Source organism: Lynx canadensis, chromosome F1 (genome assembly GCF_007474595.2).
Source record: "Lynx canadensis isolate LIC74 chromosome F1, mLynCan4.pri.v2, whole genome shotgun sequence".
Taxonomy (NCBI): domain Eukaryota; kingdom Metazoa; phylum Chordata; class Mammalia; order Carnivora; family Felidae; genus Lynx; species Lynx canadensis.
Genome location: NC_044319.2, coordinates 26,711,342 through 26,783,051, shown reverse-complemented (window position 1 = coordinate 26,783,051; position 71,710 = coordinate 26,711,342). Strand labels below are relative to the sequence as shown.

Below are 71,710 nucleotides of genomic sequence, written 5' to 3'. Positions count from 1 at the left end.
GCTGAGTGGTGGGGCAGCGATAGGAGGTGAGTGTGTGTGGAGGCAGAGGGTGGATGGCGTGGGGCCTCGTGGACTTTAGGCCACTTGCCAAGGGAGCCCTGGGAGGGTTTTGAGAGGAGGAGTGAACTGGTCTGAGTGTTAAAAGGATCTCTCTAGGAGACCTGAGATACCCCCTTTATCTGTTTGGCAGCTGCACCTGCTAAACTGTAGTCCCTCAGCTAAATCAGGGGAAAGACAAAGAAACCAGTCTTTGTGGCTCCGTCCTTGGTCCTCTTACCCCACTTCTCATTAGTGGAACCACCTGTCTGTGCATGGCATATGCATGGTCCTCTCCCCTCTTCTTTTGCAGGGCGGTTCCCTGCCCACCTCCTACCTCATCAGTCATTTACACTTTAGTGAGATCAAGGATGTGTATCCCATTACTGTCTCTAAGGTTATGAGTTGAACTGTGGCACCCAAAAGATATATTGAAGGCCTAATTTTCCAGTACCTCAGAATGTGACCTTATTTGGAAATAAAGTCATTGCAGATGTAATTTAGTTCAGATAAGGTCATACTAGACTAGGGAGCATTCTTGGTGCAATATGATTGGTGTCCTTGTAAGAGAGGGACGCCGAGGATTGCTGGAATCCCCTCACAGCTAGGAAGAGGCAAGGGAAGATCCTCCCCTAGAGAACTCAGAGGGAGTATGACCCTGCCAGCACCCTGATTTCAGACGTCCGGCCTCCGGAACTGTGAGAGAACAAATTTCTTCTGCTTTAAGCCACCCAGGCTGTGGCACTTAGTTATGGCAACCTGAGGAAGCCAATGCCGGGGATATTATCTTTTTTAGAGACATTCTTCTAATTGCGATGCTCTGTTTCGGGGCATCCTGGAGCTGCATGAGAATTCAGAAGGGCCTATTTCTCTCCACGGCCGGGGTATGCTTACTTCCGGGGAGTTGGGCAGCGGGGGAAGAGCCCAGCTGGACCTCCGCCCCACTGCTGGGTGGGGTTTGGCTGCGGACCCCGAGTGTGGGTTTGGGAAGAGGAAGATGCAGGGGTGTCAGTCCCGGGCTGTGGCAGAGAGGGCAGATGAGGGGACCTAAAGCTTGAGGACATCAGATGCCCAAACCTTGCCTTTTATTTATCTGAAGATACAACTGTCCGTAGCTTTTAATTATCGAGCCTTTCTCTGTGCAGGTCTGTTCACAGGTCAGGGACACAGAGTGATCAAAACAGAGTGCCCTTCAAACAAACACTTGCATGCAAATATTCATTGCAACACCACTTAAAATTGTGGAAGTTACAAACGACCCAAATGTCCATCAGCTGACCAATGGCTAAAGAAAACGCGGCATATCCATACGTGGAGTGGTATCCAGCCATAAAGGAAGCAGAATAGTGCTTTGATCTACAACACGCATGGGCCTCGAAAACATTATGGTAAGTGAAAGAAGTCAGACACAAAAAGCCACATGTGGTATGATCCCGTTTATATGAAATGTCCACAGTCCACGGAGACAGAAATCACGTTAGTGATTGCCAGGGGCTGTGTGTGGGAGGAACGGACAGTGACTGGTTAATGGGTCCAGAGTTTCCTCTCGAGGTGATGAGAATGTTCTGAAACTCGGTGGTGGTGATGATTGTACAATCTTGTAAAAGTATGAAATGTCATGGAATTGTACCCCTTAAATGGTAGATTTTATGTTATTTTACCACAGGTATACATGAAACCCAGAGTTCCTGCCCCTGCATTCAAGTGAGAGGAGACAGATGATTAACAAATAAATATATATTTAAGGTAAGTGCTGTGAAGACAAAGCAGACAGGCTAAGGTACAGAGAGTGACAGGGAGGTGCTATTTTAGCCAGCGGTTGGCCTTTCTGAGCGGGGTGCCGGTGGGAAAGCTGAGGAAATGGCCAAGAGGAGACCCTTCAGCCCATGCAAGCAGAAAGGGCAAAGACCCTGAGGCAGAATCAGGCCAAGGGTATTGGGAACCGAGCTGCAGAAAGAGGGGCATGCAAGCGATGAGATAAGGGGAGAAGAGGCCGGAGGCCAGAGTGGGGGTTGGGGGGCTGGAAGGGCCTGTTGTCCGGAGTGCCCCGGGACCCTGAGGAACCCAGGCAGGATAGTGAAGGGAGCAAGCGTAGACGCCAGGAGGCTGTTGCATGGGCATTCATGTCTGCAGAATGAACAGGCCCAGGAGACTGTAAGGCTTGCTTTGGATGTCAAGCAATCTAATGAGAGCTCTACCAGGGGCATCTCCTGTCCTGGGTGAGGAGTTTTTGCTTTCTGAGTGCATTGCCTAGGTGTGTTTATTTTTCATTCAGGTTCATATTGAGCAACGTAGTGTATTTCACATAGTGGGCCTCCTGCCATCCCCCTGCCTGGGGCTCCCTGACCCCATCACCCTGCTTTCTCCTTCCCCGTTGCACTTATCACTGCCCCACACAGGTATATATGTAGCTGTCATGGTTAATTTCCATGTCAGCTTGGCTTGGCTGTTGTACCTGGTTATTCAATCAAACACTAACCTACTGCTGTTGTGAAGGCATTTTATGCATGTGGGAACATGTACAATCCGTTAACTTTAAGGAAGGAGATGCTCGTTCTAGCTTGGGTGGGCCTCATCTAATCAGTTGAAAGGTCTTAACTGCAAAACTGAAATTTCCCAGTGGAAGAAGAAATTCTGCCTCAAGACTGCAGCCTCAGCACCAGCCTGAGTTTCCAGCCTGCCAGCCTACCCTACAGATTTCACTTGCCAGTGCCCACAATCACATGAACCAATTCCTTGAAATAAATCTCTCTATACCCATACGTATACATGCACACATACGTATTTCCTACTGGTTCCATTTGTCTGGAGAACCCTGACCGATGTTATCTCACTATTTACCACCCCCACTCCCTCCAGATGCAAGTGCAAGGACTTGCCTGTTTTCTTCCTAGCTGTGTCCCCCAGAACAGTGCATGGCAATAGGTCAGTTGTTAGTGTCTAATGGATAGTTCTTCATAATTCTTGTTTGTTTGTGTGGTTGATGGATCCGTTTGAAAATCAACAGAGAAAGAAAAAAAAAAGAGGGGGGAAGAAAAGAGGCACGTGAGTCTTATCTGAGCTGGGGATTTCCTTGTGGGGCCCAGGGCTGTGGGTCCTGCTGTTGAGTGGGTGTCCGTTTGCAGCTGAGGAAAAGGTGCGCCTGGGAAGAGAGGTTGCAAATTTAAACTCAAGTTCAGATTCTCCTAGCAACGGTGCACGCCCTCGGCTGCTGGCTGGGGTAACCCAAGCACCAAACACAGTGCAGCTGGGGCAGGTCCTGTTGCTAGGAGAACAATGACTCCTGCTTGGATGGAGGGGCGAACAGAGTGGGTGTTGCCCTTTGTTTCCCAAGTAATTGTTTTAAAGCAAGGTGTGCCAGGAGCCAGCAGTGGGGGAATGAGGAACAAGGCTTGAGCCCTGATTTTTGTTTTTTTGTTTGTTTAGGAACTAGTGGTTAGTGCAAAGCTTCTTGTTTGAGAATATATCCCGAATGGGTTTGCAATTAGGGACAGAATCTGTAGGAGCTGAGGAAGCAACCAATTCCCCATACTGTTTGGTTCTCAGCCTCCACAGGCCATCTGCGTCAGAGCAACAAGTGTGGGATTGGGGGTGGGGTGGAGGAATGAAAAGGATCAAGCTGGCTTTGGTTGGGGCGGGGAGGGATTTGGGTTTCCAGATTTTGTGTTTATTTAAATACATTCACAGACCATCCTGATCTCAATCCTGTATGGTGCCATGAGGTTGGGGCATGGGAGAAGAGGAGGAGGGGGGCCATGTTCCCTTCATGATCTCCTTTTACATGTGTTCCCTCCAACTGGTCACCACCCTGTGTCACCACTTGCACTTTGCAAAAGAGGAAGCTGATGCAGAAGGCGTGAGAAGTCTGAGGAACAGATAGAGCTGAGAGGTGGGTCCAGCTCTGTCCCATTCCCAAACCACCTTCTTTCTCCTCGGCTGCCGAGGCGCAATGGGTCATCATCTGATGTAGGCTTGGAGGGGGACACCTGGGGCCCTGTTTTGGGGCTATTTTCTGAGGGCGTGTCCTTCAGAAAATACATTCAAGTTCCCTTCTAGAGAAGCCTCTGCTTCAGGAGTAGGTCACACAGTAGGCTGTGTTCATCGAACAGATTTTATTTTCCTCTTGGGCATTTGGAAAGACTTCCTGAGCTTCCAGGGCAGTAAGGTGGTGTTATGGGACTGAGCTCCTGGCCAACCCTAGAGGCTAAACAGACACACACCCCTGTCCAGGACGGTCCTAAAGTCTGTATTCCTAAAACTTCCGTGTGCTTTCTTCCCACCTTCTGGGTGGGTGCAGAGGAGCCGGGTGGGACCCCAAGGCCCAGGAAGATGGTGGAGCCACTAGGAAGGAGCCTGGTTTTCTGAATGATTTCATGAAGCAGAATATCCCTCCCCCTGACATATAGGATTACGAATGAAAAACAAGCCTGTGTTGTATTGAGCCCTTGGCTTGGGAGACTGTATGTTACAGCGGTCAGGCTATGGTGATTCCTATATAGCGTATAGGAGGGTGTGGGATGACGCCATTTTTTTTTTTTTTTTTTTTTTATATATGAAATTTATTGACAAATTGGTTTCCATTCAACACCCAGTGCTCATCCCAAAAGGTGCCCTACTCAATACCCATCACCCACCCTCCCCTCCCTCCCACCCCCCATCAACCCTCAGTTTGTTCTCAGTTTTTAACAGTCTCTTATGCTTTGGCTCTCTCCCACTCTAACGTCTTTTTTTTTTTTTTCCCTTCCCCTCCCCCATGGGTTCCTGTTAAGTTTCTCAGGATCCACATAAGAGTGAAACCATATGGTATCTGTCTTTCTCTGTATGGCTTATTTCACTTAGCATCACACTCTCCAGTTCCATCCACGTTGCTACAAAAGGCCATATTTCATTTTTTCTCATTGCCACGTAGTATTCCACTGTGTATATAAACCACAATTTCTTTATCCATTCATCAGTTGATGGACATTTAGGCTCTTTCCATAATTTGGCTATTGTTGAGAGTGCTGCTATGAACATTGGGGTACAAGTGCCCCTATGCATCAGTACTCCTGTATCCCTTGGGTAAATTCCTAGCAGTGCTATTGCTGGGTCATAGGGTAGGTCTATTTTTAATTTTCTGAGGAACCTCCACACTGCTTTCCAGAGCGGCTGCACCAATTTGCATTCCCACCAACAGTGCAAGAGGGTTCCCGTTTCTCCACATCCTCTCCAGCATCTAGAGTCTCCTGATTTGTTCATTTTGGCCACTCTGACTGGCGTGAGGTGATACCTGAGTGTGGTTTTGATTTGTATTTCCCTGATAAGGAGCGACGCTGAACATCTTTTCATGTGCCTGTTGGCCATCTGGATGTCTTCTTTAGAGAAGTGTCTATTCATGTTTTCTGCCCATTTCTTCACTGGGTTATTTGTTTTTCGGGTGTGGAGTTTGGTGAGCTCTTTATAGATTTTAGATACTAGCCCTTTGTCCGATATGTCATTTGCAAATATCTTTTCCCATTCCGTTGGTTGCCTTTTAGTTTTGTTGGTTGTTTCCTTTGCTGTGCAGAAGCTTTTTATCTTCATAAGGTCCCAGTAATTCACTTTTGCTTTTAATTCCCTTGCCTTTGGGGATGTGTTGAGGAAGAGATTGCTACGGCTGAGGTCAGAGAGGTCTTTTCCTGCTTTCTCCTCTAAGGTTTTGATGGTTTCCTGTCTCACATTTAGGTCCTTTATCCATTTTGAGTTTATTTTTGTAAATGGTGTGAGAAAGTGGTCTAGTTTCAACCTTCTGCATGTTGCTGTCCAGTTCTCCCAGCACCATTTGTTAAAGAGGCTGTCTTTTTTCCATTGGATGTTCTTTCCTGCTTTGTCAAAGATGAGTTGGCCATACGTTTGTGGGTCTAGTTCTGGGGTTTCTATTCTATTCCATTGGTCTGTGTGTCTGTTTTTGTGCCAATACCATGCTGTCTTGATGATGACAGCTTTGTAGTAGAGGCTAAAGTCTGGGATTGTGATGCCTCCTGCTTTGGTCTTCTTCTTCAAAATTCCTTTGGCTATTCGGGGCCTTTTGTGGTTCCATATGAATTTTAGGATTGCTTGTTCTAGTTTCGAGAAGAATGCTGGTGCAATTTTGATTGGGATTGCATTGAATGTGTAGATAGCTTTGGGTAGTATTGACATTTTGACAATATTTATTTTTCCAATCCATGAGCAGGGAATGTCTTTCCATTTCTTTAAATCTTCTTCAATTACCTTCATAAGCTTTCTATAGTTTTCAGCATACAGATCCTTTACATCTTTGGTTAGATTTATTCCTAGGTATTTTATGCTTCCTGGTGCAATTGTGAATGGGATCAGTTTCTTTATTTGTCTTTCTGTTGCTTCATTGTTAGTGTATAAGAATGCAACTGATTTCTGTACATTGATTTTGTATCCTGCAACTTTGCTGAATTCATGTATCAGTTCTAGCAGACTTTTGGTGGAGTCTATCGGATTTTCCATGTATAATATCATGATGACGCCATTTTTGTTGAGGTCACCTGGCTGGCTCGGTAGGAAGAGCATGTGATTCTTGATCTCAGAGTTGTGAGTTTGAGCCCCATGTTGGGTATGCAGATTACTTAAAAATAAAATCTTGGGGCGCCTGGGTGGCGCAGTCGGTTAAGCGTCCGACTTCAGCCAGGTCACGATCTCGCGGTCCGTGAGTTGGAGCCCCGCGTCAGGCTCTGGGCTGATGGCTCGGAGCCTGGAGCCTGTTTCCGATTCTGTGTCTCCCTCTCTCTCTGCCCCTCCCCCGTTCATGCTCTGTCTCTCTCTGTCCCAAAAATAAATAAAACGTTGAAAAAAAAAATAAAATAAAATCTTAAAAAAAATCATTTTTGTTGGAGGAGGGGAGAGCGTGATATTTGGCAGAGGTGTTTCCATAAGTAGGTGGGGAGGGGCCTCCTGCTGGCAGAGGGCTCTGGTTTAATTAGCCACCCTAGACTGGGAAGAGGGAGCCAGTGTGTGTGAGCGTGTGTGTGTGTGTGTGTGTGTGTGTGTGTGTATGTATTGAAGTAAGCACCTTCTGATGAGGCCCTTTCTGAACTAAAGAAAATAATTATAATAATAGTTAACAGTAATAATAATAGCACCTAAAGGTAATAATTATAATAAAAGTTAATCTTGTATCACATACTCACTTTTCCAAGTGCTTTACATGGATTATTTTGTTCAATCTTCGTCCCAATGAAGTAGGAACTATTAATGTCATCCCCATTTTATAGGTGAGGAAACTGAGGCCAACAGAGATGCAGAACTTTCCCAGTGTCACCAGAATGTAAGTGGTGGAGCCAGGACTGGAGGACTGGAGGAAAGGTATGCTGGCGATTGAGCCGGCCGTCTGTCTTTCTAGAATGTGCTTTAACCCTTCTGGAGGGTGAGGAATTCTGCTTCCCCACCTCATTGTCTAGAACAAAGGCAGAAGTAATTTGGGAGGCTTAGGTGTCCCAGGTTGGTAAGGAAGCCATGCCATATATCTTGTCTGAGAAGATGCCCTCTGGAATGTTTCCAGGAATGTTTGGCAAGGGGGCTCTGGGGTGAGGGGAGCAGGACATCTCGGGAGGGGAGGGGCCGGCATGTGTTCATTGCAGGTTTAAAGAGGGGGTGTTGGCTAGACCCACGCTCAGGCAGAGGGAGGCCGAGGGAGCCGAAGGCGCTGGACACGGACTCCTCGGAGCCCAATACTTCCCAGGATGCTCAGGTCGCCTGCAGAGCAGGCTCTCGGTAGGAGGACCCCTGGCTGTCCTTTCTGTGCAGTGTCCTAGGAAGGACAGGTCCAGCAGGCAGAAAACCCAACGGGCACATCTTTATAGCTTATACGAGAGGTGCTCAGAGTTTGTTGACTGCACGTCACAAATACTTGTAAAAGGCCTTCCGTGCGCCAGGAGATGTACTAGATGCTGGGGATGCCACAGTGAGCAAAACGACACGGCCCTTGCCTTCACGAGGCCTTCAGTCTGGATTCCAGATGCTGAATGTGGTGCTGGAGGGTAAGCCGGAGGTCATAGGCACCGCAGAGGTGGGCTGTGGTGGGGAGGGGGCTCAGAGGAGGAGAGTCTGCCATCTGACTGGGGAGGCTCTGTTTCCCTGCAAGTGTTTTCAGACAGCTGGAGACTGTGGGTAGCTGTAGTCTGGCTTTAAGCACTGATAATTGCGTTTCAGAGGTGGGTGAGGCAGAGGGAAGGGGGCCTCAGTGGGCTGGCTTCCCCGAGAGGGAGCCACAAGGGGAGCTCTTGACTGGGAATGTGGATAATTCTTTTTTAGGACCAGCAGAAACTATGCCCAAAACAGGCCCTTTCCATATTTGATGTCACTTTGGGGTCTCCATTAGATTTGCTTAGTGCCACAGGCATTCCGATGGACCCGAAGTCTTGCATTAAACTAGGAAAAACATTATCACTGGTTGGTCTGGAGCCCAGAGATAGGATTTGCTGTCTGGGGCACTGCACGGAGGCAGCATCCCTCAGCCACGGACTCTAGCGCTTTCTTGAGCAGGAACATTCCATGGTGTAAGCGTTTTCTCTTTGACTGATGTGTTCAGAGAGGGAGCAGCCCAGCTGGGCTTGCGGCTGTGTCCCCCGTTAATTTAAGCCAGCTCAGGAATGCAGAATCTCCCTCATTTTCATGTTCCCTGTAAGCTCTGGGACTCCCACACACTCTACATGTTAAGTTTAGCACGACCTGTATAACTCACAGGTGAGTGGGCCAACTTCTGAAAATATCCCTTCTGCTCTCCTCTCTCCTGAGCTCCAGCCCTCTGTTCCTGGCTGCTTTCCGGATGTCCCGCCACACTTCAAAATCAGCGTGTCCTTCCTTCACTCAACCATCATTTATAAAGAGTCTTCTCTGGACCAGGGCCTGCTAGGGACGGGAGATAGAGTCAAAGAAGAGATGCCCCCCCCTCCCATGGTGTGGAGAGTCTGTTTAACTGGTCACCTGCTTCCTCCACTAGACCCAGCATGCCATGCGAGCAGGGGCCGCACTCACTCCCCAGTATGTTCTCAGGCACTAGAACATAATAAGTGCCCAATAAACATTGTTGCCTCCATGTTAAATAAACACCTGTCCTCAAAAGGCTTCGGGGTGATGGGGAAACAGCAGTGAACCAGCAATTGTAGTTCACGCAGCACCAGTGTTAGGGAGGAGGTAAGCAAGAGGGGATTTAGCTAAGCCCTTGAGGTGGGGCTCAGGGGTGGCTTCCTGGAGGAGGCAGTGCTTGAGCTGAGACTGGAAGTGGAAGCGAGAGACACTCTGGATATTGATGGAAAGCTGTGCCGGCATGGACTGGAGGCGGGTCCTGGGGCAGCGGTAGGAGGTGAGGTAGAGAGGCCCAGGGGCAGGTGGCCAAGCTTACGTTCGGCAAACCAGCCCCACCTTCCCTGACCTCCTGTTTTTGGTGGAGGGCACCCCTGTTGTCCTGGAGACCTTCTGGCAACCCTCCACAGTCTGTCTTCTCTCTTCTTTTGGGTTCTGTGCTTGCCCTCCCCCCTGGCGCCCCTGCTCTGGTTCCACTGCCCCACCCTTACCTTCTGCTTGTCTAGGTCACCATACCGGCCACCTGACTGGTCCTCCTGCCCTTGTCTGGTTTGGCTCCAATCTATCCCATGCACTTCTGCCAGATTCTTCTTTCTAGAGCTCAGTCCTGACCACAGCCCTCTTTGCTCCGTAGCTTTCAGTGGCTCCAGGTGCCTTACTAAATTAGGGGGAAATGTCTTGTCCCAGCATTTCAGGACTCCAGCCTGTAGCATCTACCTAACTTTCCAGAATCTTTTTCCATTGTTCACATTCATGCAGCCAGCACCAAACTGGACTCTTGACGCTTCTCCAACCACAGCCAAGTTCCTTCTGCCTGGAATGCCTATTCCCATGTCCCCAAATGTCTGTGGGGTCCTATATACCTTTCAAGGCCAATCTTAAACTCTGCTGTCTCTGTGAGGCCTTTCCCAACTCTCTGATATTCTAGCTCTTACCTTGAATTGTAGCACAGTCTAACTCTAACCTACCTGCTGAACTGCTTCTTCCGGAGCATGGGGTATTATTATTAAAGGTATTGGCAGTAGGAGGGGGCTAATAATGTGTTATGGCCAGAGGACCCAGGCAGACCTAAAAACCCAGCAAGCACTGCCCACAAAGTCTCAGATGGTGACCTAGAGTAAGAGGAGTGAAGAAAGAAGAGTCACACCTGATAGCACACCCCACTTGGCAAACTGGGATGAGCCTGGGGGCCTTGTTCTCTCCAAATTTCTGCTCTTTCTGTGCTCTGGCCAGTCATATAGAAGAACAAGGGAGAGAGCCTGGGCCACCGAATTGTACCAACTGAATGGAAGGGAGGGCCAGGCCAGCCACTCCCCAGTCCACATTTTAGGAATAGTGACCACACCCACTGGCAGATATGGGCCAATCACTGCCCTTGTATATGACTGGTCAGATGAGCATTGCCTCTCCGTAGGACAGAATGACAGGGGAGGCATGCAGGGAGGGAGTCCTGAGAGAGCATCTCGTCTTGCCTAGGAAGTCTCCCAATACCCAGCCCAGCACTGAACACCGGGTGCAAGTGATGGGGACTTGTTGAATTAATGAGAAATGAGTACTGCCAGCATGAGCTGGGGGATGGTCTGGGTCTGCCCCTGCTTCAGGGTCCAGACCTGGAACCTCTGGTCAGGGTGGAAACTGACCTCAGAGGGAGCCCTCTCCCTGCCTCCATGCAAGTACACACACACACACACACACACACACACACACACACACACACACAGCAATACTCAACAAATGCTGATGACCCACTGGGCTTGGAGGCTTCAGGGGCAATGTCTATCAAGGTTCACATCCAAAGATTCTGGAAGATTCTCTGTAAGATCATCAAGCAGAAAGAGATGTTGCATGGCAGCATATGAGCTAAGGGGAAGAGAAGCCTGAGAAGCAGACTCAATCAGGACAAAATCCCTGGGAAGTGGAAACACACGGGCTGTGAGGACAATGAGTGTGACCTCTCTGGCTAGGGAGAGAGGACAAGAGGGGAAGGGAGAAGGGGACCAGTAGGACCTGCATAGGGTCCCTGTAGCAAAGGGGACTTTTAAGAGGTGTCTTTACCGGAGGAACTGAAATGCCAAACTCATGTGTGCCCTGACAGGTGCTGGGCCTCTGGCCAGCCTGCCCCAATCCTCTCTCCTAAAGCAGATCTTCTTACCCTGCCCGTAGTATAGAGGCTGTGGATAAATGTGGTTGGCTCACTGCTCCATTTTGGGGTGGAGTCTGGGGCCAGGCTGCTTCTGATTTCTCTCCCTGACTCTGATGTCAACTCTTATCCTGCCTAGAGGTTCCAGGTGCTGGACTCTGAAGTGGGGACAGCTTTGTTTCTGTGACACTGAACCAATGGTCAGGAGGCCTGGACTCCACCTCTGAGATCCGAATGGGACCAGCGGGTAGATTTGTTCTTATACAGGGGATATGCCTCTGCAGGTAGACTAGGGAAGGTGTTCCTGCAATCTGGATGGCCACCGCTGCCAGGGACATCACTGGCCAAGGTCAGGTCCCGTGATTCTGCGATTCTACCTTTGAAGTGGTTCTGAGTAGGATCCTAGACAATGCTTTTGGCTCCTCCTTCGTCTTCCAAATGTTTTAGGGGATCATAAGCCTATTCCACTGGTTTCCTAAAGAGCGAGCTGCCTTCTATATAGTTAAATCATCAAGACATTCTTGATCATTTAAATTTCCCATATGGAACCTTGCAATTTTGGATCTCAACTCTGTGTTCCTTTCTTTCCCCTCCAAAAAGAAATGTCTCATCTGAGGAGTTTTTAATCGTCAGGACTTGAGGAACCTTAAGCAAGTGTATTTGTAAAGGCCTGTCGTCACATGGTTACTTACTAAAGTCCTATGGATCAGACACTTTGAATGATGATGGCTTTGTCCTTCCAAATGCTTTCCTCAGCATTCTGTCCTTTGAGTGTCACATATGCCACGTGGGGGGAGTTAGGAGGTGTTTATTTTGATCATCCTTTTTCTCAGGTGTGGAAAGGCAGGCACAGGCTGGTGGAATGGAGGTGGGAGGAGCTGGGATAGGAATCTGGACTCTCCAAGCACCACTGATCTGGAGGGAAGCTGCTCCTGGCCTCAGCGCCACGACAGCCCTCTGTCTTGGTCTCCTCACCAGCCCAGGGCCCAGGGGAGGCAGGGATGTCAGGGAGCCTCAGTTTCCAGCCAAGTATTCTCTAGTGGGAGGAGAAGCCTGAGGTAGGGTGGGGGGATGTGAAAGCGCCCCTGCAGACAGCCCTGCCAAGGGATCACTGCTTTCCCGCCCGAATTAATTACTCCCTGTGATCTAGAGCCTACCAGTAGGCTTTTTGGTGCTATTCTTTCCACCCGCCCTGTTTCCCTTTCTTTTGCATTCTTTCCCTTTGCCCCTGCAGAGGCCTCCTCTGGACCTCCAGGCTCTGCAGACCTGCTCTGCCGTCGATTCTGCAATTCGCCACTGGGTGGCGCAGCGGGCCGCGGTGTGTGGGCTCGGGTCACAGCTCAAAGCTCCAGGCGCACGTCCCGCCTACTGCCTGCCCAGGCCCCCAGCAGGCAGTGGAGCTCCTGGGGGCGCTGGGGAGGGGAGGTGAAGCGAAGGGAGCATTTTTCGGAACCTTGCCGGGGGGGGGGGGGGGGGGGGGCGGCTCCCGGTCTGTGGGGGCCTGGTGGGGCAGAACAAGGCTCGGGGTCGCTTAAAGAGAGACAAAGAGAAGTGGGTGGCTTGGGATATTGGGAGGTGGGGCAGGGTAGGGTAGGGAGAGGTGAGAAGGAAGAGGCTCAACTCTCAACCCCCCCCCCCCCCCCGGGGTTTCTCCCCTCTCTGGAATAGAATGGGTTGGAAAATTGCATTTGAACAGAGGAGAAAACGTCTTTGCCTACTGGAGGAGCGACCTGGAGGTGGGGTTGGGGGAGGCGGGGAGGGAAGGGAGTAGTGGAGGGGGGTGACTTCCCTATCTGTTTAACAAACACACAGCACTCACTATGTGCCAGACACTTCACATACACTCCAACAACATTTTCTTTTCTCTACCTTACTGTATTGTAAAAACACATATATATCACATATAAGGTATAAAATATGTTAATTGACTGTGTATGTTACTGGTGAAGTTTCCAGTCAACAGTAGGTTATTAGTAGTTAAGTTTGGGGGGAGTCAGAAGTTATATGTGGATTTCAACTGCATGGGGGTTGATGCCTGAACCCTTTGTGTTGTTCAAGGATCAACTGGATTGAAAATGCCTCACTGGCTGGGAAACTTTGTTAGCTAATCACAAATGGTGCTTGACCTTGGGCTGGTTGCTTATCCTTTATAGTTGTTCTGAGAACCAAATGAGACCATTCACGTAAACAGCTTAGAACAGTGAGTGCTCAGCAAACGTTGATGAGATACAAACTCTTTTTAAAAAAATTTTTTTTAACATTTATTTATTTTTGAGAGAGAGAGAGAGAGAGAGAGAGAGTGTGTGTGTGAGTTGGGGAGGGGCAGAGAGAGACAGAGGGAGATGCAGAATCCAAAGCAGGCTCCAGGCTCTGAGCTGTCAGCACAGAGCCTAACGTGGGGCTTGAACCCACAAACTGCGAGATCATGTCCTGAGCTGAAGTCGGACACTGAACCAACTGAACACCCCAGGTGCCCGGGTACAAACTGTTCATAGCAGCCTGGACAAGGGGGAAACATAGCTCATCGTTCATTCCAGGTCCACCATTCCTTGTCTGCCTTTCTGGTGTCCAAAAAGCTCAGTCGGTTAAGCGTCCGACTTCAGCTCAGGTCACGATCTCGTGGTTTGTGAGTTCGAGCCCGTCGTAGGGCTTTATGCTGATAGTGTGGAGCCTGCTTGGGATTCTCTGTCTCCCTCTCTCTGTCTCTCTCCCGCTCTCTCTCTCTCTCTCTCTCTCTCTCTCTAAATAAATAAATAAATATAAGTAGGGGCGCCTGGGTGGCTCAGTCGGTTAAGCGTCCGACTTCAGCTCAGGTCACGATCTCGCGGTCCGTGAGTTTGAGCCCCACGTCGGGCTCTGGGCTGATGGCTCAGAGCCTGGAGCCTGCTTCTGATTCTGTGTCTCCCTCTCTCTCTGCCCCTCCTCTGTTCATGCTCTGTCTCTCTCTGTCTCAAAAATAAATAAAACGTTAAGAAAAATAAATAAATAAATATAAGTAAATAAATACATAAATATTAAAAAATATATATAGGTCCTCACTGCAACTGAGGATTGTTTGGCTAGAATTGACTCGAAATGTTCTTGTAGCACCATGACTGGATAAAGGGTTGCCAACAATCAATATAGAAAGTGGTATTATTGGAGTAATTGCAAAATAAGCATCATCTTCCTCCCTGGGCTTCCGTTTCTTCCTGCGAAATGTGGATAACAACAGCAACACTCATGGAGCACCCTCTAGGTGCTAGACAAAGTTCCAAATACTCTACATACTATTTTACATTACTCATGCCATTCTCACAATAACATAAGTTATAACATCCCCATTTTACAGATGAGGACACTGAGGTGCAGAGAAAAATAATTAGCCCAAGGGTATCCAGCTAGTCAATGGTGGATCTGAGGTTTGAGGTTTGAACCTGGGCAGTCTGGGTCCAGAGCACAGGTTCTAATAACAGTAGTTCCTCCACTTCCTGCTTCCCTTTTTCTCAGCTGTGGAAATGCTAATTACTAATCAGTCGAATTCATTCCTTCAAGTAGCATACTATTAGTATATTGGGAAGTAATGTGGTTTAGTTGCCTTTTCTTCTGTTACTAATCTGCCCTTCCTTCCTTCCTTCCTTCCTTCCTTCCATCCATCCATCCATCCATCCATCCATCCATCCATCTGAGATTAATGCAGTGTAAATAGTTACAAGAATACCTCCTATCCACTGTGAGCCTCTAGCCTCAATGAACATGACTTATCTCATCAGTATAAAATGGCATCATAATATTTACCTTGCAGGCTGCTTATATTAAATGAGCTGTTTTATGTGCGATGTCTAGCCTGGAGTTCATATTACTCTATGTAGTTGAAAGAGACATAATTACATTGAAGAAATCCTACAACTGGTAGAACTACACATTTCACGAGTGCTCCCACCTTCACATTTATTGTAAATCAGTTATATTTTAGTCTTTAAAAATTTAATCCTGCTGCACCCTGGGAGAAGATACTCCTCCAAATGTTGAACTAAGGGGCCTACATCCACCTTGGCCACCCACCCCCTTCCTGTGATAGAGGGAGCCATCTGCCTGTCGGCTGGCAGGGATTTGGGCACGATGGAGTGGCCTAGTCTCCTTCCCTTCCTGATCTCCCTGTTGACAAGTCTGAGTAGCTTTTTTCTGGAAGAAGAAGGTAGAAGGCTTTGGGAGGGGGGTGGCCCTTCCTTCTCCAAGGAGGCAGGGGAGAGCATCAGGGAGGGAAGTTGGACTGGCTCTGGTGGTAGCTGAAATACGTATTCGTTTTGAGAGAGTGTTCCAACAGCAAGGCCAGGGGCAGCATTTAGAAATTTTTAGTCTTCTGTACTTCTGATCCTGGGTATGGTGGGAGAGTGGAGGCAGACAGCCTTTGCCAGAGAGAGCTTGGCACTCAGGCTCCTGCCATCTGGGTTGTGAATGTTGTGCGTGTGTGTGTATGTGTGTGTCTCTGTGTGTCTCTTTGTATGTGTGTTCTTTCCATAGACAGACTCTCTGGCCAGATGTCAGAAGCTCTCAAACCAGGGACAAAGGAGTCCCTGATCCACTGTCTCCCCATCCATACCCCCAATCCCACCACTTCCCTCAAGTTAATTGTAGAACAGATTACAATTCAAAAGAGGTTGAACTTTCATACATTTGTTGCCTTGCCTCTATTATCCAGGTAATAAGATTTTAAAAGATAGTCCATGGGCCACCTGGGTGGTTCAGTCGGTTGAGCGTCTGACTTTGGCTCAGGTCATGATCTCATGGTTCGTGAGTTCGAGCCCCATGTTGGGCTCGCTGCTGTCAGCCTGTCAGTGAGGAGCCTGCTTCTGATCCTCTGTCCCCTTCTCTCTCTGCCCCTCCCCTGTGTCCATTCTCTCTCAAAAAATAAAGCATTAAAAAATTAAAAGATAGTCCATATTACATAATTAACGGTCAAACAAAGACACAAACCATAACATAAGACAAACCAACCACGAACAGGTTCAAGTTATCTGTTGCAGTCACCTCCTCTGTGCCCTAGGAAGGAGGCTGATGTTTCTGGATTCCTCTCTGCAGTCAGGGACGGGGTGGGATGTAGGGAGCTGCAGTGTTGGTCAAGAGTTCAGGATGACCATTGGCTTGCTGCTGGCTGGTGGGTCCTACACAAAGTTGAGCTGGAAGACTGGCTGGCTTTCACCGAAAGACACAGAAGCCACATCTATGTAAAGGCATGGGAGGGAGGGGCTCGATGAAGGGATACTGATGGGGAAGCCCACTGGAGACACTTTGAAGGACTCAGAGGCAGGGGTACCCCAGGTTCCCCATGTGGAGCCCATCTTGGATCATCTGAGCTATTAACTCAGCCGGAGACGAGTGACCTGTGGCTTCTGGAGTCTGTGGAGCAGAGGGCGTACCCTAGGAATAAAAAGTCATTTGCCTACTCTTGTGAACAGCAAGGCTCATGGAACCATTTGACCTTGCAAGTGTAGCTGTAGGAGGAACTTGCAGTCACTGAACAAGCCCTCGTTGATTATGTAGGCCCCCTGCTTCACCCTGGAGATCCCGTGAGTCACGCATTTAACAAATACTGAGCACGTACCTGTGGCAGTGCTTTCTGGGTGCTGAAGGTACAGCAGTGCACAAACAGAATCAGATTATAACCCTGTTGTCACTGAGTCTGCCTCCTGGTGGGGCGACGCAGATCATAAATGAGTAAAATCTATGTATGGCATGTTGGCTGGAGAAAGGTGTCTGGAGAAGGAATGTTGGGGGAAGATTGTACAATTTTAAATTTTTTTTTTTCAACGTTTATTTATTTTTGGGACAGAGAGAGACAGAGCATGAACGGGGGAGGGGCAGAGAGAGAGGGAGACACAGAATCGGAAACAGGCTCCAGGCTCTGAGCCATCAGCCCAGGGCCTGACGCGGGGCTCGAACTCCCGGACCGCGAGATCGTGACCTGGCTGAAGTCGGACGTTTAACCGACTGCGCCACCCAGGCGCCCCTGTACAATTTTAAATGGAGTGGCAAATAAAGTCCTTACTGAGAAGGTGATGGTAAGATGAAGATCAAGAGGAGGTGAGAGAAGGAGCCTTGTAAGTACCTAGTGAAAGAGTGGGTCAGGCAGGGGACATGATATGTGCAAAGACCCTGTGGCAGAGGAGACCAGTAATGTCAGAGCAGAGGGTGAACAGGCAGAACGGCAGGAGATGACACTTAGGGAGAGGTGGATCGTGCAGGACCTTGTGGGTTATTTCCAGGCCTTTGTTATGATCTTGCGAGAGATGGAAAGCTGTTGGGCCATTTCTAGCACTGAAGTGACTTAGGGTTTTGTAGGATCACTTTTCCTGGATTGTTGAACAGAGACTAAAATAGTTTTGGTCTCAGCGATGGCAGTGTGGCGGGACGGTCCTCAGGAGCGGGAGACCAGGTCCTTCACGGCAGATACGAGCATGGGGACTTGCTCCTGTCCGAGCCTGTCTGATACAACAGGCTGTTGAGAGTAGGTGCCTGGGGAAGGGCCGTCGGATGAAGAGACAGCAAGGTAACCTCACAAACACTCTGTAACACAAGGAAAGAAACCTGCAGCGTCTGTAATATAATTCCATTTATTTAAAATTGCACATGTCTGTGTGCAAGAAGCATGAGGGATGTGAGAGCTGGTCATCAAAAGCAGGCAGTGATTATGTCTGGGTGGCAGGCGATCCTGACTTTCTCCCCCCTCCCAATACCTTCCTGTAGAGTTTAAATTTTTTTTTAGTAATAAGCAGCTATTATTTATATAACCATGAAAAAAACCCAACAGAGCTATTTTCATTGTGGGAGAATAAAAGAAAATCAGTGTGATTACTGAAGATTTTGTGGATTGTTCTGTTAATATATTTTGTCTTCCCAGGCCCTCAAGTAACCAGCCTCAAAAGCAGGATGCAGCTAATTGAATGGGACGGTGACGATTCCTTCTTCAGTTGGTCAAACAGCTAAATCCGCCTTCGAACCTGCGGCCGCGCAGCTCCCGTGACGTCCGTTTCTGCCTGTTTCGGGTTTGGGGGATGTGCAGCCACACACCTTCCCTGTCTGTGCTCCAAGCCCACTAACAGCCCGTTCACACCACTCCAAGTTCATTACTGCAGAGAGGTGGGAGCACGTAAGGGGAGTGAACCGGAGACTTAGGACTCAACTGCACCAGGCACCTGATGAAAAGTGGAGAAGCAGGACGCCTGGCCGGCTCAGTTAAGTGCCAGATCCTTGATTTCTGCTTGGGTCATGATGCCAGAGTTGTGGGATTGAGCCGTGCGTCAGGCTCTGGGCTGAGCATGGAGCCTGCTTAAGATTCTCTCCCTCTGCCCCCTCCCCCGCTTGCATGCTCTCTCTTTAAAATAAAATTAAGGAAAAAGTGAAGAAGCAATAAAAGAAGGAGTGAGTGCCACTGCCTAGTAATTGTGGGACTCAAAGCAACAACTGGCCCCGGCCCCCACCCCCTTTCAAGGAGAAAGTCTTCAAATAGCAGAGGGAGGAGGGGGGAGGAGGAGGAAGGGAGGAGAGGAGGAGGGGAGCAGGGCCTACTTCTCTGACCCCTGTTTCCCCGCAGAGTCACCTCACGTGAATAATTAAGCCCCGAACAAGCTGAGGAAACAGTTTTCTGCAAGCAGGGATTCTGGGAAAATGTGAAGACCCGAGCCGAATTAGCCCTACGTGTTGTTCTAATGCGTGTTTAACTGTGTGTGGTTTTTGCACGTTTAACGCGTTAAGTGTGTGTGTAAATATCTTTGAAAGCCCAAAGTCCCAGGGTCTCCCACGGAGGCCACTGTGAGGACTGCACAGGTTTCCTGCATTCCTGAGTCTTTGAGGCCCCGCTCCCTGGGGACTCTGCACAGAGAAGGAGGCCAGAGCCTGCAGGTGAGGGCCCCCTGGGTCCCTCTGCCAGATACCTGGGGGTGAGTTACAGGTGTCCCCGGAGCAGCAGATCCACACCAAGGGTTACCAAGGCAACACCTGCTCCTCCTGGGACAAGAGAGGAAGGGAGTGCTGACAGAGTAGGATTGCATGAGCTGCCTTTCCAGAGGGATCTGGGCTAAAAATACCCATGCAGTTGGCACTTGCTGGGTTTCGGGAGCCTCTGCCTCATGTCTGGCTCCTGGTGTTCTGACCCTCCAGTGCAGGGTGCAGGACCACGGGGGTGTGGAGGGCAGGCGCTTGAGAAAACCCCTGATGGCCTTACCGTGGCGTGGGGGCCTGAGTCAGAGCTGGGGTGAAGAAGAGGAGGGACATTGTCTTCCTGGCAGACGCAGGGCCTGTCTTGTTTGCCTGCACCGGAAGTCAATAGGTTGGTCACTCCTGGGCAGCCCACCTAGGGTAATCAAACCGCTGGCAGCTCCTGAGGGCACTGGAGACCGGTACAGAATGCTCTTGAACTTGCCCGCCCTTCCTGAGAGGTCCCTGCCAGCCTGGGATTTGCTGGCCAGGGGCTTCCCGGCTCCTTGGGTCCCACGCTGCAGGGGCACGCACTGAAGCAGAGAAATGAGCTCAGACCCCTGCTCTTCCCAGGCTTCCAGTCCGTGCTTCTGAAGGCAGCCTTCGTGCTGGGCCTATGTACACAGACCGGGAGAGCTGAGGTCTGCGCTCAGCTTCAGTGTGTCCTGGGATTCGGACATCCGGGAATCTCTGGGCATCAAGGACCTCTGAGGCTGGCTATTGAACAACCTGTGTGCCCTGCAGGTGGGTGAGGTGAGACTTGAGGCCCCCCGGGCAGTGCTCAGATAGGCGATGATGCAGCCATCAGAGGGCCCACCTGGGTCATGCAGAGTCCCCCCACCCCCACCCGCCTCTAGAATGATGCTCCTCAAACTTCATGTGCCAGAGAATCACTGTGTGCTTGTTAAAATGCAGGTTCTGACTCAGCAGGTCTTTGTGGGGCCTGAACTCTGTATTTCTTTTTCTTTTTTTTAGTTTATTTATTTTGAGAGAGAAAGAGCAAACAGGCCGGGGGGGGGGGGGAGGGAGGGAGGGAGGGAGGGAGAGAGAGAGAGAGAGAGAGAGAGAGAGAGAGAGAGAGAGAGAGAATGAATCCCAAGCAGGCTCCACGCTGTCAACACAGAGCTCAATATGGGGCTTGAACCCCACAAACCTGGAGATCATGACCTGAGCCGAGATCAAGAGTCCCACGCCTGACTGACTGAGCCAGCCGGGTGCCCCTGAGACTCTGTATTTCTAATAACGTCCTGGGTGGTACCCATTTTGCATTTCTGAACATGAGGAAGGCTTAAGGGCAGTGGTTTTTAAACAGGGGAGCAAATTCGTGGAGGTGTTTTAAAACTTCAGATTCCTGGGCCCCGGCTGTGACTTCCTGAACTGGTCACATGGCAAGATGTCAGAAAAGCTAACCGGTGATTTGATGCAGGACTTTTGATTTGCAACCACTGCCCTCGAGCCTTCAGTGGATGGCTACACATGGGAGAATGCCTCCTCAAAACAATGTGGTCCAAACATTTCTCTATTTTTAGTAAGATTTGCCCTTTGCAAGCCTGGCCTACCATCACTCACTCCTCAGCAAATATTTATTAAGTCTCTTCTGTGTTACCATAAAGGTTTATTCTTTCTTTTCTTGCTGGACAGATAGACGGCAGATGACAGACTCTGTTTCATGCCTCCAAGGCTGCAGAGCTGAATCAGAGAAACCTCCAGTGGCTTAAGGTTCACTAGGTTGGTTTCCTTACATGGTTACAGAGCTACTAATGTGTTCTTAATGAGCTGCCATTTACTTATGCAAATAGCGGGGCTCAGATGCCAGGCGGATTAGGGCTCGGCAGAGAGGCATGCCTCTGCATATTGCTTATGTGTTAACACAGGAGTCCCTGTCCTTTCGGATCGACTGTGCTTTTTGTCTTTAATGCTGCTGTGTGAGCAGTGTGTGTGTGCATACGTGCATATGTGTGCGTGTTAGGGGGTCTCACCAAGCCGCCCTGGCATGAAGACATCTCTACCAGCCAGAGTTCCTGGTGGGAGTCACAGACCTCCCCCTGCCCACATCTGCCTCGAGCCTGGCGGAAGACCACTGCCGAAGACCTGTGAGGGAGGAGGGGCGGGGGCCGTTGAGCCACGTGGCATAATGGGCTGGCTGGATCCAAGCAGTGCTGTGAATTTCACTTCTGGTCATCATGAACAACTTTTAGCAAAGGTTCCCTTGTATCTTGTCAAAGGACCCCTCTCCCCCCACGAAAAAAAACCCAAAACCAAAACACAAAAACAGCTCCCCCCCCCACCCCCAAAACAAAAACCATGAAACAAAGCACTGTGTTTATTACTCTTCTGTTCTCGCGAGAGACCTCCCCGTCACATGAGAGCAGGCGCTGCTCGGACGTGATGGTGTGCCGTCTCTGAGCGTGTAGCTGTGGCCTTGGCACTGTTATCTTCGCTGGCACAAGGGAGCAGCTTGCAGGGGCTGCTGACATTTGGTACCACACCAGGCACTGTCCAAACAGAACCGAATAGGCCTCTCCTCATTTCTCAGAGCTTTTGGAACATGTATCAGAAAGCAAAAATCTGTCCAAACAGGCATGGCGTTCTGGGGCGAGTCAGTGCCACGTTTCTGATGAAGGCCTGTCTGCCCTGGCATCTTATTGGCATTGTTTTGCTGGCACTCCTTTTCTCCAGCAATAACTGCTTTGCTTGGATACCTTTGTGCTCACTGCAGACTCTCCCCGCCTGGCTGGCCTGCTCCTTAACCTGGTGGGAAATGCCCGCTGCTGAAGACTCACTGATGTTGCCACGTGAGGCTCTTTGTATTCCCTCCTGAGACGTCACACTCGTAGCTTACTCTCCCTGTCCCCACATCCCATGCCTCCGCAGGTCCTTACCCATCCCTTTCCCTCTCTGTGGCTGAGACTTCTCTGCGTGAGCCTGTGCAGCTCCTTCCTGGGAACCTCGCCTGGCAGGGACCGTTGGCCCCCATGGCAGCCGGGAGGATGAAAGCATTTTTTGGTCTGTGCCTGTTCCCTCCAGCCCGGGAGTCCCTTCTTTGAGGAGAGCTGTGACTCCTGAGTGGGGTGAGTGTTCTGTCACCTGATACTCCCGGGAGGGAAGGCTGTGTGGTGTGGTGGGTGGCAGGAGGGCAGCCTGGCAGAGGGCAGTGTGGGTTTCAGCCTTGGCACTCACTTGAGTTGTAGACATAAATCACCTTGTCACTTGGGTCTCAGTTTCTCACCTGCAAAATGGGGGAGGTTGGTCTGGTCTTATCTAGCCCACACTGATTCAAAAAAAGCAAAAAACAAGAACAAAGCAAACAAACCCACTTGGCTTGACATTTGAAAATCCGAGGTTTCATATAAAAGTAGGGATTTTTCCCTTATCTAGAAAAATCGGCATATTTGGCCACATCACCGCCTCCTGGCAACAATTGGCTGCAGCTGGGCAACAATTGGCTGCCCCTTTTGTAGGCTGTGCTCTGCAGTTGGGTCCGCTTTGGGGCTCCCTCCTGACAACAGCCCTCCTCACTCCATTGCTTTATGTATTTGGTCTTCTAGGCACATCTATTAATTTTTCTATTAATTTTTCAGGGCTGCCGTAACAAATTACCACAAACTGAGCGGCTTCTAACTACAGAAATGCATCCTTTTGTAGTTCTGGAGGCCAGAAGTGTGAACTCAAGCCACGTTCCCTCAGAAGGCTCTAGGAGAATCTTCTTCGCCTCTTCCTTGCTTCCGGTGGTTGCTGGCAGTCCTTGGCACTCCTTGACTTATAGATGTGTTACTCCCACCTCTGCCTCTGTTGTCACGTGGCCTTCTCTCCGTGTGTCCATGTGTTTCTTTATTTTTTATTTTTTTTTAACGCTTATTTTTGAGACAGAGACAGAGCATGAACGGGGGAGGGTCAGAGAGAGAGGGAGACACAGAATCTGAAACAGGCTCCAGGCTCTGTGCTGTCAGCACAGAGCCCGACGCGGGGCTCAAACTCACGGACAGCAAGATCATGACCTGAGCCAAAGTCGGACACTTAACCGACTGAGCCACCCAGGCGCCCCATCCATGTGTTTCTTTATAAGGGCTCTAGTCACTGGATTAGGGCCCAGCTTAATACAGTATGATCACGTCTGAACTGGATTACATTTGCAAAGACCCTATTTCCAAATAAGGTCACATTCTGAGGGGGCCGGGGGACATGAATTTTGGGGGATGCCATCCAACCCAGTGTAGCCTGTGGGCTGGCAATGTTTGGTCTAGCTGTGTTACCGTCCTCCGACTTCTGTCCTCAGGTTCCTTCCTCCGGGCGGCATTTTCAGGGCTCCTTCACCTCTCCGGATGTGAACAGGAGGCACCACAATCTTCTGGTCTTGGTTTGGGTGCTTCAAGGGCCACCTTGTGGACAGTCACTGCTCTTCTGGATATTTCGTTCGTGTGCGTCCTGGCAGGACAACAGAAGCGCCCTGGGCTGTGGTGGGAGCGTTCTGAGAACGGGATGCACTCTCTGTGCCTGGTCAGATGCAGCTCTCCGTGGTGCTGTCTCTGCACAGCCCCTTCCTTGACTTGTATTTTATTTTAGCACTTCCTCCTAAATTGCAGTGAAGTGTGAACTCACCTGTTTCCTCTCTGGACTCTGAGCTCCATGAGGTCAAAGGCTGCGCTTTTACTCCAGAGATTCAGCCAGGAGAATGGTAGACCCTTAGTAGATGTTTGCTGAGCAGAGGATACTTCAGGGAGTTCACCAAGTCCATACTCAGGGTGGGTCCCGGCCCCTCCGGACAACTTGCCCCCTCTTTCATGTCACTCTCGGCCCAAAGCTGCTGTTTTACTTTCCTGAATGCCCCAGTTTCTGACTCTTCCATGGTCTACCCAGCCTCGATGGATGGACAGTTGAGAAGAGATGAGGATCTGGGTTTTTCCTTGCTAGTCCTTCTCACCGCCAAGTCTGGTATTGTATGTGTTTTGGAGTTTCCTTCTCCAAACCTTCAATCCTGTTGAATAGAAACATTTTACTTAATTTCAGGAGGGCATTTTCCCTCAGATCTGTCTCCAGAGGTGGGATGATGCCCATGGTCTGCCTAACCCCAGCAGATTTCATGTCCTTTGTTAAGGAGACTCAGTTTCCCCATCTTCTTCTGTGTACATGCTGTCTTAAGGTTTTTTTTTTCCCCCAATAAACATCTGTTGAGTTCTGATCATGGGCCACGTAATGTTCCCGTTCCTAGGAATAAAGTAGTGAATGAACGAATATGGGCCATTGTCATGGAGTATTACTTGACTTAGACAATGACAGCTGCTGTAAAAAGCTCAACACATGGACCTATGACAGTATCTGTCAGGAGGACCTGATCAGCCCTGAGAGCTAAGGAAGGCTGGCTTCCTTGGAACGTGGCATTCAAACTATGCTTTGAAGGTAACTAGAAATCTGGTTGGTGGTGGTAGGTAGGGACAGGGAATGGTGGGAACAGGACACACGGAGACCTTGAGGTGGGAGGATGTGACCCCGACCAGGAGCAGAGAGAAGGCCAGTGTTTCTAGGTTGGAGAGTGAAGGGGTGAGGTAGCCATGGAGAGGCCAGGAAGGAAGGCAGCAGGCCAGACCATACCCTGCCTTGTGTGCAATGGGAGGTAAGGAAGCATTTAAGCAGGTGAGACCATTTTCAAGTGCTCACTCTGGCTGCAGGGTGGGGACAGATGGGGAGGAGCAAGAGGGAGAATGAGGATAGCAGTAGGCAGCTATTGGAATCTTTTAAATTAATTTTTTAAATGTTTATTTTCTTTTTGAGAGAGAGAGAGCATGAGCAGGGGAGGGGCAGAGAGAGGGGGAGACACAGAATCCAAAGCTGGCTCCAGGCTCTGAACTGTCAGCAAAGAGCCTGACATGGGGCTCAAAACCACAAACCATACAATCTTGACCTGAGCCGAAGTTGGACACTTAACTGACTGAGTCACCCAGGTGCCCTGCTATTGGAATCTTTTAAAGTAAAGCTTGATGATCTCTTGGACTGTGATGGAAGGGGAGTGGGGGTGGGACAAAGAGGTGGGTCTGGAGAATACCAGGCAGTGTGGGGGGGGGGGGGGGGGGGGGGTCAGATAGACCTGGTAATAGACTGGGTGAGGGAAAGGGAGGCATCAAGGACGACTCAAGGTTTCTGGTTTATAAAATTGGAGGGTGGCATCCGTCATGGTGAAGAGCAAAGTGTGGGAGCCAGGTTTGGGGACGAACATCAGGAGTTCCGTTTGAGATATGACTGTACCTATTCACCTGGTCCCTGGGACTGATGGGAACAACATTGCTCATGAAAATCCTTGGGCTCTTTAGGGGAACCTCTGTGCTTAGATTCAGAGATGGGCCCCTGTACTCTTTCCCCATTAACTTGAGTCTACTCTGATCCTTGTAAGAAATGGTCACTCAGTAGGGGGACTGACTGACCTATCAGGGTAACGGTGCCATGTGGGCATTAAAAAATATGGTGCCCGTGTGTCCTGAAAGTTAAATGTCCTTCCCAGGATGAGCCACTCCCTTGATTTTTATACAACCACAAGTGGGTGGGAATCACTGGACCTTAGTGCTGGGCTTCAGCTGCTGAAATGCCCCATGAACTTGGGAGGTCATCGAACTTTTCTGAGCCTGTACTTCTGATGATGAGGATCAGATAAGAGATAGTGTGGGTGAAAGGGCTCTATAAAATTAGCTGTTATATAGAAATAGACGGTGTCTCGGTGTCATTGTGGCTGCAGCTTCCCTGGTGCCATCTGCTGTCCCCTGTGGATCAGATGGAGGATAAGATTTGTGTCCATGACCACATCCCTTGGTGGGTGTCACCACTGTGGTCCTGCAGCCAGATTTTTATTACATGTGACACTGTTCTTACGCAAGAATTCTGCAAATTCAGTTCCTTGAGACATTGTGCCAAATCCTTCAGCAAAATTGAAATCTTCCACATCTGCTCTGTTCCTCTCAGTCACTAATTTTGGTAATTTGATTACAGAGACAGCCCTCTCTGTTGGAGCTTTTCTGCGCTGGCTGAGGAAACTGGTTCTGCGTGATGTGTTATTGCCCCTCCTTCTGAACAGGTTGTTTCTCCTTCATGTTTTGTTCTTGAGTTTGGAAAATACAGCACTGACAGGAGCTGCAGTGGGCAAACTGCCTCCGGTTCTTTTTAGAGCAGGGTAGGGAATAAACAAACAAATACATTCATCTATACATAAATACACCTCAGGCAGCTGCTTCTGGAAAGGATCAATACCTGCCTGTGTTTTCCTCTATAAAAAGGGGACAGGCGGAGTGTTTTTTATAGACGACTTTGCTCATTGGCACTGGGAATCCAGCCCGCTGTTTGAGCTGTGAAACTGAGGGCTGGTCTTTGGTTTCTCTGGAGCTCTGTTTCTCCACCTGTAAAATGAAGGCATCTAAATTGCCCTTTCTGGCTCAGAAGGTCAATTCTTTCATTCATTCAGCAAATATCTGTTCTAGGCAGGTAGCTGTGAACACATCAGACACACACTCCTGGCTTTGAAATACCTAAGTCCTGGGCGCCTGGGTGGCTCAGTCGGTTAAGTGTCCGACTTCAGCTCAGGTCGTGATCTCACTGTCTGTGAGTTCGAGCCCCGAGTCCAGCTCTGTGCTGGCAGCTCAGGGCCTGGAGCCTGTTTCAGATTCTGTGTCTCCCTTTTTCTCTGCCCCTCGGCCACTCACGCTGTCTCTCTCTGTCTCTCAAAAATGAATAAACGTTAAAAAAGTTTTATAAAAAATAAAGGGTCCTTATTGTATTATGGTGGGGTGAAGAACAGGTGGGTAGGTATCCTAGAGTGGGGGATGCTTCCCTGTCTGGCTGTCAGGGAAGGTCTCCTGAGAGAAGGCTGAGCTGAGAGGAAGGAGGAGGAAGAGGAGAAGGTGGGATCATCTGGGCCAAGGAAGAGCCTTTAAGAGGCTGTGAGGAACTGGGCAAAGTCTGGGATGGCTGCAGCTCAGAAAGCGGGGGGCAGCTGGGTGGGAGGAAGCTGGAAATCTGGGCAGGGGATGGTTTGCCAGAGCCTGGTGGGCCTTGAAATCTGGAAGGGGGCAGAGAGACCCAGGGCCTTTGAACCACTCAGAGAGTGAGGTGCCCCCAGTGGCAGGCTGGGGGTGGTACTCCCAAGTTCAGCGTCCTCTTCAGCCAGCCCAGTCCCTCCTGTCTTCTGGGCCATTGGAATAGCCCTTCTATTTGGTTTCTCCTGATAAACCGCTCACCCTGATTTCTTTAACTATTTTTTCCCCTGAAGAGATGTTTATGGGATTTGAGGCATCTGAGGCAGTTGGCGGGGTGAAGGAGGCCTTTCTTAACTGTTCAGTCTTCTTTTCCCAGTACTTTGTGTCTTTTTCCTGCATATTTTCTTTGGAAGCCCTGCCGAGGGCTTGTTTGGGACTTAAATTTTAGTAAGAAGGCCATGTGGGAGTTAGGAGGGGTGAGCAGAAGATGAGCCATCTAGTGTCAATGCGAAGAAGGACCCAGAGACTTCCCCTCCCCGCCACTTTTGAATAAAGAGCCAATGCCAAACTCTAACCACTTTATACTTAAGCAAATTTAACAAAAATCTCATTTAAAAATAGCCACCTTGAAGCTCCTCAAACACTCCATGTTCCCTCCCTCCCCAGGGCCTTTGCACATGCTGTCCCTTCTTCTTGGAGTGCTTTTCCCTTCACCTCATACCCCTTTGCCTACTTTCCCCTACTCCTCCTTCTTAGCTCAGCTTAAACATCACTTCTTCAGAGAAATTGTCATTGCCCCACCCCGGTGAGATTGGGTCCTCTTATATTCTACCATGGCTCCCTATTCTCTTCCTGCATACCACTCACTTTTGCTTGTAGTTAAGTATTTGTGAAGTAATTTGATGATTCCCCACTAGACTCTAAGCTCTCCGAGAGAGACTGTTTGAGTCATTGTTGTATCTTCAGCATGGAACACAATGCCTGGCACACAGTGAGCATCCCATAAACATTTATTAGGTGGATAAATTATCATGAACCGCAATTTCTTAGGCTTTTGGGATATGCTGTTGCCATGACAGAACTTAAGAAAGCAGAAGTCACATTACAGCTCTTTGGCCTGGGCTTCTGTGAAACCCAGGCTGACATAAATCTGTCAGGACATGTGTTTCAGTTCATGTTTGACAACAGCTCTGGCCAAAAGGAAAATGAATGGAATGTTTGGGGATAGGGAGCTCAATACTTTATGAGAAAGGTCAGACATTTGGGCAGGGAGCTGGGAGTTTAATGTGGCCGAGATAGTTATTGATCATCGACCATCCACGTGCTCTGACATATTCTGGCTTCTCTTGTAATTACATTGCCATGTGCCTGGTTCTTTCCAATGGTTTGAGAGTGGAAGTAATGGGAGCCATTTCCACCTGGAGGTGGTTCAAATGCATGTGCCTTTTTTCACCTCTCTTTTCCCTTATCTTGAAGGCCATGTGTCCATAGGACAGAGTTGAAGATGGAGAAAAACTTCCTAATGTATGAAGCCCTTCTGTGAATGAGAAATAAATCTTTGTTCCATAAAACCTTTAGGATTAAGATTAATCTTTAAAAAAATTTTTTTTCTTTTAATGTGTATTTTATTTTTGAGAGAGAGAGAGAGAGACAGAGACAGAGAGTGCAAGCAGGGAAGGGGCAGAGACAGAGGGAGACATAGAATCTGAAGTAGGTTCCAGGCTCTGAGCTGTCAGCACAGAGCCCGTGCAGGACTCGAACTCACAAACTGTGAGCCCATGACTTCAGCCGAAGTTGGATGTTTAACAGAGACACCCAGACGCCCCAGGATTAAGATTAATCTTATCAAAATTTCAGGATTTATCTGTTACTGTGGCATATCATAGACTGTCCTGACTGATACTCTCTTACCACACTGAAACTTCCTCATGCTTTTTCTAAAAAGCCAAATATTTATTTCCTTTTAAATTCTTACCTGTTAACCAGATGGCTTCTGACTTTCTGGAACTTGTAGAAAGAACTCCAGGCATCCCACTAGTGATTTTCAGACAATATGGCTCCTGCCAACATTTGGTTGTATTGGTCTCTTAACATGGTTTCCTTCCCCTCCCTCAGGAACAATGTTTCATATGAAGCAAATGTCTTTCAGTTCCTGGTGGCATTTCTGACAGCTTCTGGAAGAGGGGTTCTGCTTGGCAGATTCCTGGAGTGTCTTCTACATGCTTCAACCTGTTCTCTCCCAGGTGAGCTGGACCTCAGAGTATATCCTTTTCAGGTTCTGATCTTCTCCAATTATTCAGCAGGCTCAGAATTGAAAGACTCAGACTATGAGTAGATAGACAAACCTCCCATCCCCCCCCCCCCAAAAAAAAACCCCAAACAGTCATTTTTAGGGTAAAGGAGCCTGTGCTCTGTGGTACCTGCTGAGGAACAGCTTCTGAGTCCTGCTGCTTCTTACACTTTACTCCTTCGAGAGCTGCTGGGAGGGGTCAGGGACTTGCTGAGGAGGAAGGAGCTTTTGCTGGCAAATGGGAGCTGGTGTCAGCTGACAGATCCTCTCCACACTGAAAGCGGCCTCTTGCTGGCTGTGGGGTCTCACTAGCTGGCAGACTGTGAGCAAACCACTCCAGCGTCCTCATCTGTAAAACAGAGTGTGTGAGTGGGGGTGGGGCTGTGTAGCACTCAGTTGTCAAACCACTGACCCTCAGGGATCAGAAGGATGGGTAATGGGCACATAGGACACTGGCCTTCTGTGCCGGAAAAGCTCTGCTTTTATTTATTTCATTTAGGTGGTAGGATAATCGTTGATGTATTAACTAATCAATTAATTAATGCTTTGTTCTGGCTGTCATGAGAGGTTACAAAGAAGGAGGTGAATTTTATTTTCTCCCATCACCTTGAATTCTAGCCTCCTTGCCCTAGGGGTCTGCTTTTGAGATTCAGGACAAAAAAGTCATTCACAGGGAGAACTACTCTCCCCAACCTAAGTTCTGTTTGAAGAGGAGAGGAGAGGAAAGAGAGTATGGGGCTCAGAGTGGTTCTTCTTGGGAGAGAGGGGCTGGCAAGGGCCGGTGAGGGGTGGAGGACTGTGTCTTGCCTGTTGACATAATGCTAGTTGTGGGTGGTTGGCTGCTGTGTCTTCAGATGCCAGTTCTGTGTCCTCAAGAATAGCCTTGGGTGGATCTCTGTGCTCAAGAATGTCTTGGTGAATAAATCAAGAAGGATCTTGGAGATAGAAGAGGGTTGGGGAGAGTGATATTCTCTTTTCAAGGAGCAATGGTAGATGAGGGAACAAAGGGAAGCGTCTTCTACCCATTGACCCAAGGGATGGGATGGAAGAGAGGGTCTCCAATGACTGGCTATTATTGATACTGGACTCCTCGGCTATTATGATGAGTAGAGACTTAGTGCCAGATTCAGTGTACCTTGGAAGAACATGGAATATGAATGGTATGGAGAGGATCCTAGGCTCTGTGCATTTGGCCTTGTAGATAGAGTACTTTTGGAGAAAAGACTACCAAACATTTGCAATGCACTCTACTGAATGACCTCTGAGGTTCTTTCTGGAGCAGTCTATAATACTGTAGTTTTAAATGGTGACTTATGGGTGGTAAGTGTCTTAAACTGTAATCCTCTACATCCTGCCCCACCTCTGCTCTGTATCAGGGGGCATACACATGGAAACTCTAGAGTTTCAGCCATGGTGGGTGGGGGGTTGGGGTCAAAAATCATCCTCTTAGAAATTTGGAGCCAAGTTTACAAAGCACAAATGAGACTTTGCAGAGCCTGATGCTTGGTTGGAGAACCTGGATCAGACCATGCTTGAACCAGGCAGATCTACTGATAACTAGAAATGCTCATTTGAATTCATGTGGCAGGTCTGCTGGGCCAGCTGAGCTCCCCAGTTTTCTCACCAAAGGCATGGCTCCTGCACATGAGATGAGCTACTAGCTTCACTGGGGGCTCAGCTTGTGTTCATGTGAGGGATATAGCCACAACATAAAAGCACAGATACGTTGGAGATGTTCATGTGCTGGTAGCATGAGTAACGGTCCTCTGTGTTTCACTGGCCAGCAGGGCATGAGGACCTTCCCCAGGGCCTGCTCCACAGACTGGTCAGCTTCTTCTGTTCTCTGGAACTTAAATCCAAGTCAATCACTAGTTTGCTTGTGCTCAGGGGCAGATTTACATGGAATTTATGAGGCTGAGGCTCCAGGCCCTGGGAGGTACCAGGGGTTGAAGAATGTTCTAAGTGGAGAGAGTAATTTCTATACAAGCATTCTGGTAATTGCTTAAAGAGATCTTGGTAGCAAAGGGCTGGAAAAAATTTCAAGTAACTTGTTATTATTTATTCTTTTATTCAAAATAAGTGTGCTCTTTTGTACCTGATTTTATATTAGTTATTTTGTATTCTTTTTCCAGCAGAGGGAACAAAAATTGCTTCAGGTGTTGCAAAACCCAGATCTGGGACTGCTTACCTTAGTACACACGTGTCTGGGATGTTTCTGACAATCAGTGAGCAGACAGGAGTGTGTCTAGAACTCCTCCAAATACCCCTGTACTTTCTACTGTTGGTGTTTGGGTCCAACCCATCCCCCCAAGGAGTGCCTTCCCAATCCTGCCTGAGCCAGCCACTCCTGAAGCTCTTCTGTCCAGGTGTGGCCAGGTGTGGCCAGGTGTGACTTCTTCCACTTCCAACCAGTGGTGGACATTCTTTAAAATCTAGCTAGTGAGTTCTCATGTACAGCTTTATATTTTTTTCTGTTGTTTGTCTTGAATTGAAATTTGAGTACCAGATTGTTACTTAACTTTTTATGTCCTTTTGTCCTATTTCCCCAAATTAGAGCATAAGCTTCTTGAAGTGGGGGCTGCTTTCACAAAAAAGAACTTTGTGTTTCTGACAGAGCATGTCTCACACTGAACTTCTCAACACATAGCTATTGCTTTAGTTGAATAACAATGCCTACAATATTTTTGAAGTTTTAAAAATTTACTCTCTTATTCAATTAAAAAAAGGCAGAGCAGGTAGATATTTTCTCTGCTTTATGTAATTGAAAAACTCAGCTGAGATACAGCTCACGTAGGGACCAGAATTAGACTATTGTTCCAAGGTAAGACAATTATAAAGCATTTTAGATAGATGGTTCCATCTTATTTTTAAGTTCTAGCACAAACGTAGAAATTTCTAGCAAATCCCTTTCCAGCTGGTCCTGTTTATCAGAAAGCCTTCTCTTCTGCCAACCCTGAACCTCCTGTGCTCTGATTTAAAGTTTACTTGCATTTTTCCTTACATCACCAGAGAGATCTAATCAAAACACTGACAATGTCAGCCCCTTGCTTAAAATCCTCCAATGCGTTAAAAGAAACGTGGCATCTTCTGTGACTTCCCACCCTGAGTGAGCTGGCCCTGCCTGCCTCTCCAGCCCTTCCCACCCTCTTCTTCTTTTGCTCTGCTTTAGTCACATGGCTCTTCTTACACTTCCTAGCCTACCAAGTGCTTCCTGCCTCAGGGCCTTTGCTTGTGCAGCCCTTCTGCCTGCGATTCCTTCTGCTCCTTATCCTTTGGCTCCCTGCTTACTATCCCTTCCTAGAAAGGGCCTTTTTGATCACCCATCACAAAGAGCCTCAGCTGTGCCAGACTTCATCACAGCACGGTGTTTATTTTCTGGACAGAATTTTTCACAGTCTGAAATAATTTTAGCTATTGCTTGCTTTAGTGGTTTGTGTTTTGTCTTCTCCAGGGACCCTGTCCATTTTACTCACTGCTGCATTATCCTCAGTCCCATTTTTACTTGTCACATGGCAGGGGTTCGATATGTATTTATCAACTGGAGGAAAAAGTATTTAATTTTTTGGTCTTGGGGCAAAAGAAGAGGCTCAGGACCCACCTCTCAGAGTCTGGTTATAAGAGGTTCACCTGAGTCTGAGAGACCACCTGGTGACAGGTGCTCACTTTTGGATCAGGTCAGTGGCTCCTTTCTCACTGCTCTGGCCCCTGTCCAGACACTCACTCCAGGCATTCCCCTCTCCCTAGCTCTTCCAGCAGGCCTGAGAAGGCCAGTAGGGAGCTAGTGAGCACCAGATGCTGCTTGTATGGCTGGGAAAATACCATGTGGGAGGTCCCCTACTGCCCGTCACAGTCTCATCTCTTCCTGAGGCCCCAAGTGTGAGCATTTGACACTTAGCAAGGCCAACAGCATTGTCATCTCAAGGGAGGTGGGGATCATTCAGGGAGAGGAGTTCACATGAGATTTTAAAAGACACTGTTGTTTGAGGTGACAGCATGGCCCATTTTAGGGCCCAGGGTCTCACTTGGGAGTCAGTGGATAAAAGAATGATTTAGTGGCTAGAGAAAGGGAAATCAGCTTCTGAGGCTCTTTCCAGCTGCTCAGCCATAATACCGTCCAAGAGCTGACCTTTAATGTGGGCGTGTGCGGCCAACCTGCTGGGACAGACCAGAAGAATCAAGCCAAGAGACACTGATGGCAAATCTAAACCAGCTAAGGGTGGAGCAACCAGGGGCACAGCCTTGCAGGGAGGGCAGCCAGAGACCTGGGAGATTGAAAACAGCAATCAAATGTTTGAAGCGGGCCCACTGAGTGTAGAGGGCTTTTGTGGAGGCTTGAAACAGAGGGCAGACTAGGCTGAGAGCTGTGGGGCAACAGGACCAGCAGTGTGTGGGGAGAGGATGGAAACTGTCACTCCCAGCCCAGGGCAAGGGGACAGAGGTGCCTGGCCCACAGAGTGCTGGGTGCCATGAAACTGCAGACAATACTTAGTTGCACTCAGCAAAGCCCATTTCATATAAATGGCCTAAATTGGGCCTCTGAAGAGTATACTATCATCTCTACTGCCTAGATATGGAAACAGGTGCAAGAGAGGTTGGATGAGTTAGTCACCTGGGCCCCTGGTTAGTTAGTGGCAGAACCAGGATTGGAAGTCGGGTTTTCTTATGCTGGGGTCAAGCCACAGCGGTGTTTTGCGAGCTAGTGAGGTTGCACCACCCCTGGAGATGATGTCCACTCTTTCTTTCTGGATCCTCCTCCTTCTCAAAATCAAATCCACCATCCTCAGTCCCAGTTAAATCAGGTACTGAGAGCCTTCAAAGGCCCTGAGCCAGTGCAGATTCTGCTGCCTTACTCCACCAGCCCATGAGGACCAGGTGCTTCTCATCTGGGACTCAGTCCCCCAGGAGGCCTCCAGACCCTAGGATTTGGAGCAGAGCAAGATGACGACTCTGTAGTCAAGTGTTCTCTCCCAGGCTATACCATGAGGGGGTTGAAGAGCCTATATGTTTGTAGAAAACAGCTGATTCTACTGAAACCTACTTCATGTTCATTGGCCTGACTTGGATGGTGTTTCTTTGTGCCAGAGAGGCTGTGGTAGATCACATTAATGACCCCTATTCTTCCCTCTTTCTTTATTCATGCCCTTTGCCATGTGACCTTGAGGATTTTGTTTCCTTCTTTCTTGCATCTGGGACTAGTCATGTGACTTGCTTTGGCCAATAGAATACGGTAGAAGTGACTGTAGTTTCCAGCTTGAACCTCAAGATACCTTGTTTCTGCTTGTCCTCTTGTTCTCTCCCTGGAAGGAACATGGCTGGGCTGGCCTGCTGGTTGATGACAGGAAAAGAATGAGGGACATTTGGAGCAGAGCTGCCCCCTAAGCAGCATGGAGAGCCCCCGACAGATCCACAGATGCCTGGGGAGGCAGCCTACACCAGCCACTCCACAGAGCTGTGTAGGCTATAATTATTGAATTTTGTATGCCACTGGGACTTTGTGGCTGGTAAGCAGCAGTCTGCTGGTGGTAGCTCCCAGATAGAGGGACACTTTAAGAGTTAGTAAAGTACCAGAACTCTGACAAGCTAACTCAGTATATTATATAGAAAGAGAAAAAAAAAAAAAAAGTAAGAAAGTTGATTGACCAAAGCTTAGCTCAGGAAGGGACCTAGGGATCCTGAGTCCCACTCTTCACCTTGCCTGTAAAGAATTGGAGTCCTGGAGATGTGAAGTGACTCGTTCCAGGCCACACATGTGTGTGTTGAGAAAAGAAGTCCAGTTTCCCCATCCAGTCTGCCTCCTTGTACAGTTCAGATGGGCACACTGAGCTGGTGGCAGTCCCAGCATGTGGATGAAAGTCAAGGGTGGGATGTGCTTCATAACCACACTCTTAAACTCTGAACCCTGAAGCCTCTTGGACTTGGGGATCTGAGACTAAGTAAATAGCCTTAAAGCAGGAAGCCAATACCAGAGTGCCTACTTCCCCTTTCAGTAATGGTCTTCTGGCTCCAAATGGCAGCCAGTTGCAACTTTCAGCTGCTGAGCCCCAGTGGTCACTTTTGAGCTGTACAAGGCCAAGTGGGTCCTGTTCCCACAAAACTGTGATGTGGCCTCAGGACTGTTCAGGCAGTTGGATTACGCTCTAGGCTCTGACATTGCCCTGCCCTTGGGCCTGAGAAATGCTCCTTTGAATACTGGGCATGGTATAGAATCATTGGCAGGTGTCTTCCTGTGTTGACAACTGCATCTCTTGCACATCTGTTCTCTCAGAGGTGAGACCGGAGTGGGGCAGTTACAGGTTGTATATACTCAGAGATCTGTGAAACGTTCTTTTCCTGAATAGAACATGATAGGTTTAACAATCGCGCTTTTCTAATTTTTTTAATGTTTATTTTTGAGAGAGTGAGAGAGACAGAGTGTGAGCAGGGGAAGGGGCAGAGAGAGGGAGACACAGAATCTGAAGCAGACTCCAGACTCTGAGCTGTCGGCAGAGAGCCTGACGTGGGACTTGAACTCACAAACCACGAGGTCATGACCTGAGCTGAAGTTGGTGCTTAACCGATGCCCCAACAATTGTGCTTTTCAATAATTCCTCTATTCCAGGGTTTTCTGTTGGCCCTGTCTCCTTTTTGTTCCCTTCTTACTGGAAGAACATGAATTAGATCTCTGTTGGGAGGAGGGGAAGGTAGGGGGTTCTAGGCAGCCAGATTGGAAAAGACTGGAAAAGGACAAACACTACTGAGCCCTTCTGCTTGGCTCCCTCCTGTCCTAATATCAGCCTAGACTCTATCCAGGCTTCAGAATTCCTGGGATTCCTGGGTCTGTTGACCAGTAAGGACCAAGAGTCTGAGCTTGGGCTGCTGAAAGGAGACCTGGGGCCCCCTCCTGGTGCCCCAAGACACTTCGTGCTGCAGTTCTCCAATCTGGTTGCACATTAGAATCATTTGGGGGTTCTAAACGACCCAGTCTCAGCCACCTTAGGCAATAGGATCAGAATCTTGGGAGGGTGGTGGTGGTGAGAGCTTAAGCAAGGTATTTTTTTAGTATAATTTATTTAAATCATGTTTAAAAAAAATATTTATTTTGAGAGAGCGAGAGAGAGAGAGCATGTACTTGCATGCCTTTAAGCACAAGCAGGAGAGGCAGAGAGAGAATCTGAAGCAGGCTCCATGCTGTCAGTGCAGAGCCTGACACAGGGCTTACTCCCACAAACTGTGAGATCATGACCTGAGCCAAAATCCAGAATTGGATGCTTAATGGACTGGGCCACCTGGACGCCCCTATTTAAATCATGTTTATACAATTTTATTTTTAAATAATAGCTGTGGTTAGCAATGGGCTTACAGAATTCATGAAAAATTAACAATCACCTCTCCCAAACCTGCATAACATGCCATCTTATATTCCAATGAGCCCCAAATTTCTATTTCCAACCAAGAACTCTATCTCAGTCCCAGGCTTATGTAGCTAACCTCCTACTTCTCCATTTCTATGACTCACAGACATCTAAAACTTAACATATCCAAAACCAAAATCTGTATCTTTTCCCCTGATGCTGCTTTCCTTTGGGGCTCCCTATATCACCATTCAGATGTCGAGCCAGAACCTTGGGTCATCCTTGTCATTTTTGCTTCCTCAGTGATACCTCTGCCCATTGCCCCCGTTGCATCTGTCACCAAGTGTGAATCCGTTCTACCTCCAAATATATCTTGAATCCATCTACTTCTCTCCGTCTCCTGTAACACCTCCCTGTCCCAAACTACTAGCATCTCTCCCTGGAACTATCACAGCAGCCTCTGACATAGTCTTCCTGATTCTGGTCTTTCTTTCATCCAGCCATGTTCCATGAAAAGCCACAGTAAGCTTTTTAAAATATAAGGAGTACCCTCTGTTTAAATCCCCTTAGGCTTTTCCTAGTGCTCTTAGAATAAAATGCTTACTCATCACCGTGGCCTATAAACAAAGCCCAGTGAGGCCTGCCATGACCTTTGCTATTGGACTCAAGCCACACTTGTGCAACATAGCCCTTTTAATTCTCTTCCAATCAAGCTCACTCCTTTAGAGCTTTCACATGTACTCTTTTCTTCTGTGTGGAGCTCTTGTGTCTCTCCTTTTTAATTAAAACATAACTGACATACAATATTATATTAGTTTCATGTGTATTAATATATTGATTTGACATTTATATACATTGCAAAATGATCTCCATAATAAGGCAAGTAAATGTCTGTCATCTTACAATGTTAATGCAATATTATTGAGTATATTCCCTATGCTGGACATCGTGTCCCATGGTTTGTTTATTTAATAACTGGAAGTTTGTACTTCTTGATCCCCTCCACCCATTTTGCACCCCCCCCAACCCCTTCTCCTTTGACAACCTCCAATCTCTTCATTGTATCTATGAATCTGGGTTTTGTTTGTTTATTTTGTTTTGCAAATACCACATGTAAGTGAAATAACGTGGTATTTGTTTTTCTCTGACTTATTTCACTTAGCATAATACCATCTAGATCCATGTTGTTGCAAATGGCAAGATCTCATTATTTTTTAATGCCTGAGGATTATTCCATTGTGTATGTATACCACATCTTTATCCATTCTTCTATGGATGGACACTTAGCTTGCTTCCATATCTTGGCTACTTGTAAATAATGTTGCAATAAACACAGGGGTACATATATCTTTTTGATTATTGTTTTCATTTTCTTCAGATAGATACCCAGTAGTAGAATTGCTGGATCATATGATAGTTCTGTTTTTACTTTTTTGAGGAAACTCTATACTGTTTTCCAGAGTGGCTGTACCAATTTTCATTCCCACCAACAGTGCACAAGGGTTCCCCTTTCTTCACGCTCTTGCCAACACTTGTTATTTCTTGTGTTTTGGATTTTAACCATTCTAAGGTATAAGGTGATATCTCATTGTGGTTTGATTTGCATTTCCCTGATTGAGTGATGTTGAACATCTTTTCATATTCCTGTTGGTCATCTATCTTCTTTGGAGAAATGTCAATTCAGATTCTCTGCCCATTTTTAATTGGCTTTTACTATTGTTGTTTTATTGAGTTGTATGAGTTCTTTATATATTTTGGATATTAACCCCTTATTAGATATATGATTTATAAATATCTTCTCCCATTCAGTAGGTTGCCTTTTTGTTTTGTTGATGGCTTCCTTTGTTGTGCAGAAACTTAGTTTGATATAATTTGAGCAAGGCATTTTTATAAAAGTCCTCAGTTCTCATATGCAGCCAGAGTTGGATCCACTGCTTCCAGAGATGAATCTGTAAGAACCACCTGTAGGTACTTTCACCAAATGCTGTTTGGAGGAATACATTGATGAAGAAGTTCTGTGGGTTAAGATACTGCCTGTAGTAGGCTGAATCATGCCACCCAATGATATCAGGTTCTAATCCCTGGAACTTACAAATATCATCTTATTTGGAAAAAGCGACTTTGCAGATGTGATTAAATTAATAATCTTAAAATGGGAAGATTATCCTGATTAGTGAGCCCTAAATACAATCATGAATATCCTTATAAGAGGGGGCAGAGGGAGATTATGCAGACACAGAGGAGAAAGTGATGGGAAGATGGAGTGGAGAGATTTAAAGATGCAAGCCTTGATGATTGCAGTAATATGACCACAAGTCAAGGGATACTGGAAGCCACCAGGACCCAGAAGAAACAAGGAAAAGGTTCTTTTCAGAGCCTCCACAGGGAGCACAGCCCTGCCAACACCTTGATTTTGGTCCCATGAAACTGATTTCTGACTTCTGGCCTCTAGAGTGGTGAGAGAGTAAATGTGTGTTGTTTTGAGCCACGCAGTTTATGGTAATTTGTTATAGCAGCCACAGGAAACTAATACACTGCCTACCTGGAGAGGTCCTTCAAGCTGTCAAGTCAGTGTTACCATTTATGGGTAACATCCCCTAGTTCAATGTATAACTCATATGAATCCAATCAATCAACCAACTGGCCAACAACTCTTAAGGAGGGGACCAGCCCCATACTAGATAAAATGGCCATTACAGAACAGGGTGGGCAGCAGCATGGGGAACAGTTAGGACTGGAATTGTGTCAGCAGACAGGACTGGCATCCTTTGTGGTTTTCTACCTACTGGTCATATGTTAGTCAGAGGAACTATATATAGACATGGAAGAGCTTATATAGGCAAGAGAGGGGGCTGGGGGAAAAGGGGCAGAATCCCTGGAAAGGAAAGAATAGTTTGAAGATAGGACTATGCTAAAGATTTTGTGGAAACAAACACACAGACAAGGCATGGCTGGAGCCAAGGTTTGAAGCAAGGAGGTTGTTCTTAAACATCAGTGTGCTAAGTTATTGAGTGGCATTGTCTAGGAATTTGCACTTAATAGAAGCTCCCAGGTTATTCTCATTTAGATGATTTACTGATTAAATTTTTAGAAACACTGAGTTTAGGTCATTGAGATAGAAAGCTGAAAAATTGATTATAGTCAGGCTTATTGACTCTTCAAAATTAGCAAAACCTTAAATATTGTTTGTTTTAGTATGTAGCATTTCTTTTGCAGCTATACCATATCTTAATCCAGCTATAAGGATTGTAATGAACATCATCAGCTCCCATTCTACCTTTTCCTATCTCAGATTCCCAGAGGCAACTTATTTTAACTCTTTTAGCTATTTATTCTGGTGTGTAGCCTCCGTATTTCCAAATGACGTGTGTGTACTGCCTCATCTTGATTTTTCAATTTGAAGCATTGTCTATTGACTTCCACCAAGGTTAATGATTAACTTTTCCATCCATTTCCCTGACCCTTTCAATAGATCAAATTCTCTCCCTCCATTTTCTCCTGCTAGCTATCTTATAATGTTTGGTTAAGTAAAACTCAGCATGTCAATTTCTAGGCAAAATTGTTTGCAGCCAAGCCATATAGTGATGATGACTACATTTGCTTTATTATATCACTTAGATGTCTCTTGGAATAAGAAGTTGCTTAGTTTTAGTTTTCCAGGTACCTGTGGCAGAGACAGCCAGCTGGGCCCTGACATCCATTCTCCCCTTGTTCTGGAGTAAGAGAGTTGTAGGTGTACATTCAGCCACCCAGCTAACGCTATAGTTCCTTGCCTCCCTTGTAGCTGGGTATGGGCATTGTGACTGAGTTGGATCAATAAGAAGTGAGCCGATAAGGCAGCACCTGGGTCATGCCCTTAAAGGTAGGAATGTAACTTCCTCTTTCTCTTTCCTCCTTTCTGTTGGAGAAATGCAGATGTAGTGACAAGAGCAAGATCAGACAACTTAGACTCTAGGGTGGAAGTCAAACGTTGAGGAGTGAAGGACAACATGATTGAAGACGACAGCATTACCATGAGAAAGAAATAGACTGCCATCTTGTTTGAGTTTCTGCCCCATTGGGTCACTTTGCAGCCTGTGTTAACAGCTGCTGTGATGTCTAGGGGCAGATTTTCCATGGAGCGAGAGGATCTTAAGCTTCTGGGTTTTTTTTTATTTGCACAGATCTGTTTCAAAGACCCTGGTGTGGACTCTAGACCTTTTGTATTTGTGGTTTTGTATTCTTTTCATTAAGGAAGCCCCTCTGCCCCCAATTATGTAAGCTTTAGTCCCCCCAAAGTGGGTCCTACCCCTCTCTGTACCTAAAGTAGAAAATGCTAGCTCTCCACCAAAATCCATTCTGTCCTTCTTTGGACCTCAGTTAGGCTGCCTTTCCCTCCAGTCTATCTTCTGGTTAAGTATGGCCCTGCCAGTGGGAATGATGTGTGCTGCCTCCAGGCCTGGCTCATAGAAACCTCCTCTGGTTTCCTGCATGCTCCATTTTGGCTGTCTGGAAAGGTGACAATTAGGGTGTCCTTGGAAGGTATGTTTTAAAGATGGCAGAGCATCCATCAACAGTGTCACTGATGAATACATGGTGAGAACAATTCACCAACTTTAATGTCTGCCCAGGACTGTTATACCAAAAAGAAATAAACCTGTCTTTAAGCCACTGAATTTTGGGAATATACTTGTTTCTTCAGATCAGCTTACTCTAATACAGCACCTATCATTAATCAATTCCCATCCTACAGAACTCTAAATCTCATTGCAGCACATCATGTCAGGAAATATATTAGTTCCAATTATTTCTTTTGGAAAGTTTTCTGGAGATTGCTGAGCACCTTCTCTAATCGGTTTTCTTACTAGTTCTACTGTATAGCGGTTAACATTTATCATCATTTTAGAAAATTCCTTTTGCTTCTCTCTTGTATTGGAGCTATTTTCTGGATCCTATGTCTTTATTTTTTTTTTCTTATTTATTCTTTTGTTCTGCTGTGACATATCTTCCAGTAGTGTTCTAGGAAAGAATGCATAAGCTGTAAAATTGTAGTTTTGAATGCATGATTTATATTCTTGTTTTATATCTAATGTTGACTCTTAATTTATACTTTGGGTGAGTATAGCATTCTAAGTTAGATAGTTTTTCTTTCCAAAATTTTAAGACATTGCTCCATTGTCTTACCAAGTTGTTGCACACAAATTCAGTGCTACTCTTACTTCTTTTCTTAGTATGCGATTTGATTTTCCCTCTGAAAGATTTCAGAATACTGTCTTTGTTCTCAATGTTCTTATGTTTGAGTGATATCTTTCTGTGGGTCATTTTTCACACCATCAGATAAGGGTATAGTGGCTGTTCTAAAGTTAGAAATTTAAACCTTTTAGTTCTGGAAAATTTTTTTGTGGGGTGTGTGTGTGTGTGTGTGTGTGTGTGTGTAATAAAATTTTCCTATTCTCTCTCTCTGGAAATTCCCATTATTCAGATTTTGGCCCTTCTGGAATGATCTCCTCATTTTTTTCTGGGAGATTTTCCCAGTGTTAACTTCTAACGCTTTTATTGAAATTTTAATTCCTTGATCGTGTGTGTGTTTTTAAGTTTATTTATTTATTCTGAGAAAGAGGGAGAAAGAGCGTGAACTGGGGAGGGGAAAGAGGGGGAGAGAGAGAGGATCCCAAGCAGACTCTGCACTGTCAACACAGAGCCCAACACAGGGCACGAACCCACAAATGTGAGATCATGACCTGAGCCGAAATCAAGAGTTGGAGGCTTAACCGACTGAGCCACCAGGCGCCCCTTCCCTGATTGTGTTTTTAAAAGTTCTGTCTTTTTCCTGAATCAATCAATCTTACTTTTTTTTCCTAGTGTTGTATTCTTGTTTCATGAATGTAATATATTTTATCTCCCTGAGGACACAATTATCATTTTTAAAAAATGTTTTCTTCTTCTTCTTGTAGTGTCTCTTTTACCTCTGAATATCTTTTAAAATTCCTGTTTGGTTTGGATTTTCTCTGCCATGTTTAAGGATTCTTCAGATGTCTGGTAATTCTTGGCTAACTTTTCATATATAGGAGAAAGATACTCAATCTTTTTGGAACGTCTGAGAGATTTGTTGATTGGTGGGCCTCCCTATATAGCCCATTTCCTTGCAGAACCTGAGATGTCAGTATCTCTAGGACTTTACTATGGCTCACTTTTCTTATAGAGAAATCCTCCTATCTCTTGCCTTATAAGCCACTAAGACTGGTTGCTTAAAAGGGAAAGGGGCCTGTGGTGGACGTGGAACTCCACCTTCAAAGAAGGCCTTGTTGGATCAGCTTCTGGGAGTGTGGTTAGTAGGTAGTTTTCAGCTGCCATTTCCTTCATGGATAGTCTCAGTTGCAGAGAGCCCCTTCCAGATCATGCCCATCCAGAGTGGCCCATTTCCAATAATTGATCAAGGTAGTGATATAAGGGCCTGACATTTTTTGGTCCACTGTGGGACAACTCTCTTGAACCATTTCAGCTTTAGAGCTCCCCATGGAAATGGCTGAGGCTGTCAGACTGTTTTTCCCTCTGCCCCATCTCTTTCCTTTCCACAGGCATTGATCCCAAGAGCACTCCGTAATAAATTTCCTGAACAGTAAACTCTTTCTCACAGTCTGTTTTCCAGATGACCCAACTTGCAATAGATTCTTAAGGAGCATTGCATAAAAGTAGGTACTAAGAGAGGGCTTTGGAGCTGGATCATTCACCTCCCATTTGATAATCAGAATCTCATCATTGGTTATAGGTAGGCACAGACAGTCCCTGGTGCAAGTTCAATGGTTAAAACTTTCACCAGTGGTAAGGGGCACCTGGGTGGCTCTGTTGGTTGTGTCTGACTCTTGATTTCAGGTCAGGTGATGATCTCAAGGTTGTGGGATTGAGCTCTGTGTTGGGCTCTGCACTGGGTATGGAGCCTGCTTGGAATTCTTTCTCTTCCTCTGCCCCTCCTGCTCTCCTTTCTCTCTCTCAAATAAAAAAAAAAACAACTTTCATTAATGGTGAATTGGATGGTGTATCAGTAGAAGAAAATGTACTAGTTGGTGCTATATGTCAGGTATTTGAAAAATATGAGGGAAATAATGCTATAAACACAACTGGATTATGTATTAGTTTTCTATTGCTGCTGTGACAAATTACCACAACCTTAGTGGCTTATACACTTTAAATTTATTATCTTAAAATTCTATAGGTCAGAAATCAGACCAGGTCTCACTGATCTACCTACATGTCAAATTTTGGCAGGATTACATTCCTTTCTGAAGTCTCTAGGGAAGAATCTGCTTCCTTGCTTTTTATAGCTCTTAGTGGCTGACTATATTCCTTGGTTCATGGTTCCCTCCTTCATCTTCAAAGTCAGTAATGGTAGGAGGAGTCCCTCTCATTCTGTCATCTCTAGTTTTCTACAACCTGAAAAGTTTTCTGCTTTTAAGGATTCACACGATTAGATTGGGTCCACCTAGGTAATCCAGGATAATCTCCCCATCTCAATGTACTTAATCTTATTCATGTTTTTAAGTCCTTTTTACCATGTAAGTTCACATATTCATGAGTTCTGAGAAATAGGGCACAGAAATCTTTGTGGGGAGGCCATCATCTGCTTCCGCAGATGGCTATTGCTAAGCTTTATGACATGTTAGAAAAAGAAAAGAGACTAAGAGCAGCTAACAGCCAATTCAAACCATGTGAAAGCTTCCTTGTTTTGTGTTAAGAGGCTGTTGTGCTACAGAGGAAGCACAGAGAAAGTGGAGGCCAAGACCCAGTACCTAATGATCAGAGTGGGTGATCTCCAAAGAAGGCTAAATTCCCAAACATAGCAGGTCTGCTATGCCAAGGTCAAGATCCTGGTTGGGAAAGGATGGGACCTTGCCACATGGATATGTGGGTCAATGTCCTCCAAACTCAACTTCTCAGATTCCTTTGAATTCTCTGAACCTGTAGAATTTGGCCACTCTCCCTGTTAAAATCTAGCACTCCCACACTTGCTTAAAGACCATGCAGAGGCCTCTTATCTGCAGGACAAAATGTGTTGCCTATCCCTCAGGGTTTGTCTCTGATTCCTCCTGGCCCCTGGGCCTATAACTAGAGTTAAGTCACAGAACAACCCAGTCAGGGACATGCTACCTTGAAAGGGGAGGAAACGGACTATCTCCCAAATCTAGCCAGTATGTACTGGAAGGAGCCAGAGGAGTACACTACCCCAGATTCTGAGAGTGCTTGATCATGAATGCCAGAATGTAAGATTGAATAGGGGAAAACATTGATTTGGAAATATATAATATAATCAGATGGTGTAAACTTGCTGCTGTAATGGCTCTTAGAGGCATACAAAAAGTGATGGCCTACCTTCATGGGGTCAAAATTCCAGAATGGTCATCATAAATAGTAGAGAAGGAATTAAAAGACTCAGGGATACAGACATGCCACATGGATATACCAAGTGAACCTTGGAAACCCACTAGATGAGGATATCATTTAAAGTATGCACTGACAGAGAGGCACCAACATCACTGTTTGATGTTGGTTCACCTCTGTGGGCCAGAACTGGTGGTAGGAGGGGCTATTACAGAACTAGACTCACTGATAGCAGAGGAAATAGGACCCCAACACAGCAGAGGCTGAGTGGCAGTACTTACCACTTCAGAAGCTATTTGTGGATGCAATAATTGTAATGAACAGCAGAACCATTATTGTGGATACAATTATTATAGTGAGTGGCAAGTTTGGAGTGGTAGCCAAGGGGATCTGACCCACAAAGTGTTGTGAACATGGTTAATAGAGCAGTGTGCCCTTAGGGGCAAAATATACGAGCAGCAAACAAGGGTACTACTCAACTTGTGTCAGCAAAAGAAACCAAGGATAGATGATCAGGACAGCTACCCAACAAAAAGTAAGGGTCCCTTGGTTTCTGGATCTGAGCTAGTTTTCAGATTCACAGCCCATTGATTGAAGGAGAGGCCATGTCATCAGGAAGAAGGACCCTGTAACATCTCTGCAAGTATACATGGTAATGATTCCACCAGTCCTTCCCCCTAAAAGGATCTATAACAATTTACTCTGATAATTATACTCTGGGGAAAGGAAAATACCAAATATTTAATGGATAGTTAGACACAGAGTTTGAGTGGACATTGATACTCAGAGGCTTGAAATACCACTAAGGTCCTCCAGTTAAAGTAGGCATAGGAAGAGCACTTAATAAATAAATAAAGTTCTGGCCGAGATCTAGCTCTCAGTGCTTCTACTGAGTCTTGTGGACCCACCTGTTGTCATTTTCCCAGTCCCAAAATGTCTAATTGGGATGGATATAGTTCATTGTAAGGTGGAAGTGGTGCATCAGATTGAATATGAATAGAACCAGAGAACACATGTAAGCTGCATGAGCAGGTAGCTCAGATTTCATATCATCTACCACTATTTCACCATGGTCACCCTCTTAGGTCACACTTATGGCCATATGAGAGAATCCTTTATGACTAGTCGACAGAGAAGGAAAAGTCCAATCTTGGATTATAGATGTATCAGCTTGGTATCTGGGCTCAAGTCAAAATATGTACAGTAGCTGTACCACAGCCTCCCTCAGAGGTAGCCTGGAAAGACAGAGGTGAGGGAAAATCCTCCCAATGGATGGAGCTTCCACTGTTACATCTGGTTATCCACTCTGTGTGGAAAGAGAAGTAGCTCCAGGATATATATGTACTTACAGGTAGTGGCAAATAATCTAACTGATCAGTGACCTAAAAGGGGAAAGATTGCAATGTTGAGAACAAGGATGTCTGGGGTAGAGGCATATTGATGGACATGTGGGAACACATAACAAGTGTAAATATCTTTGTATCACATGCTCACACCCATAAGAGTGCTTTTACCATGGGAGAGATGCTAAGCAAGCTAGTAGATAAAATGACCCAGAGAGTTGATGTCAGTCAGCTCCTATCATTGGCCACCATAGTGCTGTATGATAAGAAGAATGAGGTGGCCATGGTGGCAGATGCTGAGGCTAACCTGGGCTCAAAATCCTGGGGTCCCATTTGCGAAAGCTAATCTAGCTACTATTGCTATGAAATATCCAACTTTACGGCAAGGGAAACCAATGCTGGCCCTCAACTTAGCACCATTCCTTGAGGGAGCAAGTTGACTACACTGGGTCTCTTTCACTGTGAAAGGACTAGCAGTTTGTTCTGAAATGAATAGATACACATTCTGAGCATGGGTTTGCATATCCTGCCAAGCCACTATCTGAGGATATACATGAGATCCCATGTAATGTCACATCAGATCAGGATATCCACTTTACAGAAACGGAGGTACAAGAGTAGATCCATCACCATGGAATATATTGGTTATAGTACATGCTGGACAGGATGTAGAAGCTGACAGGATGGTAGAGCTTTTGGGTGACTTGTTGAAGAAACAGCTGAAGCTCCAGGTCAGAGGTGATACTTTCAAGGATGAGGTGTCATATTCTAGGATGCAATAGACACCTTGAATCAAAGACCTTTATATGATGCTATGTCCCAAACTGGAAGAATTCATGGGTCTACGGACTAAGAAGGATGGAGGGGTAACCCTGCTTATGATCACTCCCAATGGCTCACATAAAAATTTTGTGCTTTTTGTGCCTGCATCTCTGGGTTTTGCAAGGATAAAAGTCCCCATCTCCAAAGTGGGAACATTTCTCTCTACCAGGGGACTCAGCAAAAAACTCTTTGAACTATAACTTTAGCTGCCACCTGACACTTCAGGCTCCTTATGTTTAGGGATCAGCAGGTGAGAAGTCACCATCTTGACAAGGATGATTGATCCTGATTATTCCAGGAGGTAGAGCTGCTCTTACACAATGGAGACAGGGAGGCAGGTAATACCTTGGGCACTTCTTTTGTATTCCCTTCCTTAACTATAATGGTAAATGGACAAGTGCAGCAATCCCAAACTGAAAGGGCAAGGTGAATAGAGATCAGACCCTCAGGCTTGAGGGTCCAATTTATGCCAACAGCATGAAACCAGCAAAGATGCTAACTGAAGATGAGAGGACATCTCAACAGCCACAAAAGATAGTGGTGGAAAGAGACAATGGATAGAGGATGAGGCTCCGAGAGCAGCTGCAGCAGTGGGAACTGTAATTTGTTCCATTACTTTTCCTTCTGAACTATAATTTGTCTCATTAATCTTCCACTTGTAAGTTTCCCCCAGGGATAGAGGCCCATGAGAACCATGGCAAATTTAGCAGCATGTGCCAACAAAATACTTCCCTGAAGTCCTCACCACATTCTGGTGACATGGGTGGGGATCTCAGAATGAATTAGGATATAGAGAGCTTTATCATTTCATCATCTTGGATATGGCTACTTCTTGGAATTCCATGTAACATGTAGAGGACATGAGCTTCTCGTTAATGTTGTGATGGTCAGTTTTATGTGTCACCTTGACTGGATTAAGGGATGCCCAGAATGCTTGGTGTTTCTGGAAGAGATTAGCACTTGAATCCATACACTGAATAAAGAAGATTGCTCTCACTCTTGTGGTGGGCATAATCTAATCCTTTGAGGACTGAATAGAACAAAAAGGTGGAGGAAGGGTGAATTTTCTCTCTGCTCCAGTGGGGACATCCATCTTCTCCTGCCCTCAGGCATCAGTGCTTCCAGTTCTTGGGTCTTTGAACTCCGATTGGGACTTAAACCATTGTCTCAGGTCTTTTTTTTTTTTTTTTCAACGTTTATTTATTTTTGGGACAGAGAGAGACAGAGCGTGAACGGGGGAGGAGCAGAGAGAGAGGGAGACACAGAATCGGAAACAGGCTCCAGGCTCTGAGCCATCAGCCTAGAGCCTGATGCGGGGCTCGAACTCACGGACCGCGAGATCGTGACCTGGTTGAAGTCAGACGCTTAACCGACTGCGCCACCCAGGCGCCCCTGTCTCAGGTCTTTAAGTTGGACTAGAATTGCACCATGACTTTCTTGGGCCTCCAACTTGCAAACAGCAGATCATGGGATTTCTGAGCTTTCATAATGGCATAAGTCAATTCCTTATGATTAATATTTCACACACTTTCTATATATGTCCTATTGGTTCTGCTTCTCTGGAGAATGCTGACTAATATATTATCCATTCCCCATTGCCCTCTCAACTCTCACCACCCCTTCCATTCCCATTCCACCAAGAGATACAAAGATCTCAACCACTTTCAAACAATCAATCAACCAATCAACAGGTACTTTATGAACAACTTTGCTCAGCTCTGCACCTTGGCCTTATGGAACCCACTACAACAGTGTACTTCTTCCACCCTCTCCCTCCCTGCTAGACTGCAAATTCCACAGGATCATGGACTGTGTCTAGCATCCCCCGTCCTGAGATCAAAACCTGGCACTTTCTAGGTGTTCTATACATTATTTTTTAAATAAATGAAGGACATTTATTTTATTTTTATTATTTGTTTGTTTATTTATTTATTTATTTATTATTATTTTTTTCAATATATGAAGTTTATTGTCAAATTGGTTTCCATACAACACCCAGTGCTCATCCCAAAAGGTGCCCTCCTCAATACCCATCACCCACCCTCCCCTCCCTCCCACTCCCCATCAACCCTCAGTTTGTTCTCAGTTTTTAAGAGTCTCTTATGCTTTGGCTCTCTTCCACTCTAACCTCTTTTTTTTTTCCTTCCCCTCCCCCATAGGTTTCTGTTAAGTTTCTCAGGATCCACATAAGAGTGAAACCATATGGTATCTTTCTTTCTCTGTTTGGCTTATTTCACGTAGCATAACACTCTCCAGTTCCATCCATGTTGCAACAAAGGGCCATATTTCATTCTTTCTCATTGCCACGTAAGTACTCCATTGTGTATATAAACCACAATTTCTTTATCCATTCATCAGTTGATGGACATTTAGGCTCTTTCCATAATTTGGCTATTGTTGAGAGTGCTGCTATAAACATTGGGGTACAAGTTGCCCCTATGCATCAGTACTCCTGTATCCCTTGGGTAAATTCCTAGCAGTGCTATTGCTGGGTCATAGGGTAGGTCTATTTTTAATTTTTTGAGGAACCTCCACACTGTTTTCCAGAGTGGCTGCACAATTTGCATTCCCACCAACAGTGCAAGAGGGTTCCTGTTTCTCCACATCCTCTCCAGCATCTATAGTCTCCTGATTTGTTCATTTTGGCCACTCTGACTGGCATGAGGTGATATCTGAGTGTGGTTTTGATTTGTATTTCCCTGATGAGGAGCGACATTGAGCATCCTTTCATGTGCCTGTTGGCCATCTGGATGAGGACATTTATTTTTTAAATAAATAAATGGCCCTCAAGAAGCCCACTGCTTAGTGCACGGTGGGACTGGGGGAAAGAAATGAGGAAGACAAGAGACTTAAATCTGGAAAATAATTATTCAGCTCCATAAAAACTTCTGGGTATAATTGGCTGCTAAATGAGTACTGTGGCACTCACTTGATATTTTAGGAGGTTGGAGGTATATGAGGTTGGAGAAAGGAAGGCTCCATAAAAAAAGTAGGACTTCTAGACCTTGAAAAGTACATAATGTCTATACAACTGAGAATGTTTGGGACTAATGGAGACTTATTCATTCAGCACATAAGTAATGGGTATCTACTTGGTGCTTGGGATGCAGCAGTGAACAGAAGAGATAAAAACAATCCCTCCTTCATGGAGCTTCTATTCTTATAGGCAGAGACAAACAATAAGTAAATAAGTGAGTTTATGGTATATTAGCAGGTGTAGGGAGCTTTGGGGAAGAAAAAAAATCAAAGAAGAATGATACAGAGGGTCAGCATGGGTGCATCTAGTCACACAGTGGGTGCAATGACTGGTTCCCAAGAAGTAAGATAGGGAACCATGTAGATCTTTTGGGAAGAACATGCAGGCAGAAGTAACAGAAGGTACAAAGGCTCTGAGGTATGTGTATGCCTGGTCTATGTGGTTGGCTCAGAGTGAACTAGAGCAAAAATAATAGTGGTTGGGTTCAAACTTTTTCTTTTATTTTGAGTGAAGGGGAGAAGCATTGGAAGGTGTATTAATTTTCTTTTGCTGTGTAACAAATTAACCACAAACTTAGTGGCTTAAAACAGCATAAATTTATTATCTCACCATTTCCAAAGGTCAGGATTCTGGCATGTTTTCAGTGGGTCCTCTACTCAGGATCTCACTAGGGTGAATCAAGGTGTCAGCTGGAGTTGCAACCTCATATGAGGTTTTGGGATCCTTTTTCAAGTTCACTGATTATTGGCAGAATAATAGTTGTGTCATTGTTGAGTAATAGTTGAATTATAGTTGTAGGACTGAGATCCCCACTTTCTTGTTCCCTTTTAGCCTGAAGTCGTTCTCAGCTCCCAGAAGCAACTTGCTACTCCCTGCTACATGGCCCTCTCCATAGCATGGCTGTTTTTGAGGGCATCTCTGCTGCTTTGACTTCCTCGGTCTCTGACCTCTGGACCTTCTTTTAAAAGGGCCCACCTGATTAAACCAGGTCCACCTACAGCAGGGGCAGGAATGTTGGGACCGTTTTAGAATCCTGTTTACCCCAGAGGGCTGGAGCATGGTCTGACTTCTGTTTCAGCAGGATTGCACTGGTGCTACATTGAGAATAGATGGCAGGGGGGGGGGAGCATAAATAGAAACTGGGTGACCAGTTAGGAGGCCATAATGGGATATTGGGATGGAGAGGGCTGAGAGTGTGTTGAGACTGTTGCATGGCCAGGGAATGCCTGGAAGTCTAGAAGGAGATTCTAGACTTTATTTTGATGACAAAAGTCACCAAGGTAGCATTTGAGTTGGGGACAAATGTAACTATGGATTCACCCATGCATGATTGCTCAGAGGCTCCTTTGCCTCATCCTATAGAAGGGTTTGTTTATAGTAAAAGCACAGTGGTTACCAAGAAGGAAGAGGTGGAGCAGAGGTGAGTCAACATGCCTGGGTTTGCTGAGGATGCTGCAGCCAGGTGTCACTTGGGATCCCCGAGAAATCTTCAGGCTCTGACTCAGGCCAGCATCTCCATTCCCCTCTTGTCTTAGGACCTCCCATTACCCCTTCTTTCCTCCTATCAAGGAAGATGTCTCAAAGGATCCCACAAGGTGGAAAGCAGAAGCAGTCTGAAAAGTGTGGCAGGGATGTGCCTGCGAATATCTATTAGACTGAGACTTGTCACCTCTCCAGGAGGGAGAAGGAAAGAGAATGAGGCATGTTTGAGGCAGGGTTGTTGACAGCCAGTGTGGAAATCAATGTGAAAATATCTACCTCAGAGCCTGGCATAGAGCAGGTCCTTGATTCAGTGATGTTTACTGTGCTTTGAGTGACTAATATGCCATCCTTGTCTCAAGGAGTTTTGGTGAACACAAGTTTTCAAAAAGCCTGTGTGCAACAAACACGTGTGTGTGTGTGTGTGTGTGTGTGTGTGTTTGTGTGTGTGTGTATTCTAAACTCAGGCTGTCTGGGTTGAGACCCTGGCTCCAGCACTTAATTGCATGATGTTATGCAAATCACTGACCCCTGTGTGCCTCGCTTCCCTCTTTGTAAATGAGGTGATAATAATAGCACCTGCCCCAGAGAATTGGTATAAGGGTTGCATTAATGACACGTATTAACATTTGTAAAGTGTTTAGAACAGCACCTGGAATACAGGTATGCTACATAAGTGCTTGATACATAAAACGTGTAAATCTTGAAATCTCAAATGAGGTCTCCTCGTCTTGTGGTGTTCTTTCTCAATTCTTGCAACCACCTGCACTGGATGTGAATGGAGCTGAAGGACTCACCTTTATGTGATTGAAGGAGACAGGGTTCCCAGGTGAGCCTTGCTGGGGGGATTTTTGTGGTTACCTGAGCTCAGCCCAGAGCCAGGCTGACTGGCCTGCACGTGGCTTCCAAGCTCCACCCCACACTACGGAGGCCCAGTTTCTGGGGACTGGAACTGGGAATAAGCTTTAAAAACATTCTCTGGAGATTTTAATATCTAACTAGCCATGGTACTTACTGATAGTATTGATTTGTCTTTTTTGCCTGTGTTAATTTTCACTTTTGTCTGTGGAGAGTGAGCAAGTATGTGTGTGAGGTAATCCTTTGTCATCCACCTGCTCTGACAGAGTTATGGTAACAACTGGTTTGGATGTGGGCTTTTGTACCAAAGCTCATTCCATTGTCAGGTTGGTGAACAAAGCTCATTATTTGTTTCTGCGCTGCTGTTAAGACACAGAGAGCTTTCTTGTTCCCTCATTCTCTCTCTCTCTCTCTCTCTCCAATGTAGGCATGAACACTTTATGACCATTTCCTACATCCCCTTCTGAGTCAGATAGAAATATTTGATGGCCAGCAGTGCTGATAATAACTGATCCAGAGGTTAGAGCAGGGAGTAGAAAGACAAGGCCTTGGCTTGGTTTGAGGAGAGCAGGAGAGCTTCTGAGAAGTGGAGAAAGAAAAGCTCTTCCTCAGATCAACCCCCACCCCCCCCCCCGCCCCCGGCCTCCTGGCACTGCTAAGGGGACAGTCAAGTTGAATAATTTAGAATTGCATCTTTAGTGGGCTGTTAATCTCCACCCCCACCCCCCTCAGAACAGAATAGCTCAAAACAGAGCTATCTTTCTGACCCTCCCCAATTGTTTTGTTATGGCTAATGGACTGATTTCCAGTTATATAACCTCTTCTCAGTTAGATGAAATCTCATTATTCCACAGTGTGGTGCACTTCAGGTCTGGGTTCACATTGAGCTACCTGAGAGGAGCTGGGAACGTGCTGTTTCTCATCATTTCCACCCAGCAAGAGAATTGAAGAGAAAGAGCTACACCCAAGCCAATTATGGCAGGGTCCTTGGGGGCTGTTATGTAATCTTCCAGAGACAGTGGAATGGAGTGGGCCTTGAGTTCCAGTGGGCACACTGGCTGAAGTCTTTTCTGTACTCCAGGTCTTGGGTAAGTAAGTTCTCTTTCAAACTCAGAGGATTTTGATGTATTTGTATGTGACTGGGTGAGGCAGGAGTCTTTTAATTTGACTTTAGATTTTCTTGCCTACAAATAAACAAAATGAGAAAATGAACAAAAATAAAGAGGTCTTTCTTCCAGGCCTGGTAATTGCTGTGTTTTAGGTCCTAAGTGAGCCCTGATCCAGGCAAATCGGGTCAGCAACACAATAATCTTTGAATCCAAATATGAAAACTCTGACTCCCAGGGCAGGTACACAGTTCCACTGGGACACAGAAGCTTTGGTGAGATGTCTAGGCCTGGTGTCCTCTGAAACAATTAGGGTGGCAGTATAGCATGGTGGGGGACAGTATGGAGGGCTTTGGGGTCAGCAGAACTGGTTTGATTCTGCTCTGCCACTTCCCAGTCATGTGATCTTGGACAAGTCACTTTATCAGGAAAACAGAAGCCACTCTTAGTTTTTAAACAGAGGGTATTTAATTTTACAGGCAATTGAAGAGCTAAAGTGACAAACGGCATGTGGGAGCTGGGACCCAGGGAGGGGGGACATGTTATCAGAGTTCAGAAGCCAGGGCTTTCCCTGGGAGCTGGGACCATGGAGGGAGGAATGTCAGTGGGGGGCTAGAGTCATGGGGAGACAAAGAATGGCTGGAGATGCCATTCACAGAAGAGAGAGAAGAGGAGAAATACCTGGGGTTTTCCTTTCTTCTCACCCTACAATGCTGTACCAGTGCCCCCATTGGCTGAGACTGCTAGAAGGCAAAGGAGCCTGGGAAATGGGTCTTCTGTGATACAAAACAAAGCAGGGAAAGGGAAGGGAATGGATCAAAGAACTAATAGGTACATGGCTTGCATAGCCAAAAATGTCTTTAAATAAATTGTATCTAATGATTAATCACTAACTACTGCTATTGCTGAGGCTCAGGCATGGAGGAGCCAATGGACACTCTCAGTTGTCTGGGAGAAGAAGGGAATGCAGTGTTTGCCCACATAGGTACCTCCTGTGCATATAGCACCTCCACCCTCTGTCCGTTTAGCAGAAGGAAGAGCCCTAAGTGACTGGGGTGGACTCAGCTTCCAGTTGAATGTATCTCAGACTGTGTTCTCTACAGGAAGCCTTGCTCCAAATGTACTCTCTTAGTCTGGTTTCCTCCAAAACCAACCTTGGGACAGGGACATGGGTGCAAGTAGTTTATTTCAAAGGTGATCTCAGAAAACAGGAGTGAGGGCATGGAGAAGGGACACAAGGAAGGGAGAAAAGCCAATAAAGGGTGAATTAATGAGCAGATTACTATGGGTCATTGGGTTTGGTCCTACTGGAGACTTTCTGACAAATTATGTGGAATACATTTAAGAATCATCATCCTACCAATGAACAGGGAGACTGGGGCTTTACTTCTGTCCCCCACTGGCAGAGGGTTTCCATCTGGAGAGTAACTTTTCCTTGTCTTCTAGGCCATCGTGGTGGAGCAAGCTCTCTCATTGCTGGAGAAAGTCCTTTGGCAGAGAAGAAGCTTACAGCATGCTGGGACCTGCCTGCTGCACCTGTGGGGGGATTTAGGTAGGCCAAGGGAAGCATGGCATGAGCACCATTTGTCATAGTCACTGAACCAAAGGAAGTAAAAAAAAAATCCCTAAAGTGTGGTATTAGGTAGTAAGAGGGGTCATCCTCACCTTTGCCTCTTGGCTCTGGGACCTGGCTTATCTGACTTTAGGGGAAATAATACCATATATTGGCCACTTCATCCTATAGGATAGCATCCCAACTGTACAGGGTGCAGGGCCCAGCAAGCATAATGGAAAAGAGACTGTCCAATTAAATCTTCAGTCATAGATGAATGCAGCCACTGCAAAACCTTGGTTACGTAGGAAGTGTAGGGTTAGGGCATGTGGAAAGAAATACCCTGACCTCTTTCCTCCATTCTTCCCTTTCCAATCTCCTACTAGTGCCTTTCATTGGCTGAGCTCAACTGGAAGCAGAAGGAAACGTTGCCTGGATAATGCAGTCCACAGGGGTCTGTCTTCTGAAGGACAGCATGGGGCAAAGAGAGCCAGAGGATGGGGCAGAGAGGTGGCAATGAGAACACAGTCTGACTGATTGCTTCCAGAATGCCTCCCCCCTTTCCATCCAATCTCACAGTCGTCATCTTTGTTACAGCATCATCATTCTACCCGTGGACTATTGGGACAACCTCCTAACACATCTCCCTATCTCCAATCCACCAATACTAATGCCTGTGACCCAGACTGAGTCCTACCACTTCCCTTTCAGAGAACTCTGGTGTTTCTCATTCTCTACTCCTTACTGAAGATGGCCAGATGAAAGGCAATTTAGGGGATAAAAAGACAATTCTGAGACTTCACATCTTATTTCTAAAAAGGAGAATCAGTATTAAGAAGCTGGAAATGGGTAATTTCACCATAAAAAAGGTGTCGTTAAAAAGAGTGTAAATTTGACGCTTTAATGTCTTAGCATCATAGCCAAGTCTCTTCTCAGTTAAAATTTTCCTTCCAGACTTGTTTTCCAGGACTTGTGTTCTGCATTCTCCCATGTGCCTTGGGTACCAGCCCTGACATCACTGGACTGCACCATCCATGCTGAGAATTCTATACCTTTGCTCTTGCTGTTCCTCAAGCCCAGAAAGCCCCTCCCCAGCTGGCCTCCTTGGTGGATGGTTTGATCAACAGTTCATGGTCAGTTGAGTCAGTACACCAGGCTTCTAGGGCCTCATACTCAGAGTGTGGTACTTAGACCAGCAGCATAGCAGTACCTGGGAGATTGTTAGATATGTAACTCTCAGGGTCACTGTATCTAGAATAGAATCAGAATCTGCATCTGCACCAGATCTCCAGGTGATTCCCAGGTACTTCACAGTCTGAGAAGCAGCAAATGTTACATGAGCAACCTAAGTAGGGCTTGTAGCTTGAGCAAGGAAGCTTGGTTCCTTATCTGGTCTTCTTAGAATAAAGGTTAGGGGACTCAGTTTTTAGTTAGTTGTAAACCACTTGTATTATTAGCTCTGAAGTTATAAGGGGGATAACAAAATGGTTAAGAGAATGAGCTTTTGCATGATACAGCCATGGGTTCAAACCTCAGTTGTCTCACTTACTAGCTTGGAACTTAATAAAGGCAGTTAATGTCTCTCTGCCTCCACTTCCCAAAGTGTAACGTATTAATGACATCAGAGCATAGGAGCAAGGATTAAATGAAATCAGATGTGTCCATTGTTTAATAAATGTTAACTGTATTTGTTATTGCAAACCCGTGAAGCAAAGTTACTAGGCAAGAAGCCTTTGTGTGGGAAGGTCTTGGCCATTTAACTAGTGGTGGGAGGGGTAGGCCTTTGGTGATATAATAGGAACCTAGGGGCCTCAGAGTGACAAATCAGAGAAAACAAAGGTGCATCCAAGATAAGTTTAGTCTACCTGGCTGAACAGATGATCCCCCAGCGGAACAATGTCTGTAGGCACTATCGGGAAGGTAAGATGTATCCTGGTGGGCTCCTTGGAGGTAGGGTTATGGGGAGTGGTGACCCCTCCTTTTAAGATATAAACTCAGCTGTATCTGATTAGACTGGACTAAAAAGGAGATATGCCACCATCCTCCTGCACAGCTCATGTGAAATAACCCTTATCATCTAATATCTTACTAGCACTCCATTACTTAAAAAACACTCATTTCCATCATCTCTTTTAATTTGTTATGAGACAGGGTTAGCATGCTGTTCAAGTCTCCCATGACTGCCCACTTCTGCTGATTCACACAGGAAAAATAATCTAGTCCAGGGTAAAAAACAAACCTTGAGCTTGTCTCCCCAGACTTTGACATTTTGAGTAAGAAATAGAAGGGATTGAGGGCTCATGAGGTGTCTTCCTCCCTCCTCCCTGTTGAAGGTTGTGACTTTGGAAAAGAGAGGAAGCCATGGGACAGGAGCAGCTGGCTTTGAAGAGGTTTTTCAGGGTATAGAATTGAGGGACTTAACATATCAGAGTGATGAGTTACTGGCATGGATATAGTGAAATCTCAGGAAGTGTGGGGTTTGGGCTTGGATGTTTGCAAAACCATCTTGAAGACTTTAAAGGGGCATTTGAGACTGTGGAGAAAAATGCCCAGAGAAAAATGGAAAGCCCAATATGATCAATGGCACATGGAAGCAGTTGACTAATTTTCAAATGAAAACAAGAAGCAAGAGGCTAGGAACATTGTTATAGACTCTAGAACCAATTGCACAGGGTGTGGGCCACAAACTGAACTTGAATGTTAATGTAAGAAGGGAAATATGTACGTAGATTTATTTTCTTCATCTGGTAGGTTTATGTCAAACTGAGGACTGTCACTATTGCTGAGAGGATTCAGCCCGGTGGGTATGCTATATGTCCTGTTCCTGTCCAGGCAGCACTGCACAGTGGGTAAATCTTGGCCTCAGGAATTCAAATCCTGGCTCTATCCCTTACTGTCTATGTGACTTTGGACCACTTCTCTCAGTTTTTGTTTTTTTTTTTTTTTTTAGTGATAGTTTTCTCATCTGTGAAGCAGGAGAAGTCTATCTCATAAGATTATTCAGAAAATTCAGTTAAATAGTATAAGGAAAGAATACAGTTCAACACAGTGAATGGTCTATTATTATCAGTGGAACCTTTTCTATTCTGGTGACCTGAACTGGCTCTTCCAAGTATTCACTCTAGCACCCACCCTGGCCTGACCTAGCTTTCCAGAGGCAAAAGGAATTCCAAGGTTACTTGAAAGCCACAGAAAATACCACATGGGTACAGAAGAAGCTGCCCAGACAGGAGATGGAGGGAGATGACAGAGAGGCAGGAGGAAAATAAGGGGCAAATGACATCTTGAAAGCTCAAGGAGTATAGATTTGATGAGTGATCACTGATGTTACAGTCTAGAGAAAGGGGACACGTGCTGTCCAGGGGAGAGCACGAGGAGACCTCTGAACCTGGGGGAAGGGCGTGGTATGATAGGAGGTGGGAGACCTGGGTCTAGTCCCACCTGTTGTGACATCTTGGGAAATCCATTGGCCTCTCTGTCTTGCCCTTCCTGTTATGGTTAATGATTTATTCTTTTCTATGTATTTCAGTTTTAAAGGAGTCTATGATTAAAGAATTGAGTTTAGGGGCAGCTGGGTAGCTCAGTCGGTTGACTTCAGCTTAGGTCATGATCTCAATGTTTGTGGGGTTGGGTCCTGAGTTGGGCTCCGTGCTGAATGCTTGTTCAGAGCCTGGAGGCTGCTTCGAATTCTGTGTCTCCTTCTCTCACTGCCCCTCCCTTGCTAGCACTTTCTCTCACTCTGTCTCTCAAAAATATATAAATGTAAAAAAAATTTTTTTTAAATGATTTACTTTAAATTGGAAATTCAGTCTTTTTTTTTTTTTTTTAAAGGAGATAGAAATTTATTGAATACACCACAGGGAATCAGCAGGTAGGACATCGAGGGAGGGACTATATGCCAAGAGGCAGTGATTGGCCTAGTTAAAGGGGGAAGGTGAGGAGGTATGGGAACATATGAAATTTCCCAGAAATTCAGTGTTAATTCAACAAGTGTTTAATGAGCACCTAGAAGGCTCAATGTTCTTACTGTGTTCAAAGCACCCTGGGGATCACATCCCTGGTTTGGAATTCTGGATTTGTCATCCATTATAGTTTGTCTTGGATGAATCATTCATCTTTCTCCATCTTTCATTTCCCCATGTGTTTAATGGTAATTGAGCACTGACTGACCCATCAAGGTACCAGGATGAGGAATAGGATTTAGAGAAGTTGTGTAATTTGTTCAGGATCTCATGTCTGTGAGCCGTAGAGCTGGGAGGTGTGCATAAGTCTGCTTTTCCCCCCACATACTTCCTCTCCATGCCTGTTTGCCACCTTCTCTATCAACAGAAGAAGCATTGCCAGGCTATTTGTCTCTATCATAGAGCAAACCTAGTGAATTATACTTAGTTATTCATCTGTCTTTACGGCTAGGTATAAGATTATTAAAAATGGGATGATTCTGAATTACCTTTTTGTGTTCCTAAAGTCTAATAGAATGAGACTATAGATCTTCCTTCCTTTCTTCCTTCCTTCCTCACTTCCTTTCTTACTGGTAACAACATAGGTTTCTACTAAACACATTATTCTGAGACATGTTTTGTTCCACTTAATCTGTGCTCATTTGTTGAATGAATGGCTAATACTTGCCATTCAGCTTGTGTTTTGTAAAAGTAAGAGGTTAGGTCAGGCCCTATGCCTCTCACCAGAGCAATGTCCTCTTGGTCCTTACACTGGTAAGAGAAGGTCCCAAGAGAAGCAGGTGGGGAGGAGGCAGGAATGCTCAAGTGAGCTATGTAGGAACACTGGGCTTTGGAGCATAAGGGCCCTTAACAGTCATGTGGAAGAGCAGCTCTCCACAGACAGGGGTATCTTCAAGTTGGAGTTAGGTTACAAGAATTTTTTTCAAATAATAACTGATAGAAGTTGTAGAATTTTTTTGTTCAAAGTTATCCCTGGAGCAACATCATTTTTCAGGTAACCCAGGTCATCCATGGGCTGAGTTACATATCCCATACATCTGAAAACATGAGCTCAACCCATTTCCCGCTTCTTCCATTACCTTTGTATTAGTTAGGATGCAGATTTTGCTATTCTAACAAAGACCCAAAGCTGGAGCTGGCACAAATCTTCAGAAATTTTGAGAGCTGGCTGTTAAATACAGTCCTCATTAAAACTTAAATTATATAAACTTGAAAGGGGATAAAGTATATTAAAAACAAAAGTAATGAATACTCAAAACCACTTCCTAAGAATTTTACCACATTTTACTATTTTCTGTGCTCTCACGGTAATTTACATCTATTGCACGTGCATGGCGGTGTTGTTCTATGGTGGTACGATTCTGCAACCCCACGGTTCTGACCAGCTAGGCTCCGTTGATTTTGCTGTTCTGGCATTTCAATACTTGCATTCCATCCTGGGTCCAAGGAAGCTTGCCAAAGCTTTAACATCCTGCCTGTACCCCAGGCAGAGGAAAGAGGAGAAATAGGAGGAGAGGTTCATTTCTTCTCTCTTTAGTGCATGGTCTTGAATTTGAATATATCACTTCTGCTGACTTCCTACTGGCCACACCTAGCTGTAAAGGAGCCTGGCAATAAGGCTTTCATCTGGGATGCCCATGTGCCTGGCTAGAACTCTGTCCCTTTCAAAGGAAAATATGGATACTGGGGAATGGCTGGCACTTTCTATTATAACATTGCAATGGTTCTTCTCAGCTAGCTCTAGGCCACTAAGTGCTGTCTCCCACCCTCACCTCGCCTTTTCTGAAAGCCTATTACAGGGTTTTAGGAAATGCTTGTGCCACTGTTTGTAGCTGGTATAGACATGGCATCTTCTAGCCAATCTTACATCTTCAGCCTCCAGACAGTGAGAAGAGACTAAGACACATGAGCCAGGACTGTCTCTTCTAGAGAGAGAGCACCAGCAGATGAACACTGGTATGGAAGCCACCCCACCACCCATTCAGGGCTGAGCTGGGCTCCAGGTGGGGAAGGGATAATGATACCATGAAAAATAAGATAGCGGGCACCTGGGTGGCTCAGTCAGTTGAGCATCTGACTTCAGCTCAGGTCATGATCTCATGGGTTTGTGGGTTTGAGCTCTGTGTTGGGCTCTGTGCTGACAGCTCAGAGCCTGGAACCTACTTCGGATTCTGTGTCTCCAATCTCACTGTCCCTCCCCCACTCATGTTCTGTCTCTCTCTCTCTCTCTCTCTCTCTCTCTCTCAAAAAAATTAGGTAGTACCTGCCTCAAGGAGCTTCTAGTCCAGATGAAGCACTTATTGCTGGAAGATCACTAAATAGTACAGATAATAACCAGTAAGGACTGGGTAGCTTCTTTTTAATTTTAAATTCCGGGCAGAGAATTAGTCCTCATGAACAACCAATTCATTGTTGGATTAAACTCTTGTTTTTAGCTTTTACAGTTATAATCAAATAAAACTTACAACAAAGTTACGTTGACATTAGTTAAAGATCTATCTAATTGTTGTGCTGCCTGGTAATTAGGCAGAAATGGTAAGCAATTCACATAAATGACTGTAATTAGTATTATTTTTACATAGCCAAGCAAAGTTTCTAATTTTCCCTGTTATCCTGTGTAGTTTATTCGTTGTCACTCTCAGCTCCAGCCATAGCTAATACTTATGTAGGTTCCCTGGCTCTCTCTAGCCTCTGGCCTGTGCTTGGATGGCCTCTCCTGTATTTCCCTACTAAGCCCCCTTAATACTGGGAAGTGGCATGGCAGAGTGGTCAAGTGCTTGGGCTTGGAGTCAAAATGCCTTCACAACTTACCTCATGACTTAAGCTGGGTGAACTTGGTGAATTGTTTTATCTTTCACTTCCTCAGAATTGCCCATACACAATTCCTGAGAATGTGCCTAGGTCCTGTTGGTTGTTATGAGCTCATTTATTCATTCATCTTTTCAATAAAGAATTTTAGCATCTGCTATTAACCAGGTGCTGCTCTAGGTGCTGAGAATTAGTAGTCAACCAAACAAAGTCCTACGGTTTACACTTTAGAGGAGGGAGACAGACAGATAATAACTAGTGAAGTTTATCAGGTGGTGATTAGTCTGATGAAGAAAACAAAGCCTACTAAGGTATTAGTGTGAGGGAGGTTGCTATTTTAGCAGAGGAAGTGTATCAGTTGACTACACTAGGTGAAACCGCAGTAACAAACAACCCCAATATCTCAGGGCTTTTTTGTTTTGTTTTGTTTTTGCTACATGTCCACTGTGGGACAATAAGGGATTCTTCTCCACATGCTTATCACTATGGGACCTGGGCTGCTGAGTCTGTATGTTCTGGACTGTCCATGGTCATTATAGCAGGCTGAAGGGAGAATGTGAGGAATATGATCACTTATGTCTGGAAGTGAAATTGACTTGACTTCAAGGACTTGGCAGAGAATGTGGGACCCCTGGAAGGAGAGGAACCAGAAATATTGATGTGTGGAGTCATCTCCATTTACTCCAGATATGTTGTCTGTCTTTTGCTGCCATGCTGGGTGCTCTTGAGCCTGAACTCAATGGACTATATCATTAAGGCTCCCTTGCCCTCTAACTCCTGGTTGTATTTGGCCAAAAGTATGCAGCTGCAGAGGACCCGAGGATGGGTAAAGGGTAGGTACCTGTTCTTTCTGCTCCCTGTTTGGCCATAATTCCAGCAACACCTCCACCAAGCACTGCCATGCCCATGGCTGCAGCTCTCAGATGGGCTCTGGTAACACCATTTCCTTGCCTTGTCCTTCAGGACTAGGGATAAAGTGGTGTCAGCCTCCTAGCATTGCCAATCCTTAGGACCTCAAAATATCTTCTTGATTTCTTCTGTGAACAGTACCTTCAGGAAAAAGCTCTTCAAAGATCATACCTGAGATGACATTTGGAGTGAAGGAGAAAGTCAAGCAGGTATCTGGGGAAATGGTTGAGTAGATAGGACAGACCTGGAGGAGGAGGTAAGGGTGTGGTGCTGAGCACATTCAAGGACCAGAAACCAGGCAGTGTGGCTGGAGCCAGTGAGAGTGGTGGGGTGAGTGGAGGTGAGGAAGCAGCAGAAGTGGAGAACAGAGAGTTAGGGTCCTCTCCGATTACATCGGGTTCTTCTGGGGGATGAGAGGGGTTTGGGATTTTACTCTGAGTGACATAGGAAACCACCGGGGGTTTTTAAGCAGGTGAGTGACACGATCTGACTTACAATTTCAAAGGGTCACTCTGATTTTTAGGGACAAAATGGAGGTGAGGAGATCTGTTAGGAGACTAATGCAGCAGTCTCAGAGAGAGATATGGTGGCTTGGCCCAAGGTGAGAACAGTGGAGGTGGTGACAAGGGGCCAAATTGGGGTAATATGTTTAAGGAGAGATAGCACAAGATGTGCTGACCAATTGGATGCTGGCATGAGAGAAGTAGAGAACTCTTCTGAGAGGAAACACTGAAGGGGATGCAGTTTTGTGGGAGGTGAGGGTAGAAATTGAGTGTCCATTTCCATTCATGTTAAGTTAAAGATACCCATTGGACCTTGCAGAGGAGCTGTTCAGTTAGTGGTTAGAGGGGAGATGTCAGAGCTAGAAATAAAAATATGGTGGTTTCTAGTGGCAGGTGGTACTTAAAGCCAAGATATGACTGAACTCTCCTAAGGAGTGAGAGCAATAGAGAAGAGGTCCAAGAATCAAGTGCTGGGCATTCTAGAATTTAAAAATTCGGAAGATAAGGAGCTCCAGCATAGGGGATTAGGAAGGAGTGGCTGAAGGAAAATTAAGTGAGGAAAGTATTTCAAGGAGGTGGTATATTAACTGCATCAAATGCTGCTGACAGACTGAGTTAGATGAACACACTCTTTCAGGTCTTAGGTCAACTGCCCCCTCCTCTAAGAAGTCTGTTCTACCCCCTGAGTGGATTCAATAGCTTTCCAAGGCTGTGCCCCCACACACCCACTGCTTCCTTTCTGTGTTGTAATTACCTTTTGTCATGTCCATATTCCCCACTGAACCCAGAGTTCCTCGAGGTAGGGATGGTGTCTTACTCATTAGCAACACTGAACTTGATGCCATGCACTTAGTAATGTTAATATTAGTTCACAAAACACATGAATCAATCAAGGTGCTCTACACACCAATTCCACCACTGCAACCAACATATATTCACTGTCCAGGGCTCCAAATTTTATTCCCAAGGGTTGGAAGTTCCATATTTTTTTCACCTTGAAGGGGCCTGAATATTTGTGGACTCTTTTAAAACATTCCCATTATAGTATTTGATGCCCTGGCAATGTTCCTCCTTGTTTTCATGCTGAGAGGTTCTGGGACTATTTTCACTGGTTGAGCAACTTAGGTACCACAGGATGGTGCTGTAGAAATATGGAGATACAGATTTATGGATTGTCTGCCTTGGTGGAGACTCACTGAATTCTGAGGGAGAGACAATGGGTGGGGAGGGAGTGGGGAAAGGAAGAGAGAGAGGGGGAGGGAGGCAGGGATGGAGAAGAATAGGGAAGAAGAGAAGCAAAATGGGATGGAGGGAAGGATAGAGAAAGAGAGAGACCCAGGGCAAGGGTAGTGGCATGGTAAGTATAGAAGAGATGGCCTTGGGGAAATGAGCTTTTTCTCCTTTGGCATCTTGGAAAAGGTCTAGTCTAAACTTTTCTTTTGATAAAAGGGAAACTGAGGTCAAGAAGTGAATGACTTATCCAAGACTTTAGAGTTGACAGTAAGAGCTGGCCTAGACCATATTCCTTATGTCTCTCAATTTGGTGCATGTTCTGTAACATGCTGGTGACTTTGGATGTGGGAAGAGTTGTCTCCTGCCCCAGGCAAATATCTTCTACTTATTCAATGATACCTGAAACTGCTTTAAGAGACAACCTTCTTGTTCCACAAATGAGAGAAGGAAGGTTAACATTGCAAATGATAGGGAGTGAACAGTGATAGGGATGCATCTCTGCTGAGGATAAATGATGGTTGTTTCTTAGGGGAAAGCCAGGGGGTTGGAGATACCCTAGTGTCTGGCTGGAAAGAGGGCAATAAAGGATAAAATAAAGACTATAAATGTGCAATTTAAGCTGAAATTGGGTGAGTGAGGGAGAGGGAAGCAAGTGTTGCTATCTAACTCTGAGCATGAACAGAACCATCTTATGATGAAGTGACTTGACTGAGCACACTTAAGAAGACAGAAGAAAGACAGAGACTCCGTTCTCATCTGCCTAGTGAGAAAGTGAGGTCTGAATCTTGATTCAACTGCTACTAAGACAAATGGTCTCCCAAGGAAGGTTCAGGTTAGTGGAGCTTAAATATGATGAACTAGGAACTGAGTTGGACATTTCCCTCTGGTCACTGCTTCAGTGTTCTCCCGAGCAGCGTCCATCCTGCCCTCTTAGCTACTGGGCTGTGTGTGTGTGTGTGTGTGTGTGTGTGTGTGTGTGTGGTATGTGTGTGTGTGTTTGTGTGGTGTGTGGGGGGGTCCAGGCCTTATTCAGATCTGCAGAGCTGGGTGATCCTGGGGTTCAGCAGTGGGCTTGGTCCTTAGGCCCATGAGCTGAGTGTTCCAGGGTTGTGCACGAGTCTGGGGGCTTTGCCAGACTCTGTCTCACCTACCTCTTTCTAACAGTGCTAATTCTAAGCCCAATCATTTCTACAAAGAGCCTGGCAGCCTCACCTCCCTTCTCAGTGAAGGTTTATAGCAGAGTGCTGAAACAGGTCTCATTGCTAAGCCTTCATTATTTCCACAATGTATACTACAGGACTCCTACTAACATACCATGAAGCATTGTCCTAATTAAAACTAAATGACTCATGTCAAATTAAATGAGCAGAGTACATTGGGTTAGCCAAGGCTCTGGCTCTGCAATTGCATGTTTGTTTACTTGTTAATTGGGCCAAGTTCAATCATCTACAGCAGCCTTTTCTTCTCATCATATAAATTACTGATGCTTCAGATTTGATCTGCTGGGGAGCCCTGGCCTGGGAGATAGGATACCTGACAATCAGTCCCACTGTGTTATCTTGTAAAGCTGTTAAACATCTTGTGCTTAATTTCTCCTGGCGTAAAGGAGCATGATCTTCACCACCTATCTGCTTTTTATGGATGCTGTAAAGCCACTGTAAATTGGAGACATCCAAAGAGTTCCTACGTGTGCTCCTCTCTGGAAGAGCTTTGGTCCAAAGTTAAGGAGCTTCTAAGTTCAGGGGTCTAGCAGGGCTTTGAAGGCTAATATATAGTGAAAATTCTATCAGAGAAACAGAACTGATAGAACATATGATACTGTTGTATGTATATATAGTATATGTATATAGTAGTGTATATATGCGTATATACGTGTGTGTGTGTGTGTGTGTGTGTGTGTGTGTGTGTGAAGAAATTTAGTGCAAAGAACTGGCTTATACAATTGTAAGGGCTGGTTAGGCCAATCTGAAATCCATAGGGCAGGCCATGAGGAAGGGCAGACTGAAAACTCTCCATGGGAGCTAAAGTTGTAGTCCACAGGCAGGATTTCTTCTTCCTTAGGGAAACCTCTGTTCTACTTGAAAGGTCTTTCAGCTGATTGGTTCAGACCCACTTAGATCATTGAGGATATTCTCCTTAAAGTCAACTGGTTGTAGATGTTAATCACACCTACAAAATAGCTTCACAGAAACACCTAGATTAGTGTTGCTTGAATAACTAGCTACTATAGCCTAGTGAAGTTGACACATAAAACTGACATTGCAGCTAGAATCTAGAAGTGGACATCCAAATTAGCAACATTGCTTTTGCTTGGCTCAGTTGGATAGAAAATACTATCATGTCCATGGGTTCAGTTCAAGTTTTAGAGAGATTCTCTTCCAAATATTTCATTCATTCACACTTCCATCAGACATTATTTGGAGCCTTTGCACTAAGGTAGGAGCTAGACACATATGTATAAATGAGTGGTGGTTAGTCTGTGCCACAGTGGAGTTTATTGTGAGTGAAATGAGCATATACACAGAGGACAACATGGTGAATATGACAATGCCATGAATGTGGAAGATGGTGAAGGGAGAAGAAAGAGGGACATATGTGTAGAGGGGCCATCCCAAGCAGAGAGGACACAAAGCTAAGCAAAGCACAAAGGTGAGGGGCGCCATAGATTTGTTAGGGACTATAAGCAGGTCTGTGGTTCAGGGATGAGGATAATGAAGTGGTGGAAATTAGTGAGGCTGGGAAGATGGCAAGAGCTGCATTCTGAACACCCTCATAGAGGAGTTTGGACTTATATGACAGGGACAACATTATCCCCTCTGCATTTTAAAGGGCCCCCTGGAGTCTGTGGGAAGGATGGGATTAGTGTGGACAAAAGTAGGGAGAGGAAAGCCCATTAGAGGCTAGCAATACTGACGGTCAGGATCAGGGAAATTCTTTAAGATTTGGAAAGAAGGCATCCAGAAATACTTGGGAGGTGAACTCCGTAGAACTAGGTGGTTGGTCGGTCCTGTGGGTGTGTAAGGAGAAGTGAGAAGTAGAAGACAGAGCTACTGTTTCACGTGGAGAACACAGGGGGAGCGAAGATTTATGGGGGAAGATGATGAGCTCAGTTGGGGCTATGTTGAGTTTGAGGTGTCAGGGTAACACACAGCTGCCAGTTATTAGCTTGATCTGTGGCTGTGGGGTTCAAGGAAGTGTTCTGGGCTTGGTATTTGGGATATGAGGTGTTTGGGAGCCATTGGAAATAGGTACTAGTACAAAGTGTGCAGTAGATAAGATTATCCAGAAACAGATCCATGAGACAGACATTGTCTCCAACTCACAGACAGAAAACTGGGTTAAGACTCCTATTTTGTAAAAAAAAAAAAAAAAAAGGCAAATACCAGTGGGAAGTACATTTGCCACATCATTTTCCCTTACTTGTGAATGAATCCTATTAGGTTAGGATTTTCTACAGAGATGCAGCCCTCTCTCATATGGGAAGGGACTAAGACTCAGGGGGCTAAGATTCAGGGGATTAGGACACAGCTCCTGGGTGTCAGAGTGGAGCTAGAACACATGCCCTTTAAATTCTAGCCAGGTCTTTCCTTGTCTGTGTGAGGCACAGAGGGACAATTTTGACTGGGTGGATGAGGGAGGACACCTGTGGTACTGGGTACGCAGGGCTAGGAGGGTTGTGGCAGACTATTGGGCAATAACTCTTGGGCAAGGAGGGGAGAGGTCCCTGGGAAAGGGGCCTGGGCTGTTTCTACTACACAGCACACAGGGCATGCCCCAGGGCTTTCTCTTTCACACCAAGGCTTGTTATGGTCCAAGTGAATACCCTACCCTCCTACCACCAGTAGTGTTCAGAAAATAATCTAACCTGTCATTAATTAGTTAGTATAATTTATAATCAGCATGAAAAAGAGGGAAAGAAATGGTGAGTAGAGAGAGAGTCACCCAGGAGCCAGACGGTGCAGCCTCTGCATGGTTCTCCCTGAGGCTGCGTTAGCATCCAGGTTTACCTGAAACTGTGGGCTGCAGCCAATGTTTTGGTAGCTAAGGAGCCCACATGTGTAAACTGGCCCTGACCTGACCACAATGGTCGGTTTGCCCTGCTCTGCATATACCATTCAGGGAGAGTTGGCTATCATCCAGTGTACTTTGCACAAAGGCAGAAAGATGTGTATGGGATCCTGGAACGTTAGTGCTATAGCAACATCTGCCTTTATTATCACCTAAACCCATTCACTGTATAAATATAGTAACTATTTGACTTCCCCACCCCCAGTCCACTTGGTATGATTTAAAAAAATTGCAACAACCAAAAAAATAAAAATAAAAACAACCCAAAGACAAACTGCAGTATCATGGGTGTATGAGTAGAGGGGGAGATGGCTACTTTTTACAACCAATACAGGAAGGGTACATTCCTGTAAGTAATGGGACAAGTTGCATGGAAAGTTGAAAGAACAGGAACGAAGTAGGAGAGGTGTAGAAGAAGGAAATGTTTACAGTGGAAAGAAGTCTAATTGTAATCAGACCTGAGCTCAAATCTTGGCATCACTGCTTATACCTGAGTAATATTGGGACACTCAGTCCCCTGAGCCTGTTTCCTTATCTGCAAAATGGGAGAACCATATTCCACAGCCTACTTCAGCAACATGGTCTCCTTCTATGAGGCCTGAAGACCCCATCTCTAATGTTGGGCCAGAGATGGAGATATGCTCTTCACCAGCAGTTACCAGCTCACTTCTCTGCAGTGAATGATGAAAAGGGACAGGCCCAGCCAGGGTTGGTGAGAGTGACCATCATGCTAGTCTGGATAAGAAGCCAGGCCAGCCAGATAGGGCAGGGCAGAGCAAGGCAGGGCAATATAGGGAGTGGGAAAGGGATGTCTCCTGCCAATGGATGTTCCACAGATTGTTTTTCCTTCTGAAGACCAAGTTTGTATATGTGGAGCTATTAAACAGGATTGGGAGGGGGTGGGGAAGGAAGCTATAGACAGAAATCCGGCATCTAACAGCCATTTTTGGAGAGCCTGCTGTGAGCCAGGCACTGTGCTGAGGCCAGAAGGACCACTGCTGGAGAAAGGACAGAAACTCTTCTCTCACATCCATCCTGAACCCGCACCCCCCATTGCTTGCCAGGCTCCTTGATCCCTGAGATGAAGGATTTTTTTTTCTTGAACTCTAAATAAAAAAAGCAAACACTTGATACTTGCAGGCACTATGTTAAGTGCTTCAAAATATTAGTTCATTCAATCCTCACAATAATTCCATAATGTAGAAACAAATATTGTCCCACTTTGCAGATGAGCAAATTGAGACAGAGGAATATGCACGGGAGTAGTGTGATCTCAAAATACTGGCTCCAAGGGTGAGATCCAACCTGAGCCCTCCTCCTCCTCCTCCTCCTCCTCCTCCTCCTCCTCCTTCTTCTTCTTCTTCTTCTTCTTCTTCTTCTTCTTCTTCTTCTTCTTCTTTTCTTCCAATCTTATGAGAGAACACATATAAGCATTTTATCTGAACCTGGTTGCAGTAAGTGCTCAATAAATGTTAGCTATTATTGCTATGATTATATTTTCTGGTAGAACTGCCATCAGGCCCATGAAGTTCAACCATTTTTTTCTATTTTTGGAAATGGCTCTCCTTGCTCCCCACACCAAATCTTGGCTTGAGAGAACCTCTTCCCTTTGTGGCTGGAAGTCTCTAGAAACAAGTCAATCCTATTAGGAAGGAAGGGGGTGAGGTCAAGAAAGGAGCCAGGCAGCAGGACTAGGTCTCTGAAGCTAGAGTCATTGCCTTAGTTATACTCAGACAGACCTGGGTTCAAATCCTACCTCAGGCATTATTAGCTGCATCCTTAGGCAAGGCACTTAAACTTCTGAACATTGCTCATAGTGCTGTTGTGATGGTTAAATGGCCTAAGTCATAGAAGCCTCACAGTGCTAATGCCTACTACATAGGACGTGCTTGGTAAATGTAGCCCCTGTGATGATTGGGACAGTGATGTTGATGGCAAGTAGGGTGAGGATGAAGATGATGATTTGAACCCTCTGCTTCTATTTTCTTGCTCTCTCTGTTCTTCATTAGGTTGCTGAAGAGAGGAGTGAAAAGAAGTGAGTGTCTTGTGCAGGCTCTAAGAAGTCTTGCAGTAAAAGCATCTGTTCAGTTATGTTGAACCTAGATTTCCCAAAGCTTATTTGAGCACAGAGTTTTTTGGGCAGAGAACCCTGGGCTAGGAGACAGAGGCTCTTGTACCCAGCACACCATTATCATAGTCTACAGTGGAGTTGGGCACTCCCACTGGGTCAGGTGGGTGTTTGGGCAGTGGCTGTGTCTCTTTCCTCCCCTTTCTCCTGCCCTGGAGGAGGTAACCTATGAGGTGGTGGTGGTAGGATTGTGCCCTCTGGAGATTTTAGTAGTAGAATGACCCTGCTTTGCCTAAGACTTTCCAGGTTTTAGCTCTGAAAATCCTGCATTTTTGGAACCCCTTAATCCTGGGCAAATTTTGTTGGTTGGACACCCTTGTTACTCCCTTTCTCTTCCTCCTCCATCATATTCATGAGATAATACAGCTTTACCTGTCTGAGAGTACAAATGTAATAAGTAGGGATGCAGATGAGAGTATAAATATGTGGATAATTCAGAATATGATAACTCTGGATCCAGATGAAAACCTAAATGTTATACCTGGGTATACAAATAAGAATGCAAACTCTGCAATAAGAAAACAGTTTCTATGATCCCCCCAAAGACCTCATTCCCCAGTACTGTGGCCAGGAGCTATTCCTTTTTCTATCTAACAGTCAAGCCTCCAATCCCTTTCTTGTGCTGAGAGCCAGGCTAGTTTGCTGAGCTCAGCAGGGGAGGAAGGGAGGGATCCTCCTGGGTGTGTTTCAGGAAGGTGCCAGCCTAGGGAAAATGCTGAGATGAGTGCAAGCTAGAGGGGCTCAAGACCCTCATACTGGCCAGCTGGACACTGTGGTTAGTCACAAGGTACTGATGGGGGCATTTTTTGTCATGTCAACAGGCATAAACCAAGGACCTTTGATGC

The 71,710-nt window shown here is 46.0% G+C and overlaps 2 long non-coding RNA genes across 2 annotated transcripts; both read left to right on the top strand.

Moving 5' to 3' along the window:
* The first annotated feature begins 3,800 nt into the window (after window positions 1-3,800).
* On the top strand, window positions 3,801-18,489 carry LOC115505393. The gene is made up of 3 exons (XR_003966010.1): window positions 3,801-3,925; window positions 7,281-7,371; window positions 18,111-18,489. It is a non-coding gene; the product is annotated as an uncharacterized LOC115505393 (long non-coding RNA).
* Window positions 18,490-53,456: 34,967 nt separating this feature from the next.
* On the top strand, window positions 53,457-56,075 carry LOC115505489. Its single transcript, XR_003966045.1, has 3 exons — window positions 53,457-53,684; window positions 55,149-55,254; window positions 55,641-56,075. It is a non-coding gene; the product is annotated as an uncharacterized LOC115505489 (long non-coding RNA).
* Window positions 56,076-71,710: the final 15,635 nt, after the last annotated feature.